Source organism: Hakea prostrata, chromosome 5 (assembly GCF_041222555.1).
Source record: "Hakea prostrata isolate BN-2017 chromosome 5, UWA_Hpros_2, whole genome shotgun sequence".
Taxonomy (NCBI): domain Eukaryota; kingdom Viridiplantae; phylum Streptophyta; class Magnoliopsida; order Proteales; family Proteaceae; genus Hakea; species Hakea prostrata.
Window position 1 is genome coordinate 22,819,840 of NC_142604.1, and position 72,089 is coordinate 22,891,928.

General features: G+C 40.2%; 2 protein-coding genes across 2 annotated transcripts; one reads left to right on the plus strand and one right to left on the minus strand.

Moving 5' to 3' along the window:
* Window positions 1-4,247: 4,247 nt before the first annotated feature.
* LOC149015716 (auxin response factor 19-like) lies at window positions 4,248-12,895 on the plus strand. The gene is made up of 14 exons (XM_089155113.1): window positions 4,248-5,112; window positions 5,245-5,357; window positions 6,223-6,321; window positions 6,432-6,488; window positions 7,081-7,236; window positions 7,323-7,407; window positions 7,562-7,652; window positions 7,807-7,971; window positions 8,154-8,276; window positions 8,772-8,847; window positions 8,988-9,126; window positions 9,504-11,425; window positions 11,515-11,705; window positions 12,058-12,895. Exons 1-14 carry the CDS (start codon window positions 5,058-5,060, stop codon window positions 12,251-12,253), a joined length of 3,468 nt encoding a protein of 1,155 aa, XP_089011239.1. The 5' UTR covers window positions 4,248-5,057; the 3' UTR covers window positions 12,254-12,895.
* A 4,476-nt stretch (window positions 12,896-17,371) lies between these two features.
* On the minus strand, window positions 17,372-51,481 carry LOC149015717 (AIG2-like (avirulence induced gene) family protein). Its single transcript, XM_089156047.1, has 5 exons — window positions 51,300-51,481; window positions 38,501-38,573; window positions 25,425-25,517; window positions 18,245-18,328; window positions 17,372-17,829 (listed from the first exon to the last, which is right to left on the minus strand). Exons 1-5 carry the CDS (start codon window positions 51,431-51,433, stop codon window positions 17,686-17,688), a joined length of 528 nt encoding a protein of 175 aa, XP_089012173.1. The 5' UTR covers window positions 51,434-51,481; the 3' UTR covers window positions 17,372-17,685.
* Between the last annotated feature and the right edge of the window lie 20,608 nt (window positions 51,482-72,089).

The following is a 72,089-nucleotide window of genomic DNA, read 5'->3' on the forward strand; positions in this document are numbered from 1 at the left end:
GAGTGGACACACCAGCCCGAGCGGGGGTGTGTATTGCTCCCGAGGGGGTCTTCCTAACTTGTGAAGGAGTGGACACACCAGCTCAAGAGGGGGTGTGTATTGCTCCCGAGGGGGTCTTCCTGACTTGTGAAGGAGTTGACACACCAGCCCGAGCGGGGATGTGTATTGCTCCCGAGGGGGTCTTCCTGACTTGTGAAAGAGTTGACACACCAGCCCGAGCAAGGGTGTGTATTGCTCCCGAGGGGTCTTCTCGGGATTCCTGCTCTCCACAACACCATAAATTTCCTCTACCAAAACCCTCAAGAACTCTCTTTATGGAAGTGACATTTTTCACCTTATTACAGTTTATGAACACAGAGTAACTAACTGGATCTCCAAGTAAGAACCACTTGTATAGGTAATAAGTTGTTCTCTTCTTGAAGAAGGAAACCGAGAGGTAGATAGATGTTGGGGAGTTGGATAACCAAGAGGGAGAGTAAAGAGCTCCAATGGGAACAATTGAGGAGCAATAGAGATCTCAAGACATGGTGGTGGGCCAAACTAATTTGAAGACACGAACGAGGAGGAAAGCTAAGGATGAGGAAAAGGCCATGTGAAGCATGGTGAGAGAGATGTCGAATGGTCAGTTGTACATCTTCTTGTCTATGATGTTCTTGGTGTACGTGATTATAGCAAAACTCAGGAAGATCCATATGGTCATGTATGCATAAGAAAGCATGACGTCCTTTACCACACGGTCACAATCTCACTCAGAGAACCTCCCTTCCCCCATTTCTTTCCTTCCCTATAATAGGTACAAGAAGAAGAAAAAGAATCACAAGACCCTAACCTAGAGGCCTAAGCCTCTGAGATGGATTGCCTTTCATTGGCCAAAGGTATAGATCACCTAAAACCAAAGTTTCGACAGGGAGAAGGTGAGGGCGGTGGTTTGATGGCTTCCGGTGGTGGTGGGTGGTTTACAATAAGGTGTATGAAGAAGACGGTTGAAGGGGAAATCCCTTTACCGACCTAAGGGTTGGGAATGAATTGAGACACAAGGGTAATTACAACGAGAATGGTGGGGTTAGTTTAGTCATTACACATTGTACATTGGTAATTTCATCATTTAGCATTTAAAATCTAATTCTTTAACATTGATTAACTGAGAGTGTTATGTTGTGCTCCATGTAATATTGGAGAAAGTCACATGTAATTTTTCCTACTTAAGTGAGGCAACAAGAGTTTCACCATAGTTAAGTGGGTTCCATCAAATGTTGGGCACCACAAGCACCACCACATCAATGCCACTACCCTAGCAAGATCCCTTTGAATAACATTTAATGGTGGGTAGTGGATGAGTTTCACCCCCACTTAAGTGTGTCACTCTTTCCGCAACCTCTTTCTTTATTCAATTTAGCCATTACATTTTTATATATGTTCTTCAATATCTTTCCTCCTCTTTCTTCAATTCAGCCATTAATAATGGGAATGACATTATTTTAATGTGTGAAAATGGATTTTACAAGGCTTCATGATGGATCTTCTTCTCTCCCAATGTGATTACCTACTATGGAGAAAAAGATGAGAAGAATTTGAAATTTGTGAGAAATTTCAGGAATTTATTAGAGGTAGTTTTTAATTGGATCTTAATATTGATTGTTGGATGATTTATCTCCATGTGTCACAATCCTAATGGTAAATTGAAGAGGATGGGGATCCTTGTTGAAATCGCGCCTTTCTTTTTTGCCTTTGTGAGTAGTGCCATTGATGTGGTGGTGCTTTTGGTGCCTAGAATTGGATGGAGACCATGTGGATTCTATTAAACCCTAGCCACTCAAAACGACCATGTGCACATATAACCAAGTTAAGTGGGGGGAAAAAAAGAACTAATGTTTCTTTAAGACGAACCAAACCATGTTTGGAGCGCTTAGGATTTAGCGGAATCCACGTGGCGTCCATCCAATGTTGGGCACCACAAGTACCACTATGTCAATGCCACTACCCTAGCAAGATCCCTTTCAATAACATGTGAAGGTGGGTAGTGGTTTTGAGGGCTTAGGGAGAAAGGAAACATTGGTGGGTGATTTCGATAGGGGAACGTGGGGGTGGTGGCGGTTTTTTTTTTCTTTCTTTATTTTTGGGGCACCAGGGGGGGGAGGGGGAGGGAGAGAGTGTGGTGGTAAGTTTGGCATGGTGTAGGAAGAAGATGGGTGAAGGGGGAATCCCATCACCCAACAGTTGGTATGAAAAACAAGGGTACCTTAGTAATTTTTTTCTTTTAATTTCACTGGAAGGTGTTTTGGTCATTTGACAATAGGAGTTAGCTGAAGTTGACCACCCACCGTTAAGTTGTGAGTCATGTAATTTTTGCTAGATAAGTGATTCAACCCTAGTTTTGGCCCATTTAAGTGACTCAAATGTTAAAAAAAAAAATTATATTTCTTATTCTTTGAAGGAGGCCTATCAATTTATTCACCAACCTACTACGAATCATCTTCAAGCAGTCAAAAGAATTTTATGATGTGACAAGGATACAATTGGAGCCAATACAATAATCAAACCTAGCAGCTTAACCCTAGTGGTAGCCTAGATTGATGCTAACTAGGCAGCACATCCAAACACACGAAGGTCTACCAGTGGATTTTACATCTATCTAAGAGATATTTTTGTTTCATGGTCGTCTAAGAAACAACTAACTATTTCCCCTTCCAGTGCAGAGGCGAAGTACAAATCATTGGTTGTAACCACTTTTGAGTTATTATAGTTGACCTGCATTCAATGGGATCCAAAAATTGAGATCCCCACACCTCTCCCACTCTATTGTCAAAGCTTATTCACAACACACTTGGTTGCTAACCTAGTTTTTCTTAATCACGTGAAATACGTTGAGGTAGATTACCATTTTGTTCTCTACTTGGTTGCGAACAACAAGATTCATATCAATTTTGTGCGATCCAATTACCAGATTGTAGAGATCTTTACTAAAGGCCTAAGCTCAGCAAAATTCACACTGCATAGGAGCAAATTATTGTGGCTACCACCCTATAGGTTAAAGGGGATTTAAGACCAAGTCAAGTAGGGAATTCTCACATGAAAGATGAGTTAAAATTTTAAAATTCCTTAGAACATTATCTCATTTGTAACAACCTCTTGTATTCATTCCCAACTCTACTCATGTACAACAACTTCAATTATAAAAGAATCACTTGCTTACTCAATTAAGTAAGCAACACAATCCAATACAACTGTCTCTCTTCAGAATATCTTCATGCTTTGCTTGTAATTGTGATCTGCTCTTGCGTTGTTAGAACTCTAGTGTAAATATAAAGTTTTGTAATAAGTTAGATTAGATTTAGATTAGTACAAGACCATCTTATCCTTTACAGATGATTGTGTCTTAAAAGGAAAATATTAATGTAAGTTTAAGGTGTTTCTTGCAGTAGTCATACACTCAAGGAGTTAAAAGCATTATAATTTTTTGTTTTTCTATTAGTGTACCTTTGCCAATCATTTTTAGTATTAGAGGTTCTCAAAATTAGATGGTTATTTTGTGAACATAGCAGATTAAGTTGTCAATCAATCCAAAAAGACAAAGCCAGAAGTACTATATAAGTCAGATTACATTTCTTTTAGGATAGCAACCCTAGAGAGCACAAAAAAATTGGGTAGGGTGTGATGTTATTTCAGAGTTTATATTGGGCCATATGTTTATTAAGACTTTTGCATCCAAGTCTGACCTCTCAGTAAGTGCGAGCTAACTTGGGTGGCTGGGCAGCCACCTATGACGAGCAAGTCAGACTAAGAAACAACCGTGCGAGCTAATCAACTTTCGCCCGAGCTTCATCGACATATGCATGCACTTGGGTGAGACACAAGTACTCCAGGTCCTCTGAACATTTTTCCACTCTTCAATTTTCATACACCACCTTGTCATCATCCCACGATTTGAGGTTGGACCCCCCAAACTCGAGCCTCCTCATGTTCACATAACTTTGTACACGGGTCCATCCTAGGTCAAACCCTAATGCTATCTGACGTCCGAGTCCAGTACTCGGTCTCCATCCTGGTTCGAGACCGAGTCCAGTACTCTGTGCAAAATGGCACAACAAAGGGTAAGTTTGGTATTTATTCTTGGGACACACTTCAGTCTTCAGGTCCATGGATTCCAAGATGATGACTTTCACTCCCTTTGTGATCCCAAGATAAAGAAAACAAACACAACCTTCATCTTTAATATATTTCCTTCTCATATCATCAATTAATTGAAAAAACAAAGAAAAGAAAAGAAAAGAAACGAAACCTCAGCTTTGTATTTTTCCTTTTGGAGACACCAAGAAAAGAGGCTATTTGGGAAAGTGAAGGAAAAAACCGCTTGACCTTTCGCCACATTTTCACATGAATTGGTGTTTTTAGATTGATTCATAGGGTAGAAAGGAGAATAGAACCGTGTGTGTGGGTTTGTGTGTGTGGGTTCGTGCTTTTGTCTTCTGAAGAAAGGTGAAAACAAAAGGGGGTGAGCCGGGAGAGGTTCTTCTGTCTGGGGATGTAGGGCGGGAGAGGGGGCAGTGTTGAAGCATTTGGTCTGCGAAGAGCTTAACAAACCTACCCTTTTTCTTCCTCTCTCTCCTCCTCTCTTTCCCTCCTGTCGGCGACTTTTCCGGCGCCTCATCACCTACACGGGATTTCTCTTCCACCTCCCTTCCGGCGAAGGCTTTCCGGAAAACTCACCAACCCAAAAAGTAGCAGAGCTTTTTCAGCCCATCTGTTCTGTTCTTCGAATCAATTGTCTTTTCCTCTCGACTGGGACGACGGAGAAGTCAATGATTGGGGAAGTTTCTCTTCTCCACTGATTGATCTCGCAACCCATCTCTCTAATTTCCTTTTTTTTCCCATCACAGCTAGGGACAGCTGCTTGAGCTGCTGTTCCGATTCTGGGTTTTCAGTTCCTAGCTCAGGATTGGTTCCTGGTTCTTTCCTCCGTTAAAATTGTGAAATGATCAGTTAACGCTCCTCGAATCTCGCCGGTCAAGTGAGCCGTTGAAGAAGGTTGATAGATTCTTCTGAATCCTTCTCACATAATGAAGTCGCCGGCGAATGTTGCAGCGGCACCGGCGACGGCAAACCCATGCGAAGGTGTTGTCCCATTTTCTTACTTTTTATTCTTTAATTTATTTATGAGTTCTATTTATTTGAATTATCCGATATTTTCGCTACAAAAATGTCAATGATTTACGGCCAATGGCCTTTTGCCACGTGACATAGCAGGAGAGAGAAAGAGCATCAACCCAGAACTATGGCACGCATGCGCCGGACCTCTCGTTACGCTGCCGCCGGTGGGGAGCTTGGTGGTGTACTTTCCTCAAGGTCACAGCGAACAGGTGAGTTTAGGGTTTCTGCTAACGTACGCCGCATTGGAATGACACGTTATCCTCCCCCTCCTCTTTCTGTCTTTGAACTTCTAAGCGAAGTTTGATCCAAGAAAGCTTTGGGAAATTTTTACTCAACCAAAACTGAGACTTTCTTTCACTGTGTGAAGAAGAAAATTTGTTTTAAAAAAATGAATTTTTTTTTTGAATAATGTGCTACCGTGCGCCGTGGTTGCCGAAAGTTGTGGAGGTTCTGAACTTAGGAGTGGACCAATAGCTGCTGCTGAAACAAAAGTAATTTTGCTGCTTTGCGCAGTAGGGATGGACAAGATTTTTCCAATTGTGAAATTACAATTTTGACCTTTTTTGGGGTTAGATTTCTCATATTATTTATTTTTCTTTTTAATTTGTTTTTTCCAAAAATTTCAAGTTTTTTCTTGCAAAATTTTTCAAATATTCTCTGTTTTGATGTTTGCCTCACCAGATCCCATGTATTTTAATTCTTTTTATATTTAATATTTGTACAAATCCAGTGTAAGGTTCTCCCTTGTGAGAATTATCATGCATGAAACATGTTTTGTGATTTTTCTTCTGTATTTGCTATTGATTTAATTTTGTATTCACTTTGAAATGTTGAATGTGTTCTTTTGTGATTATTTTTTTTTTCGGGTACGATGTACTTGTCAAAACTTCTAACAGTTCAAGCTAGTGAATGATGCTAAGATGAATCTGAAAGTTGGAACTAGGGAAGCTTGAAAGCATTCTTGAAATTCTTGTTCTTTTCAAGTATACGAGTCATTGGTCATAAATTTGATTTTGCATCCTCATCTAGTGTCATTTATTGCAAAGATCTGAAGTAAGGCCTATCTGTTTTCAGGTTGCAGCATCAATGCAGAAGGATATTGATGCTCACATCCCAAACTACCCGAATCTGCCATCGAAGCTGATATGCCTCCTTCACAATGTTACATTGCATGTATGGTGCTTATGGTTTTTCTGTTCCTTGAGATAAATATATTTTGATCTCAATGGTTTTATTGAGCTCCATTTATTAATTATTTTATTTAATGGTATTGGGTTTTTTAGGCAGATCTGGAAACAGATGAAGTGTATGCCCAGATGACACTACAGCCTGTTTCCTCTGTAAGTATACATTTCCAAGCTTTCAAGGATTTCTATTTCTAAAATGGACTGTATGTTAGGTATTCCCAAGTCTGCATGTTCTTGTGTTGAAGAATGATAAGAAACCAAATAAATTACATATGAATCATTATGAATCATGAAGATACAACATATCACATTAGCAACAAATGTATTCAGGAGCTGACATGAAAAGTGGAGCCCCAGCAGGATCCTATATATATAGACCAAAGTTTTTGGATTTGTAGGGTATATTCTGAATCTGATCTGATTTGCACCTCTCTCTCTCTCTCTCTCTCTCCCTCTTGCATATTGAGCTGTGTCCATGTACATAACATGTAGGCTTGTCAGCATGTATAAATATTCTACCAATGAAGCACTTAAAGAGTCCTGTGAAGATAAGCTATATCTCTTGCACATTGCTGGTTTAATAGCTTGAGCATGTCAAGGAATATAATCAGCTAAACCAACTGGATGTGATCACAATTCTCTTGTTCTAGTATGTAGCATAGGTCTTGTTTCTATATTCCAACTTTTCTTCTTTGCTTTTTGTTCAGTTATATTCATCAATTTTTTTTCTTATGTGCGAATGCAGTACGACAAGGAGGCATTATTTGCTTCAGATATTGCACTTAAACAAAGTAGACCACAAACAGAGTTCTTCTGTAAGACCTTGACTGCTAGTGATACGAGTACTCATGGAGGTTTCTCTGTGCCCCGTCGTGCAGCCGAGAAAATCTTCCCTCCCCTTGTGAGCAAATCCCAGTATTTAAAGTATTTTCTTTATGAATTTTTATTCTTTTCAGGCTTTTACTCATTCTTTTGTCATTTTTGTAGGATCTCAAGCAGCAACCACCCGCTCAAGAATTGAGAGCCAGGGACTTGCATGATAATGTCTGGACGTTTCGACATATCTACAGAGGTAAGCTGGTTTGCAACTGGCTTCTTTTGCTCATTCTTATCCAATGTTTTCTGTTCCCCTTCATTACCTGGGGAATACTGGAAACCTTATGCTGGGCAAAACTTGCCCATGAGTGCATCTCAGTTTAAAGATTTGTGTTTCTTTCTGTACCCAGGCCAACCCAAAAGACACCTGCTTACAACTGGTTGGAGCTTGTTTGTAAGTGGAAAGAGGCTCTTTGCTGGTGACTCCGTCTTATTTATTAGGTAATCTATGCTCAATAAGTGAAACAAAATATTCTTTAAGCCTTTTGGTTGGTTGGTTGGTTGGTTGGTTCTTGTCATGAGTTTCTGCTTAATTTTGCTTTCTAAAGCATCTAAATCTTTTAGATTAATTTGTGCATTGTTGTGTTGTGCACAGAGATGAAAAGCAGCAGCTTCTCCTGGGTATCAGAAGGGCTAATAGGCAACCCACAAATATATCTTCATCAGTATTATCAAGTGACAGCATGCATATTGGAATCCTAGCAGCTGCTGCTCATGCAGCTGCAAACCACAGTCCATTCACAGTGTTTTACAACCCACGGTATTTTCTATTATTTTGTGTATATAATTATTTTGTTAATCTTCTCGTACTAGTTTTAGAAATTTACTTTAAGCTGTACTGCTCTGAGTTATATGATGGAGACATACATATGTTAGACCGATTAGTTATTTTCTGAAGTAAAATGTTGACTCTTGACTTAATTGTTATCCTGGTTTCTGCAGGGCTAGTCCATCAGAATTTGTGATTCCTTTGGCCAAGTATTACAAAGCTGTTTATGGAAACCATATATCCTTGGGTATGCGATTTCGGATGATGTTTGAAACTGAGGAGTCAGGAACCAGAAGGTAATCTATCTCTCTCTCTCTCTCTCTCTCTCTCTCTCTCTCTCTCTCTCTATATCTGTAATTATGGATTCAGTAGTTTTGGTACTGAAATGTTGTCCTTTTAGGGGCAAAAACCTAAAATTTTCCCTGAAACTTTAGGGAGCGCCTAGTTGTGCATGACACGTTCGAATGATTAGATTGGAGGGGACCCAAAAATGGTAGTTTTGCTTTGGATTGTATGACTTGTTATTTGTCATGTCATCATATTCCCAGATGTTGAAGTGTGATATGGTGCTCCACAAGTGATCAATAGCCCTTAAGTCAGTAGCAAAAATAAATAAAAAAATTGAAGTTTCTAGTAATTCTGGAGCTCCCAGGCAATGACATCGAAATTTGGATGAAATGGCCATGATAATCCCACAGAAACCTGATAATAAACGAAGTTGATCCTTATGAAATCTTCATCAAGTCAAATTCTATCCATTCATTCATGTAGTGGGAATTACTTTGTTGCAGATACATGGGCACAATAACAGGAATCAGTGATCTTGATCCTGTAAGGTGGAAGAACTCACAATGGCGTAATTTGCAGGTAGCTTTATCATCTCTTCTTATGTCTTGCATTTTCTTAAAAATTGTTAGTGTCAGTCATAATCAGACCACTGTTACATTAAGGTTTTTCTTAATCCATTAGTGAAATTTCATTGTTATAATTGTTATCTTCTTAAATAGGTTGGCTGGGATGAGTCCACTGCTGGGGAAAGGCGTAACCGGGTCTCAGTGTGGGAGATTGAACCTGTGGCAGCCCCATTTTTCATTTGTCCGCCACCCTTTCTCAGATCAAAGCGGCCAAGGCAGCCAGGGATGCTAGGTATGTCATGTAAATTGTCAGCTGAAGTTTCATGTTTTAGTGTATGAGGGAGGGAGACTGTTGTGCTTCAAAGTTCAAATATCAACTACCATTTTCTGCGTCGACTAGTACACCTCGTGGGATAAAATTGGACTGAGAAGATAATCATAAAGCTGGAAAAGTTAAAATGTTGGATGCTTTCTTATATCCTGTCTGGTTAATTTCTGACCTTAAAGATACTCATGGGGTCCAACCTGGCTGGGACCATCCTTGCAAGGCATTCATACCTTTTCCAGATGTCCAATTATCAGCAGCAGTTGTCTATATGGTAATCTGTCATAACATGTGAATTTTGTTAACGGATTTCTAACAGACAGTGAGTTGGTTTGGCTTTGCAGATGACGAATCTGATCTAGAAAACCTTTTCAAGAGAACAATGCCTTGGCTTGGTGATGATATCTGCATAAAGGATCCACAATCCCAGGATGTCGTAATGCCTGGCCTGAGCTTAGTCCAGTGGATGAATATGCAACAGAATCCTTCTCTCAGTAATTCATCTTTGCAGCCTGACTACATGCGTACTCTAAGTGGACCTGTTCTCCAGAACTTCGCTGCAGCAGATCTTTCCCGTCAGTTAGGTCTACCTGGGTCACAGATCTTGCAGCAAAACAACTTACAGTTTAATGCTCAAAGGCTGCCTCAGCAAGCACCACAGATGGATCAGATGGCAAAGTTACCAAGCATATTGAACCAATTCGGATCAGATATGCAGCCTCTACAACAACTGGAAGACATTAGTCAGCAACCTAGACAGAACTTGATCAATCAGGGACTTCCATCAAATCAATCTCCAGCATTATTACAGTCTCAAGTTCTTATGCAGAACCATAATGTTCATCAACAACCACCACTCATCCACAATCATCAACTTCATGCAAACCTCCCTCATAATCCCCAAAATCCCCAAGAGCAGCAGCAGCAACAACAGCAACAGCAACAGCAACCACCACCTCTACCACAATTGCCACCACAGCAGCAGCAGCAACAGCAACAGCAACAGATATCAGCACCACTGCAGCTGCAATCGGCTAGCCAAAACCAACAGCAGAACCGAATGGCAGCTCAGTTCTCACAAGTTAACCAACAGTTACAAATGTCAGAACGTCAGATTCAGTTGCAACTGTTACAGAAGCAGCAGTCACTCTTGTTGCAGCAGTCTATGCAGCAACAACCTCCACAGCTAACCCAACTCCAAGAGCAGCAAAGGCAGCTGTTAGAAGGGCCTCAAAATTTTTCGACTGTATCTACCTCAAGCCTGCATTCTCAGCCACAAATGATATCCCAGCAGATCACAAGGCAGAACAGCCAACCAAGTGTTCGGTTCTCTCATCCACTGCAGAATCCACCGCAACCAAAGCTTCAGCAGCAGCAACCAGGCATGCTGGCAGAGTTGCCTGGACAAATGGTACTTCCTTTAGCCCCCACAGCAAATCTTCTCTCAACTGCAGGCAGCAATTTACTAACAGCCACTGGAGGTGGAGCACAGTCAGGCCTTACCGACGATATGCCATCTTGTTCTACGTCGCCTTCTACAAACAATTGCTCTGTAGCCCAACTGGTCACATGCAGTAAAACCCAATGCAGCCAAGCATTGCCAGAAGGAACACCCCACTCTGCAGCAACTGTCATGAATAATTTTACATTGGAAGCCATGGCAGCAGCCCCCAACTTTGTCAAAGAGTTGCAGCAAAAGCCTGATATCAAGCCTTCTGTATCAGCATTGCCTGTATCCAAAAGTCAGGCTCAAGGGGTTGTTCCTTCACAAGCGCATGTTAATACTGCAGCTCAGTTGGACTATTTGGACTCATCATCCTCAGCAACTTCAGTTTGCCTTTCTCAGAATGATGCTTCCTTACAACAGAACTTCCCAATGTCTTCTTTCAATCCCCAGCCGATATTGTTCAGGGACACAAATCAGGATGGGGAAGTTCAGGCAGATCCAAGGAATAATGTTCTGTTTGGGGTGAACATTGATGGTGCAATGGGGATGCCTTCTACTCCTGATCCCTTGCTAGTGAGGTGCATGGAGTCTGGAAAGGATTTTCCAAATAATCTTTCTTCACATGACATGCTTGCTAACTGTGGAAACTCCAAGGATGCTCAGCAGGAGCTGTCGTCTTCAATTATTTCCCAGTCATTTGGGGTTCCGGATATCCCATTCAATTCAATTGATTCAACCATCAATGACAATGGCTTCTTAGGCAGGGGCCCATGGGCTCCTCCACCGCCTCAACTCCAGCGGATGAGAACATTCACCAAGGTTTAATTTTTTTTGCAACACTCACAAATAATAGTTTTTCTTTAACCTCTTTTGGTTACCCAGATCTGACATAATTGCCCTATTTGCAGGTGTACAAGCGTGGAGCTGTAGGAAGATCTATTGATATTGCTCGTTATTCAGGCTATGAAGAACTGAAACAAGATTTGGCACGTAGATTTGGCATAGAAGGCCAGCTTGAAGATCGACACAGAATAGGCTGGAAGCTGGTCTATGTAGACCATGAGAATGATGTTCTGCTAGTTGGGGATGATCCATGGGAGTAAGCACTCTCTCCCTCTCTCTCTCTCTCCCCCTCCACTCTCCCCACCCCCCCCCCCCCCCCAAAAAAAAAAAAAAAAAAAAAAAAAAAGAAGAGCAAATAAAACACACACTAGTCAGTGGTAATAGCCAGATTTGTCAATCCTAAATTTGTTGGGTGAATATCAGTATTTTCATTGGTTGAAGACCAACCACACCAGTTCTGGCCCTTTCTCCTCTACCCACGAGGAAAAAAAAGGAGGGAATAAAAATATTAATTCATCTTAGGAGACAAACTAATCACAACAGTTAGATATTCATATAAGAAATGCTTGGTTTTAATTTTAATTGTGACATTCTGGTGATGTTTGCAGGGAATTTGTTAATTGTGTTCGTAGCATCAAGATATTGTCACCGCAAGAAGTTCAGCAGATGAGTTTGGATGGAGATCTTGACAATGGTGCCCTTCCAAATCAGGCCTGCAGCAGCTCTGATGGTGGTAATGCATGGAGGAGTCGTAACTGTGACCAAAACTCTGCCCACCCTTCAGCAGGATCATTTGACCACTGAATTACTGTTGGAATCAACACAGCACATGAGAATAAAATTTTGGGGTGGATCAGTGCATGATTGTGGTGACAAGCCAGACAGAATTGTTTTATATAGGTTCTCTCAGTGGCTGTCAGGATGTAAAGAGGTCCGTTGTGCAGTGTCTTAGTGTGAGCATAGATTTTGAAGGCAACACATCTGCAGCTAAGGAATGCATGATTATTTGTAGGTAAAGTGGCCCAAGGTTTTTTTTTTGGGGTGTCTGCTAGTTTGAGATTTTCAATAGTTAGTACAGTGCCACTATAGGCGGCGGATATGCCAATAGGTAGTTTTGGTTGTAAGATCAATCTTCCTCCCTTCCAGGTGCACTGCAGGTAGTAGAAGTGCACAATTTGTACTGCTTGGTTTCAAATGTATAAATGTGTAAAAATTGTATTGTACCCTTATCCTTCCTCTATAAAATGCTTTCTTGAAGTTCTTCTCAATGAGAAATGGATATTGGAGAGTCGGCATTTTGGACCTTTGGTTCTCAAGGATGTTATTGTGCTTGCATTATGCCATATGTCAATCAAGCAACGAAGAGGGATTAGGGTTGTAAGATAAACCCAGAAATCCATTGCGTATCAGTCAGTCTGCCCAAAAATTTCTGGAACCAAAACTGGCTAAAAGCCTCACACCCTCTCAGAATCAGTTAGATGTATACCACCTCCAAGTGAGATTGTCAAAAGTAATGTCTGATGTTGAAAAGGTGGGGCAGTTTTGGGATTAGGGTATGGGTGGCATTAGCAGTGACTCAGAAGCCAGAAGAGGCCTTCGAAGTTTGCTTTTACAGGGTTACAAGTGCTATATTTGCCTGTGGCAGAATTCTTGGCTACCAAGGTGTGCTATTCAATAGGCTCAAGTGCAGGGCATCTTGGCACTAGTTTTCTGAGGTTTGCGCTGCAGTAAGCACCAACACCAGAATTTTCAGGTGTCTTCAAAAAAGTATGAACACGCATTAATATTGAAGTTATGTCCGTGTTTTCATGTAACACTGAAACAAGAGAAAGGGAAGAGATAACAAGTTAAAGATCAGTTTATAGGTTTTCCTCATACCTACCCTCTTGGGCACTGTGGAAGTGCACCTATGTCACCATATAAGCGAAGAAAAGACACCAGTATCCTATCCATGGTACCAATGTCAATATCCCCCCGATATCCCATGTCGCTGGGCGTCCCCCCCCCCGACTTTCTTCTCTTTCTCTTTCCCCTTTTCTTTTTCATTTTTTTATTTCTCTCTTTTCTCTCTTTCGGCTTCTCTCTCTTTTGCTTTTTCTTTTTTGTGTCTTCTCTGGGTTCTTCTTTTTTGTTCTTTTTTTTTTTTTTTTTCTCTTCTTTCCGTTTTTTTGCTGCTTTGTGTTGGTGTTTTGTTTATTTTTTTTCTCTTTTTTTTTTCGGTTTTTTTTTTTATTTTTGTGGGTATTTTTTGATTATCTTGTTGATTATTTTTAGTGTTGGTTGTTGTGTGACTTGTGGCTCTCTCTTGGCTCTTTTTTTGACCGTGTTATTTTATTTTTAAAATATCCGATATTATATATCAATTTTGTCTGGTGGGGTGTTTTTTATGGTTTTATGTATTTTTCTGTTGGTTTGTTGCCCTGTGCTTTGCCGTTTTGTTGGCTTTTTTATTTATATCATCTGCATTTCATTTTCATATTGATTGTTTATATGTTTGTATACTTATTATGTTGTTATTTGTTAATGTTATTTATGTCTCTGTTTGGTGAGTCGGGCTTCTTTGTTCCTGCCTGTCTGCTTTGTGCTTTGTGGAGTCTGTGTTTTTTGTCCGTTCTTTCGTGGTTAGGTCCATCCTGGGTTGATTGCTTGCGGCTCCGGTGTAATGTTCTCGGGTTTCGGGTATCAGATCTGAGCACTGATGATGGTGGGGCGTTCTTGTGGATGTTCGTGATGTGGGATGTTGATCTTTGATGTGGATCGGGGGAGGTTTGGCTTCCATCGGGGCGGTTGGCGGCTGGCTCGGTGTCCATCTGGCCTGGGCTCCTTCGTTGGGGGGGTGGTGTTTTGGATGTTTGGTCGTCGGCCCTCTCTCGTTCGCCGTTCTGCCCTCCCGGCCTCTGTTTCCGGTCGCCTGGAGCGATCCTTCATTCGCCCCGTTCTTTGGGTTGGGGTGCTGTCGTGTTTTTACTCCTCCCGCCGCGGGTCCTCTATCGTTGTTGTCTTTGGGCTTTTGGTCCCCCCTGGTTGTGACCACCCTCCTTCGGGGAGTGGTTTTTAGTTGCCCTTTTGGGTCTTTGGTGCCATCATGTCGATGGTGGCCCGCGGTCCATCATCACTTCTGTATCTGTGTTGGGCTGTCTTCTTGTCTGGATGTCTGTCTCCCCGTTTCTGGGTCTCCGGTGTGTCGCGGTTGGTGGGTGTGTGCTTTCGCTGGCTCCACTTGGGCGTGGTGTTGTGGCTTCCCTGTTTCCTTTGTGGACACTTGTCTGCCATTCTTGACCTTGCTGGACATTGTCGCATTGTCCCCGTTGGGTGGCTCCTTCATCTACAATCTCGTTGCTTTGGCTGTGGGGTCTGTGGGTGGTTGGTGCGCCTTCCGCAGTTTGGACATTTGTCGTTGGGCTCAGATGGTCGGGCCTCGTCCTGTTTGATCGGAGTGGTTTGTTGGGTGGTCCGTTAACTTCTCTATTTCATCTTATATTATTATATTTATTTTGAGTTTATGATTATCTTGTATGATTTTATTGTCTATTGACTTATGGTTTGTGATATTCCGCTGGCCTCACTATCATCTGTGATTTCGGGTTGTTCTGTGTGTTGCCTGTCCTATGTGTCTTGTTGGTGGCTCTTCCTTGGGGGCCCCTTGCCCCTTGTTGCTCCCTTGGGTTGGGATGCTTGGCGCCCCTGGGCATCGCTTTCTTGATATTGTCGATGCCGTGGCGCTCATCTGCATCCTCTTCATGGGCCGTGTTATTGGTTGTTGTTTGTGTTGTGCTTGTAGTCTTGTGCTTGTGGGCTTGTAGTTGTGGTTTGGTCTTTGGTGTTGGTACTTTTTGCTTTTTAATTATCGTTTTTCTAAACCCTGTATCATATAGTCACATTTGGGTTGGACCAACCTATTGATGCGTCGTGTCGTTGGGCCGATGAGTGGTCCTCTTTTGCCCTGAGGTGGCTTGGTTTCCGATTAGTGGTTGTTTTTGTTTATTTTAGATAACCATCAATACTTGTTGTATTTTGCGATCATTGTTTAGGTGCTTTGGGTCTTTTGTGAGCTGTGTCGCGGCCTGGTCCGTTGTCTTATATGTTAGTCCTTGGGCTTGATGCATATGTTTTGAGTCTTTTGACTTTTGGTTTCTAACTTTGTTTTTGTGTTGCGCTGAATGGTGGTATCTCTTGGCTGTTCATCCTTGGTTGGGTCGTCTGTCTCGCTTGCTCGCCTCTGTGTGGGGTTGGTACATTCGATGTCCCTCCGGGGGCGTTGGGCCTCTTCCTCGTTTTATTCACTATATTGAGGTTGGCTTTGCGGGGGCTCTGGGCTCTCATCTCGTGTTTTTGATGTTGCGGTGCCGTCCCCTCCTCGGTGTTGCGGGTGGCCTTTGCCCTGGGGGCCGCCCCTGCTCGCTGGTTTGTGGGTGGTTTGCGGGTCCCTGCGGCTGCCGCTGGTGTTGGTGTGGCCCGCCGGGGGCCCTCCCTGCCCTCTCGTGTGCTGTGGGTGTTGGTGGTGGTGGTGGTTGGTGGTGGTGTGGTGGTGTGTGTTGTGGTGGTGGTGTGGTGGGTTGCTTCTGTTCCCTGGGCCCCCGTCGGGGGTCTTTTGTCTGCTCGGTTTGTCTGGTGGTGGTTCTGTCGTCTTCCGTGGGCGCCCCTCGGGGGTCTGCTTGTTTCCTTGGGTGGGTTCGTCTGGGTCCTGGCTTGGTGGTCTGTGGTCCCCCGTTTTGGCTCGGTTTTGGTGTCCCTCTCCCTCCTTCGGTGGGTGTTGGTTGTACCCCTCTTTCTTCGTTCTGGGAGCTTGGTGTCCCCTCCGTTCTTCGTATCTGGGGCTTGATGTCCCTCTCTCTCTTTCCATCGAGTCATTCGTCCGGGCATCTGTGGCTGCCGTTCCTTGGCTTTCTCCTTCCCTCTTGGAGTTCTCGGGGTACCGCTATAGAACTGCAGTGAATGATTACTTAAACAATTTTCAATATCGTATGAGATGGGATGAGTATGTGAATTTGTTGGGGGGCATCAATGGAGACATCGAGTCGAGGAATTCGATCCACCTAGGCACAGATTTGGTACCGAGCCGAGAGTTTCGATTTTATATGGTTGGATGACTTTATGTATTACGATTTGTACAATGAATTGTAGACTTTATATGATTTGGTTTTATGAGTTTTTAGGTTTTTAGTTTCGGGGCTTTCGTCCGCGTATAGTAAGACATGGGTCGATTAAGAACATTAGTTTAGGTAATGTTTTAGATCAAAATAACACTACCAATGTGTTTATTAGCCTCAAATTAGGCTACACATCAAATTTCAGGTCAAAATGACCAAAAAAACCCATCGAAACAGGGGTTCGATTTTTCATCGAACCCCTACCAAAAGTCGCCCGACTTTTGGCGAAATTTCGGCCGTGTCGCCGTGTCGCCAAGGAGCGACACGGCGACACGGTTCGAAATTTTGAACTATGATCCTATCACAGATGATCATTCTCAATTTAAGACCACCATCTACAAGCTTTTCTTTTGGTATGGGCTGTATCAAGGAAAGAAAATTCTAGCTGGATTCTAATTTGGATCATTCCTTTGTTTTTCTGATGCCAAACAGACAACTAAAACATTTGGTTGAAGCAGTGGAACTCCCGTTTGGGAAAATGAATTCTTACTCTAGATTATTTTTCATAAAAGGCTAAAGATTAGTTTAAAAAAATAATAAAATAAAATAAAACATTAGCTTTGATCACAATTTTAGTATGCTTCTGGTAAATCAGAGAAGAGAAGCTCTTCTCTGAGTTCGAAATTCTGATTTTTCAGGTGGTATTGGGAAGTTTTGCTTTGGGAAAAAGGAAGAAGATGGGTGAATGGGTAGTCCTTCATCCTATATCCTTTGGATGACACACTTTAAAACTCCTTTTGGGAGCTCTCTCATCCTAATGCAAGCCAGTATCTGGGTCAAAAAAGGGTTGTAACCTGGTTTAAGTCCTGCACCAAAGCAGTCAAGGATGGGTTTGCCATTTCCACCAATATTACAAATGTTGGAAGAAGGAAATACAGAAAATCATCCAAAGACAATCAAAATGGTGAAGGAAATATTATTATTTGGGATAGCAAAAGGGGAGCAAAACAATGAAGGTTACTAATTATTGAACAAGCAAATTTACACTAAATGCTGAGTATCATTCTATCCAAAGAAAACATCCCTCTTGCTCCTTTCACAATGACTTGCTACCTCCTTAAGGATTTACTGATACGAGGAGCCATATCAAGGCATGTCTGGCTTCTCATCAGCCGGCGGATAGAAGGATTCATATGTTTCCACCCTTGTCTTCGATTCTGGTTGCTCTAGTTCTTCCAAGAAACCAACGGTCATCTTGAGAAAATCATTGAAGTGCAATTTCCTCCATTCCTTGGAAAATATGAAGGCAAAGAATGTATTAAATAAAGCTATTTTCTAAATCCAACCAGTATTCGAATGGAGCATATCTGCTCGCTATGTGCCTTAAAACAAGTGCATTATCTTCACCAATATCATCATAATTACTGTAAGTACATGCTTATTTCTATGTTCAATTTTTGCCCCCCCCCCCCCCCCCCCAACAAAAGAAAAATAAAAAAGGAAGAAAAGAAACCCAGGGGGAATCTATGACATAATCTAGTTCAAGTTAAATTACTACGTAGACTTTAGTCCAAATCAGGTTGCAGCCAGGAAAGAAAACCATTGTGAGCTTAATTACATCTGGTTGGCTGGCAGAAAATCAGGGGTATGGTATACATCACATACTGCAAATTTGGAAAGACAAGTGGATAGACAAGTAGGTTACCTGAAAATCCCATTCCCCATGCAAATTTGGATCACTGTTGTCTCCCCAGACGTAGGCATCAGCTTGTAATGTCTTAGAATTTTCCTGCAAACAACCCGTACTCTTTTAGTTAGCACCCCATACCCATAGAATGTATGAAATACAGGCTCTTTCTTACAACAGCAAATCTTAAGCTGAGGTATGGAAACCTATCTTGTGATTTGTATTCAAACTATCAAACAAGACAAATCTAGTGAATGTCTTCCATTCATTTAAAACCCTGTAAAAAAGCTTCTAACTGCAAGTGTGACAGTAATGCTTACTTTAATTTTTGGGTGAAAACACAGTAATATTACAGGCCCATCATAACGTGTATAACAAGATATAGTGATACATGATACAAAATTATAGTTGAAAATTTAGTATTAAAAAAATAAATAAATAAATAAAATCCCATTGATATCATTCCATGACTCCCTAAAATTGCTTCACTTCGTAGAACTTGGGAATTTATCTTTGTAAGGTAGAAGTGATTTTCCCTGACATCAATAAATGAATTATGGTTGGAAATCTGCATTGAAGCTCCAGTACAACCATTCCACCTCATAGTAATGAATTCAATCATCAGATAATCAGTGCTTAAACATGTTGAGTTAGAAAACTCTAGTGAACCTCCAGTGCAACCCTTCCACCACATGGCAATGTAATGCAACCCCAGATATCGTTGCTACCAGTGATTTAACATCCTTCCAGTTTTGCATGTTACCAATCACCCGATCCTCACAAATGTGAATCAGCATCTTCCTTTTATCCTAAGGTTATTGATTAATCAACTACTCATCCAAGCCAGGCAACAGGACTTCTAAACTAGGATTGGTTATTCACATTGTCCCTGAATGGGACCGACTTTCGGCATTTAGATATTTAATTTAAGTGCCAATATATTGATATTGAATATTTGAACACTGGAAAATCAGAAAAGATAAAAATAAAGAATAATTTAGTGATTCTAGAAGAGGCTCCATGAAGGTGCTTTGAGCATCCATACAGGCACAATTTAGTAGACCATTAAGAAGGGCATATCTTGGGGGACTCAATTGATTAGAGAGAATGACGACAATGAAAGACTTAGGGTTATTGACTAGGGAAAAAAGGAAACCGCCATGACCCAAATCCAGATAGAGTTAGGGGGTTCAACCTCAACAGCGTTGATCAGACAACCACTTAATTGAACGAAATTAATCATGATAAGAATCATCAAAATCAAACTACCAGTAGAACAGTCAAACCATAGCATTAAGTCTCTAATTTTGAATATTTAAAACATAATGTCACATCCCAAATAACTCTACTGGTGGCAATCCAAAATCTTGTTCCAACTAAAAGAAATATTCCAAAATTCAAATGATTTGAGTTCACATCTCAGCTCTTCCCTATTACACTAATCATTTCAAAATTCAAATGTACAGGTAGGTCACAACACCGAAATTCTATTGTTTCTAGGAATGCCAAGTTCAACAACATAAGGAAGTAGTAACCTAAATGTGGCTAACCCCCATGAGGTTACTGTATGATTTTCCAAGGTAAAAGATCCCCCAACCAGTTCAAAACAAAATTAAATAGGAACATAGTTCCAAAAAAGGGAACCCAAGGACCATATTCTTCTCCAATCTGAGTTTTGAATGAATTCAAGGACATATTCAAAGAAATTCTGACCGTCGGACGGAATGGTTTGTGGATCCTGAACAGCTACAGCAGCTGAACCTAATCAAATAAATTTATGTAACAGTTCTAGAATAGAAGAAGCACTAGATTTATTAATAAATTTGTTTACCAGAAAACTTAGGTCAACAACAGAAGAAGCTAATTAGGTTTCTTTTTGGATGATAGAAAACAAAAGGCATAACTACAGAGCCAGCTGATTAGGTTTTGATCCCAGCTGGCATCACTTTTTTCTCTCTCTTCAATCTTTCTACTGTCTGCGTTGGGGCCCACTCGAATCCAGGAACTACAACTAAAAGCTGCCATTCTCACACTTCTTTTTTTTTGGTAGGAAGCTGCAATCTCTCACACAATACTCCGTTTCTGGCAAGAAAAGAGAAGAAGATGTTTCATACTTCTCCAGACTCAAAAATGGTCATTTTTCTTTGGTAAGAGACTCTAAAATGGTCATTAGGGTTAAACTGAACTGCAAGGAAAACTAAGTCAAAACTCTATGGCTGCAGGTTGTGACACGGAACACGTCTTAAAGGTGAAGTGACACACCACTTCTGAACGTTCATGCTACTAAATTATCACTTACACCAATGATTGGTTCTGGTCTGACCCGCCGTACCTCTCTTATCACATCTTTATTCTTCTCTGCGGGCTTATTGTTGTCTTTTCCTTCTCATGAAAAACTCCTAGGGTATTTTAATGATAGGCTCTATAGGAATTAGATGACCATCTTTGATAAAATACCTATCAACAGACTTTTTAAGTTCATTTCATTATGATAATTTCGAATAAGTTCTTGGATGACAAGTCTAAATATATTTTAATAACAATATCTATATTGAAAAAGTTACAATGTTGGTGATGATCTGATACATAGATGCTAAATATAATGAATTTGTGGCACCCCCTCCCCCTTCTGCCTCCCTCCTCTTCTCTTTTCTGGCTTGTGGCAATCTGAAAACAGAAAAGAATGAAGAAAGAAAAAAAGAAGAGAAAAGAAAAGAAAGAGAAGAAGGGAACCCAGAGGATTTGCCTAAGATCCAAGATTCCTTCTCCAAGATCTTCAAACCGCTGCTGAAGATCCATTCCCAAATCCCTAAAAACTTCTTTAGTCATCCCAAGACAATTTAGATTACTCCTTTTCATCCCATATTACTTTGAAATAATTCTTACCCTACCATACTGATCCAATCCCATGGGAATTTAGTAAAACCCTAATTTTTCCCTAGCAACCCATATCCCTTTCCACAGGTATTCCTTTTGCCTTAGATCAACCCATGGAATTTTGGTGATTAGTTGCTAGAAGATTCCATGCTAACCCTAAACTTTAGGAATTATTTCAAGAAAACCCTAACCCTAGAGTTGGGTTACATCACTTAGCCAAGGTTAAATAGGCCCTTTATTGCAATATAAGATCATACTTTTGGAGAAATTAAGTTGTGGCATAGTAGCCGCACCTATGGAGTAAAATTCATGTTCAACGGATGAGATAGCTGTGGATGAGTGTTGGTTGGTTAGCCTCTTTAAATAAAAGTCTAACGCTAAGATTTGGCATCTATAGACCATTATTAATACCCTGGATTTTGGAAAGTAATCCAGTATTAAAAAAAGATGGTGGGCAAAACAAACTATAATCAAAACTCTTAAGAAAACAGTAAGTAAAATCGACACCAAAAAAAGAAAAAAAATCAAGAGAGCCATAGGCCAACATTGGTTAAGGAACCTTGAGTAGAACTAATATGAGGAAACCAAGGAATAAGTTCAGCATAGGAGAAATTAAGAGATCCATGCTAAAGGAAATCATGTATATCGGGTAAACTAGTGAAAACAATAGGGAATAAATTGGATAAATGATAGCAAATCAGATTAAAAGGAATTAAACTCTAACCCAAAACCAAAATTGATCGTGTCACTCTTTTTTCTCCTTTCTTCTTTCTTTCTTTCTACTCCCCTTTGGTCTGCTGCTTTATCTCTTTTTGTTGCTTATCTCTCTTTCCTTCTTTCTTAATCCATTATTTATTTCTTTTAGTTGCTGTCCATCTTCTCTTTTTGAGCCATACTGCCTCTCTCCTCTCTTTTATACCTCTTTCTCAGGATCTCCATTTTATATCTCCTCCCTATTATATTCCACAATTTCAAACTTCTTTTTTTTTTTTTTTTTTTTGGGGGGGGGGGGGCAGTTCTACTCTTTTATGAATTCTACAACTCCTACAATTTTCCAATTGATTACGTTCTATCTCTATTTTAGTTCTCTCTTATTTCCAGTAACTTATCTCTTTCACTAGACTCTCTATTTATTCTATTGTTGTTGCACTTTATTTTCATACTCATTAAGTCACGACTCCTTTGCTATCTATTTTCCTCCTTAGTCCTTTTCAGCACTCCTACTAGTTAGGAATCCTAACTCAAATTAACTAGGAGTCCTTATCCTCTCCCCCTCTATTCATGATTCATATGTTGCCCCCTTCTTCATTTTATTTAAATTATTCTATTGTTTATTCGACCTAATAATAAAATAATAAAAATTATTTATCTTCATTTGTTGCTTGGTAGAGATGAACTTTGGCAAACGCAGAGCTGTTCTAGTGGTTGAAACCAACACCTCTTAGTGAAGAGGTTGTGGGTTCGACTCTCGTTGAGGCATATTAATATCCCCATCTCCTGGCTTAATAAAGCCCCTTTGTACCACAAAAAAAAAAAAGGAGAGAAATGAACTTTGGACCTCTTAGTAAATTTGTCTTATTCCCAACCACCAAGCTAGATATATGTTTATTAAGTCCAAAAATAATTTAAATGGGGCTGCAATACTCCATAATTTACAAAATATTCATTCATAATTATATCCTCCAATATATCCAACTAATATTAAGTTAAAACACATAGTGAAATTATAAATCTACTTTTATGGTGCAAAATTATAAAAAATAAAAAATAAAAAAAACCCCCTAAGATAAAAAAAATTACTAAATGAATAACACATTCAGATTTTAAATCTTCGAGGGCAATGATATAACAAAGTCCATAGGATATGTGGTCCACTACTATTCGGGAACAACAAGTGGTTGTAGTAAATCATGATGGCTTATGATTTTCCGCCTTCACTTGTTGACAAGTCAAACAGTGTTGTCCAAAACTAGCAATTTCCCTCTTCATATTGTTCCACCAATACAAACTTTTCAAGTCATGGTACATCCTTGTACTACTAAGATGTACGGGTATAAGGAGTGCAACATGCTTCGTCCATGATTGCTCGTTTCAAGTCATTATCATCAGGCACACAAAGTCTCATACCATACCTTAGGGTCCAAGAGAATATCAGGTTGTTTACCTTTTTTTACTCCTTACTTGACTTTCACCAATTTAGGATCCACAACTTGAGTAGCTTTCACGATCAATGATGGCTGCATGGTCAAACTCATTAATCTTCCTGTACTGTCAAATAGCTTCACTTCTATGTCCAGTTCCCTCAAGTCTTCAGGAAGATGATGTGTTTTAATTATGAGGGTAGCAGAGTATCCATAAGATTTTCTGATTAGGGCATCTACCAGCACATTTACTATCCTGGGGTGATAGCCGATGGTAACATTGTAGTCCTTGATCAACTCAAACTATCACCGCTGCCTCATATTTAACTCCTCTTCTGTGAAGATATACTTAATAATCGAGTTTGAGGTATGTCATATGGTATTTCTCAGTCGCTCCTAGGAAGGGAATGATAAGTTTTGAGAAGAAGGAAGCTGAGTCATACATACATTGGACCATTTGAAATACTCAAAAAAGGACTGAGCCAGCACCATATCAGCTTAATCTACTACCTTCCCTATCTGGTGCGAATGATATATTTCATGTATCAATCAATGTTTCAAAAAGTATGTGCTAGATCTTTCACATGTTTTGAACTATGAATAACTTCGGTTTTGAGAAGGAACCGATCCATGAGGAAGCAACACCCAAATTGTTGATGTAATGTGAAATAGGACATAACAATACATGAAAGTATTATTGGGAAATCAGGCAATCTAGGAAGCAATTTGGGAACGTGAAGATGATCTGAATGTATATCTAAACTAATATTTTTTCCATATCAGGGGTATTTTTGTAATCTTGCACCATAGCGGTAGATTTATAATTCCATAAATGTCTTTTGCCTGAACATTAGGTAAGTAAATTGAAAGTTATAGTTATAAATGGATATTTATAAATTAGACAGTATTCTAGTCCTATTTAAGTATATCTGTGGACCTAATTAACATGTAAGTATCTAACTTAGTGACTAAGAGCTGGACAAATTTATTAAAAGGTCTAAGGTTTAAGTCTACTAAGCATCAAATAAAAAAATGTTTTTAATTATTTTATTGTTAGGTCAAATGGACAAAAGAATAATTCGAATAAAATGAGAAAGGGGTAAATCTATGAATCATGAAAAAAGAGATAAAAGGATTAGGAATCCTAGTTAATAGGATTTAGAGGATTCCAGTCTAGCAGGATTTGGGAAAGAAATAAGGTGGAGAATAGATAAATTAACGGAGTCGAGACTTATAAGCACAAGATTTAGTCAAATAATAAAAGAAAAAAATAGGGTCATAGGAGAAGAGAGAGAATTAACAGCACTAGAAAAGATTAAAAGAGTTGAAATCATAGTGATATAAAAGGGAGGAGCTAGGTTAAAAAGGAGACCATGAGAAAGGGATAAAAAAGAGAGGAGACAGGCAATAATAGCACAAGAAGGAAAGAGGGAGCAGCAACCAAAATAAATAGATTCAGAAAGAAGGAAAGAAGACAATGCAACAGACTGAAGCAGACATAGAAAGAAAGAGGAAAATAAAAGAAGAGAGAGTGGCACAACCAAATCTGTTTTCAGGTTAAGAGTTTAATGCCTTTTAACCTGATCTTATCATTAGTCCAATTCACTCCTTATTGTTTTCACTAGTGTACCCAATAAACATGATTTCTCTTGCCATGGATGTCTTAGTTTCTTCCATATTGGACTTTTTCTCTTAGTTTCCTCAGATTAGTTCTACTCAAGCTTCCTAAACCAATATCTTGGCCCATGGTTCTCCTGATGTTCTTACATTATAAGTTCACCTACTATTTTCTTAGGATGCCTGATTACAATTTCTTTGTCCATTGTTTTTAAAATTAATAAAAAAATCCTTCCCAAAGTTCAGGGTATTAATGATGGTGTTAGGAGACCAAATCTTATTGTTAGACTTCCATTCAAAAAGGTTAACTTAACTATTGGGGAAAGAAGTGCACTAAACTAATGTTACAATAGGCAATTCAATAAGGAATATATATTGTTGCAGGTGGGGAATAAAATTTAGTGCCTGAAACACAGGAACTTGACATAATATTTGCCAATCGAGGTAAGTGGAATATAATTGAGATAGTGATTTCCCTCAGATCTCCCTAAACGAAAGCTACAGTTTCTTCCTCTTGTAAGAGTGTTTAACACAAATAAGAAGTTACGTGGTGGTGTACTTACGATCAAAGAGACATCAACAGTTTTCCTTTCGTACTCAACATCCTCAAAAGCATCCAAAACTTGTAATTCAGAATCTGTTATACCAAGAAGCACCTACAGCATGAAGAAGTGATCAGGATAAATTTCAACATAATAAAAAAGAATAGGATCATATTTCATCAATAAAGACAAATAAAAGATAAATATTTCCTTGCCAACAAGGATATCAGTTAATGATTCAAGCTCAAAAACAGATCATGATAATGTTCAGAAAAAGTACAAGCCTCAACGGAGCTGAAATATCTTTCAAATTCATCCTGTATGCAGGATAATCTATACAGCTGTACGACCAGGCTGAAGGAGTATTGTAATAAGATGAGCAAGTAACTTAAACTTATAAAATTCTTCTCAAACTCACATACAAGGTTATTTGTTTGATGGCAGCTTAAAGGAAGAAAGCATTTATAGGTTTTCTAACAAGAGGTATCCATATGAAATTTTGTCCTTCACATCTGACATTGGATGGATTGGGGAAAAAAAATCCAAATCCTATGGTCATAATAAAGGAAGATTAGCAAATATGTGACAAGCAAGATATAAGGGGAGTGAATAGATAGAAAAAAAGGTACTCTTCTGATCTCAGACACACAATCATATAGGGACAACAGAACTAATAATAAGGCAATTCCTTGAATGGAAGTAAACGAGTGGCAATGAGAGAAAATACAGATATGTCACTAGTAGATACGATACCTGGCATAACAGAACTACCAATTTAATGTGAGGATCAGAATACTAATCGCTACCACTTCTAAATAGGTACACAAAGGGAGAGTATGTTCCTTTTTTTTGGGTCTCAAAAGATGAACATTTCATAGCTAATTATAGAGATAGCTGCATCTTACATAAGTAATTACTGGACTACTACCTCACGTCCCCCCCCCCCCCAAAAAAAAAATAAATAAATAAATAAATAAAGATAAACAACAACTACTACTAACCAGGGTTATTAACATAGCCTTAAATTGAAAGGGATCAAGTAGGGGCCAATTAACTAGGATCTTTAATGAACAGGCAGATTCAAGTTGGTCAAAATGAGGGTTTCCATGGGTTAAGTGGGAAATCAGAGTTGAGAAGGTTCTATTTTTTTTTTTGGGTAGAATGCTGAGAAGGTTCAACGGATCTATGAAGGTTTGAAGAGTTCTCACTTCTTGTTTGGGTTCTCTTGGGATGAGTGATAGGTTCATTTCATGCATATTGTTTTGACTAGTTAATTGGCTATATTTTTATGTGTTCACAACTGTTTTATATCATTTTACCCTAATATTGCATGTTAATGAATATCTGGCATTCTTCCCCTGAATTTCTGTAATTTTGGTAATCTTTTATATATTTTCTGCCAAATCCTAATTCAGATTACTTATTTGTGCTTGTAGAGAATCACCTCAACAATTGGACTCTTCAACAACAAGGGTTTTAATCTAAAAGTGGATTCATTAGTGGGGCATTATGGGTATTTGAAGAAATTTGGCCAAGAGAATCCCAAGGAACCACAATGTATAGAGAGTTCCCCCTTTTTACCTTCCCGCATGGAGTTCTACTCAAAATTATAATTTTAATTTCCAAAAAAGAAAGGTTACACTGAGATTCGAACTCATGTTACTAAATTTAGAGTCCAATGTCCTAACCACTAGACCATTAGTTTCCTTGATTAAGTTAGATTTGGAATTTGGAGACTCTTTGTATTAGATTGAGTCAACGAATCCTATCCCATGTAATCTAGGAAATCACTTTATAAAAGGGAAGGAAACTCTACAAGCCAAGGACGAAATTCAGAGGATACAAAGGGGGACGAATTCTGGAGAGAGAAGACCAAGAGAAGCTGCTACCTTGGGCAAACTTTGCAGAGAATGCTGCTGGAGTTTCTTCCTCAGTCCTAGTCTAAAGTGATGTTCCTCTGAACTTCTTCTTCTTCTTCTTCTCCTATGATGTTCTAAATTTCTATTGCCAAAGTGTAGATGGATCCTTATATGAATTAATTTATTGATTTCTCTCTTTCATGTAATACAATCCTCTACTCTTCATTTTCTTCAATTTTGTTCTTAATGTCTGAATGTCTGGCCAACATTCATGAATTTCATGTTATGTTTTCATACATGTAACAATGAAGAATACATGCTAGACTTAGGATTGAAGAATGATAAATTACATCTAACGTGTGGAGAATACATGCTAGACATAAATTACATCTAACACGTAACAAGTTAGACAGTTTGTTTGACATTGTTTAGGGATTCTATGTTTCATATAATGCAATGAATTGATCTTCTATGCGTAAAAGGTAGAATGGATTTGGTGTGTTAGGGACCCTCAAGCGTAACATGTGGGGTGATCTAGTTTAGTAATCTTGTCGGCAAGGATAGAAAGTAAATTGATTCTATGAAGGGGAGGGATTGATAATTTATGACATGTTTGGTGAAATCGAAACTCTAGTATTTTCGTTAGTTAATTTGCTTAGTATTTTCATTCGTGATTTTATTAGTATAATCGGTAGCTAATTCTCAGTTTTGATCACTAGATAAGTATAAGTGTTTTTTAAGTTGGTACGTAATTTGACTCTTTTTGATCCTCATGGGAACGACATCGCTCTTACTTCTATTTTACTTAGGCAACCTTGTGCACTACGAGTACGAGCGCCACAATGAGATGGTTTTCACTAAATACTGGTGGTTAATCAAAGAATTTGGGAGATGGCCGGGGTGTTAGATTTTGGGTAGTTTGGATGATTACAAGTATAAGTATTAATGGGATGGATCAAACTTCGAGTATAGGGTTTGTCAGTCAGCAGCTCAGTCTTTTAGAGGATTGTGAATAAAGATTGAACCTTGAACTTGAAAGGACTTGAAACTTGAACTTAAAAGAGACATTCAAGAACTTAAAAGGAAGCTTCAATTTGAACCTCCAGGACGTCACATTGCAAAAGAATCAACTGAAGCAAATACCAACGCCACCTATAAACTTCCTGAGGTTCATACTGACAAGGATTGAAGAGATCAAACGCCAATCACACCATAGTGTTTTTTTTTCCTGGGGTGAATAAGTCGCACCAGAGTTTAGATTACATACTAAACTGAACTCTCCCAAAGGAGGATGAAGGAGGCGGCAGCAACTTGCAAAGCAATTTCATTATTCAAATTTGTGTTCCACGATCAACCCCATTTTTTTTTTTGGTAGAATCAACCCCCTTATAACCTTATATAAAAGACTATAATAAGAAGGAAAGGCATAACCCAATCCTTAACCTACGAGTGTAACCTAAATTGACCAAGAAGGTGAAATAATTAAGGAAATAGACTCACAACAAGACTCTTAACTAAATTAATGAAACAAATTCCGTTATCTTATTTTCTACCCATATTTAGGCCCATTAAATTGGCCAATTACAAAGTAAATCCATGGGACCAAAGCCCAATAGATACATGATGTAACCAGAAGTGTATTTCCATCAAAATGTCATAAGTTACTTATCTAGATTGCTATAAGTTACCAGTTATTTGCATCTTTAGATAAGAACTTCTAGGTCTAGAGCTACTAGTTACAGTCACATCACTGATCAACCGTAACCAACATAGAAGCCAGCAATGCCCTAGTTAGATGAACTTAAAGACTACTGAATGTTAACCAAAAAATAAATCATACCAAGTACATAAAATACAACCATGAGTTCTAAATTCAATAGTTGCAGCCAAAATTGTTACAGCAACTTTAGCAAGCCACAACAAGTGCCCTGGTAAATCCCCCCCCCCCGGCTTTTCTTTTACCATCGTTTTATTCTAGGTTCTCCCATCCCCTTCTTATTCCTTCCTTAGTTCCTTATCATCTTCTCCTTCTCTAGGTTTCCCACCTTATTTTTCTATCCCTGTTTTGTGTTTTTTAATTTCTCCATCTTCTTCTCTGTTAATGTTTTAAATCTATAACCTTGAGGAATTCATTGCATGGTTTTGTGAATGAGAGAAATTTGAAACCTTTTTTTTCCCCTTTCATGTATACATTGCCCTTGCTAGCAATTTGATTTTTTAAATGAAATTGTAGCAAACATGGTATTAGAGCAATGAGGTCACGTGTTCGACTCTTGGGAAGTGCTTCTAAAGATTTTTTTTCCTCTCCCTAATATAATATTAGATCTCGCGAGATATCTTATCTTTTCCATTTAACAAGATGAGATAGAGGGTGATGCAAGAAAGTAGTAAAACTCGGCCAAGATCTTGATCAAGTCAAAAACTCAACTTGAGAATTGAGATCACGATTCACCTAAAATCTCAATCCAACTATACCCAACCCAACCGAACTTTTAAAAGAGCTCTAACTCAACTGAATCTCCCCAAGAGACTGACCCCCATAAGTGATTTGCTTGCTGCCACTTCACTTCACCTATTTTTGCCAAACTCTTGGTTAGAGCAGTTGTTGGAGGTGATCGCTAGCATAGTGTGAAATTTTGCCACCAAATTTCGGTAATTTCGACATGGTTGAAATGGAATGGAAACCGAAATTTGAAATAGCAATGTTTCAGCCAAATTCGCTGAAATCTCAAAAAATTCAGTGACAATTTGAAAATTCCAAGGGGTTGTGCAGGGCTTATGGCTATGGATATAGATGTGGTGGACCATATGGTGGTTCATTTGCTGATTCCAGTAGCATGCATGATATGGCTATGGTGATGGATTAGGTGCATCATTTTTGGACTTTATCTTTGGGATATCTATGGCCGTACAACCCATTTCCTAGGATCGGATATCTACTTTATATAGATGATGCTAACTATAGAAGGGCAATGATAGAATACATGGATAACTTTATTGGCCCATGCCATGGCCTGTTTATGTCTAGTATTTAGGGTACTCCTCCATGACTCAAGAGATGGATCTAGCCCAACATAGCAGCTTCTATTAGATTAGACTAGATCTAATTTATTTTGTATATTTATTATTGTGGACTTCTAATATTTTGTATGATGTTCCTTATTAATTCATTCATTGTAATATTTAACTGAGTACTGAGATCTACACTTCTACTTGTATACTGAATTCCACTTGTTCTTGTATTTATTGTTGCATTTTAATGAAAGTTTTAGTCTTCTCCTACATAATATCCATATTTACACATGTGAAATGTATGTCCCAGACTTATTTTTTTGGCCATGTCCCAATCAAGAACACCACTTTGAGTTAGATATTTGACAAAAATAACACTTCCATTGCGTTTATTAGCCTCAACTTAGATTGTACACCTTGCACAAAAAAAAATGGTTGTACACCAAAAACGAAGTTAAAAAGATAAATAAATAAAGCCTAAAACCCATCGAAATTGAGCATCAAAATATGGTACAAACTTGTACCATATTCTGCCAAAATTTTGGGTGTTTTAAACAAAACGAAATGACGTTTCCTACTAAGATCACTAGTAGTCAAGTACTCTTACACCCTCTATACTTCATTCCATCCATTTCCAGGATTAAAGATAAGAAGGCAACCCCTATACAAAATAAATCAAGCAGCAGAAGAATAAAGACCAAGCCCCAACTACATGGAAGAGGAATACCAAGAAGGTGTGCCAAGGATCAAGCCAGCAAAAAATATCAGTTCTTTTTGGCTATCACAAAAGAAGTGGTGGAAAGGGCTGGGGATTGCAGAAGCTAAAGCTGAAGCTAACACCAAGCGTAAGAAGAGTTGGAATGTTGTAGAGCCTTCTAAATGGAGTGTGATTTTAAACAGATAATAGAAGACCCATTTGACCCAGATTGAGTCCTATTAGGAGGGGGTTTTCGGAATTAACATAACAAGGCCAACAAAATTGTAGTCAGGAATTCCACTGTAACTATATCTCCTTCAAGTTTAAGCTTACATGGAGAACTACCTGGTGGGATGAAGGAAATTGGAGTTCTCTTCCAAAGAAAGCTACATAAGAAGAATTCCATGGCTTCAATAGTGGAATTGGAAAGGGCATAGATGCCACACCAAAAAATGTGGGAACATTGTTGGACAGATTTTTTTTTTTTTGTTGGATGAATAAATAAATATATTAAAGAGAAAGGAACAAGTGAACAAGGTCTTTAAGCAGAAGACCGGAAAGAGGAACTAAGACCCCAGGAAACAACAATAAGCCTGTTCCTTGGGGTATCATCAACAGGGGGATGGGGAATAGCTACTAGTCTCGAAGAAACACCAAAATTGATGGCATTCCCAATCCTGTCTATAGAGCGAGATTTGGAAGTCCATCTCCAAAGATTGCGCTCCCACCAAAGGTGGCGGACAAAGGCACAGAACACTAGCTTACCAATCCGATCACATATGGAAGAACCTGAAAAGTTCCTCAAAATCCAAGACCAATCTCGACCAAACCCAAATGAATGCCTCGAAACAGGGCCATATGGAGGTAAGGGTTTTTCCCCAGATGGATCTAAAGAAAGGGAATGAAAAGAATAGGTGCTCAAGGTTTTCCACACTAGACCAGCATAGGATGCGGTTTGGGTTAACAGGGATGTGGCGGCCAGAAAGGAACGATTGGGTGGGGAGGGTAAGGTTAAGAGCTCTCCAAAGGGTAAGGGAGTGGCGGGGAATGTAGCCTTTGAACCAAACCAATGGGGGCCAAGGGGGTTTGGGGCTGTGGGATCTGAGGAGGTTCCAAGCCGAAGAGGTGGTGAAGGATTTGGTGGGGGAGGGGAGCCAGATGGCAAGGTCACAAGAGGAGCTAGATAGGGGGGAGGAGAGATTCCCAAACCTGAGAGAGAATGGGTAGGGCCATAGGGGGGAGGGGGTCCATGAGCCGTAAGAAATGAAGGCCGACAAGGGGGTGGATTTGGGAATGTGAGTATTATAGACAATGCAGGGACCAAAATGGTTATAAAGAATGCCCATCAAATGCCACGGGTCTGGCCAAAAGGATGAGGTGGAGCCAGTAGAGATGGAGATAGAGATGGTGGAGATGGCACGGGGGCGGAGTAATAGGATTTTCCTCCAAACCCAAGAAGGGTTGGCAGACATAGGAACAGTCCAGAAGGAATCCGACCGGAAAAGGGAAGAATAGACCCACCTAACCCAAATAGAGTCATGCTTTGAGGCAATCTTCCAGATAAGCTTGAGAGGGCAGGCCAACTTAACATCAGAGATCCGGCGGATTCCCAAGCCACCCTCGGAGGTAAGGCGGTAGATGGAAGACCAACTGACCAAGTGGATGAAGCGCAAGGCTTCCTACCCTTTCCAAAGGAAGGCACAAAATAAAGATTTCATCGCGTGGATGGTGGATTTAGGAATGGAAAAGATTCCACACCAATATAGATAGGTGGACAAGAGAACAGAACGAATGAGAACAACCCAACCAACAAAAGATAGAAGCTTACCCCTCCAAAGCTGCAATTTCTTACGAATATTGTCAAGCATTGGGAGGTAGTGGTGGCCAGTGAGCCGACCAAGAATGAGGGGGAGACCTAGATAAACCACTGGGAAGGATCCGGGCGAGAAACCCGAGAGCTGGATGAGAGAGGCCCGAAGCAAATCAGGGATACCGGAGAGGAAGATGGTGGACTTGTTAAGATTGACCCGAAGACCAGAGAGGGATTCAAATTGCAAGAGAGCCGACAAGATAGAGGAGATGGAGAGGTGGTCCGCTTTAGAGAAGTTCATAAGATCGTTAGCAAAAGCAAGATGGGACTTGCATTTGGGGATGGGGGAAATGAAGAGCTGGTCGGTTTTGGATTGGAGGATGCGGGAGAGGACTTCCAAGGCAAGAGAGAAGGGGAAGGGGGACAACCTTGGCGGATGCCAACCCGGTAGGGGAAGAAACCCGCTGGAGATCCATTGTTGGACAGATTTAATTAGCACAAATTCCTCAAAATAGGAAAGCCGCTTATTTTTCCACTATTGGAGCCTTTGGCAAATAAGATTTAGCATAGGTGTCCAACAGTGGCTAGTAAGTCCAGTGGGAATTGAAATGAAAGTCAAGGTACTTGATTGGGAGGGACCCAATGGAGATACAAGTCACTAAAGGAGAGTGGTAGAGACTGACTTAGAGACCATCCAAAGTAGGAGTTTGGACTTATGGAGACTAAAGTGGAGGCTAGAGAGGGACTTTGTAATGTGGACCTGATTTAGGGTTAGGGTTTATTGGAAGAATTCCCTAAAATTAAGAGTTTGCCAGAATCTTCCAGCAAATAAATCTAAAAATTATTATGGGATGTTTGTGAATCTCAAAGAATTTATAAGAAGGCCCCAGAGACAAGTGAGGATTGTTGACAAGTCAACCAAAGGATGGTTTGAGATACTCAAAATAAATAGGGAATGGATAATATTGTTAACTAAAGCTGGAGATCCAACTGTAGAGGTTATGGGTTTAACAAAACTAGATGGGATGGAAGGGGATTAAGTTTGAAGATTTAACAAATTCTTTATGGGTTGGATCTTTAAAGAAAACAATAACTGTTCTATCTCTTCCTTGCTCTTACCTTTTCTTTTCTTTTTCTTTCTTTTTTCATTCTTTTTCTTTTCTTTTCTTTTCTTTTATTTTTTTAATTTTTTTTTAATTTATTTGTTTGCCACAAGGAAGATGTGACACAGAGAGAGGGCCAAGAGGGATGGAGAGGGAAGGGGGGTATCGCATGGTATGGTAGGGGTGGGGCTAGGAGTGGTCATAAGGGGCACAGGAAGGGTTTAGGGTGTTGCAGGGGTTGGGAAGGCTGCTGCCAAGTTGCAGCAGCAAGGGGAAGGGAATCCTGGGGCTACACTGAACAGGGGAAGGGCACTGGGGTCGCTGTGACTGAAGAGGAAAGGGAGGGGAGGTCTTGCAATGAGAAGAAGAGAGGAGAGGGGCTGTGCGTACCTGAATTAGAAGAGGGAGACTGCTGTAATTGCTGGATTGATTGCTTGATTGCAGGGAATTAGGAGAGACCTAGACAACCGCAAGGTCGTATCCAAATAGGACCCTGCTGCACCTTCTTGGCTGCAATACTCAATCAATTTTGTTCATCCAGACTTAAGCTTTCCAATGAGGTAGAGGGGGCTATTCATAGACTTTATAAAAAGTCTTCTAATCTAGGTGGGAGTCCTTATTAGATTAGGATCCACTTACAAGATGAATCTCAGCCATTAAATAAGGACTCTAATTGACACCTGCTGAACCCCATTAAACTAAAGACTCTAATTGACATATGCTGGAATTAAAAATAAAAAAAAAAAAAAAAAAAAAAAAAAAAAAAACTAATGACTCACATGCTAAAACTATAACCTAATTAACTAAAGACACATGCTGAATTTAAAGGATTAACTAGTCTAAGGGGGGAATAAGGACAAAATTGCCACCCCCATGGTTCAGCCAGCCTGGGGAGGCTTCTCCCTTTGTGTGGGTTTTGGTCCCAACCTAGGGTTTCAGCCAAGGGAGATTTTTGGTTCACACCACTGGAGGATAGATTTTATTAGCACAAGTCTTCCAATACAGGGAAGCTACTTATTTTTCCACTGTTGGAGCCTTTTGCAAAAAATATTTAGCATAGGTGTGCAACAGTGGCTAGCAAGTCAGTGGGAATAACTATGAGGGGAAAGTCAAGGTACTTGATTGGGAGGGACCCAATAGAGATAGCAGTCAGTAGAAGAGAGCCGTAGACTGACTTAGAGAAATCAAATGGTAGGATGTTGGACTTGAGAAGAGAAATCTGGAGGCTAAAGAGGACTAAAAGAGATGAATGGTGAACATGATAGAAGAGAGAGAGAGAGAGAGGGGGGGAATATTGGCTTTGTAAAAGATCATAAGGTCATCCACAAAACATAGTGGGTGAGGTTGAGGATGACAATTGGTCTTGGCTTGGATGCTTCAGGAGAAGACTTCTAGAGCTAGGGAAAAAAAGAAAAGGGGAGAAAGGACACCCTTGGCAGACGTCCACCTTTTAAGGAGAAAAACCTAGAAAAGAGCCACTGACTAGGACAGAACAAGAGGGGGGAGATGCAGATACAGGATCCAATAAAGGGAGAGGGGAAGGCCCATTTGGGTTAACACATCACAAACAAAATCAAAGTCAAAGGCAATTGAAAGCTTTATGGATATTGATCTTTTAAAAAGGCAGTCGTGGCGCCAAACTTGCAACCAAAACACAGAGACAGATACTGATGTAAACCAGGATCTAGGGCTAGGGGTATTGAGGTAATTTCCCTAGATTTGGGTTTGCCCAGGAAATTCCAGTGAGCAAGAGTGGGAATTCTAGGGTTTCAGAGGGTATTTTCACACTCAAGAGTCTTCAAACAGTGTGAACAGGGTTCTGGTTTTTATCAGAAATCCAGAATTAGGGTTTCTTTAGCAGGTTTGGCATGGGTGGGTTGGGACCTATCTTTTCTGTTTCAACAGTTTCGAACCAGGGTTCAATGGGTCGGAGGGTTTAGGAGGTTTGGATGATCTCAACTAGGGTTTTGATGCTTTTTAAAATTCTGCATAATTCTCCAGGGTAGAAGATGGAGTACAGAATTTTTCGGGGTTAAGGAGATTGGGCTTGGGGAAGGTAACTTTATGGAAACAGTCTAGGGCTTATTGTAACTCTAGGGGAGGTAAAAGGGGCTTGAAAGGGGATGGGGAATCAGGGTATCCTAGTGGGAGTAGGATGCTGCTATCATGAGGAAGAGGGGGAAAGAGAGGGGCCATGAATGCTAAGGGGGGAGGGTTAGGGTTTACTGTAATTGAAGGGGAAGGGGGCATTTGCAATGGAGTGGGGATGGTTTTCTAGGCCTAAACAAGAGGGGAGGGCACTGGGGAGGCTATGGTGGTGATGGGATGGTGCTTGGGTTGCGCAGGAAAGGGGGAAGGGGTGGGGAGGCTGCACACAAGGTGAGGAGGGCTGGGAGTCTTTTACTTGGATGTTGATGAAGCAGGCTGGAATTGTAGAATTGATATTCAGCACTCGATTGCTTGAATGCTGAAAATTTTGAGAACTCTCAATAAACAACCGCAAGTCCCCCTCAAAGGAACCCTGCCAATCACTGAAGCAATTGAACACTCAAAAATCTTTATTCATCAAATCTTAAAATAACATTGCATGAAGAGGCAATTTATTGCCTTTTAAGAAAGGAAAAAAAAAAAGAAGAAGATTCTGATTGAACTTTGGAACTCCCTGATGGATAAGGATCCAATTACATCTTGGACTGGACTCTTAATAATAAAGCAATTCCTAACAACTTTAACTCAAAATAAAATTCTCCAAACAAAACCAAACTCAACTCAAATTGCAAACTTGGTTCGACTGAAATTCTGAAAATTTCTAGAATTAATTCCAGAAAAAAGAGGGGGGAAATGCCCAAAATACCCCTCAAAGGGGTTCAGCCAGCTTGGGGTGGCTTCTTGGAGCCATCCTGGGGGGCCTCACTTGTAGTTTCGGCCTGGTTCTTTGTGTTCACATTGGTTACCTAGTAGAGGAGGATGTTGTCTGCAGTGCTGTAACTAATTTCAAGGCTTATTGGTAAAGCTAACCAGGAAAGGACAACAGACTGGAACCTATTAGACATGTAAAGTAAAAGCTAGGATCATCTTAAAGCCATTCAACCCACAAATCAAAGAATTAAAAATAGGAACAGATAATGGTAACTTAGCGGTTTATGGAGTTAAAAATGATGGAAGGGATAGCAAAATGGATGTTTCAACCAATCAATTCAGTCACCAAGCAGGTTCAAATGGAGGAGTAGCAACCAGCAGCAAGCCTATGTTAGTAGCTTGGGAATGAAGTGACCTCAGGTCCTCAGCTTAAAGTCTCAGCAGCATCAACAACATAAGAATAGTAACAGAAGACTTTCAACAAGGGAAGAAGAGATGGATAGATGGATTTAGCCCTCTCAGGAAGGTTCCTTTAGCCCTAGAAAATTTAGCAGCTGACAGCAAGGTTCCCTGGACCCTAGGTGTTTAACCATCACAGCAAGGCCATAGCTCTTCTTATCACTCACAAGTACAAGAGGATCATCATGCTCAAAACGCAAAATATTCATCGATTCAATAATTTATTTTTGAGGGCTCCAAGCAGCCAATTACGTATACATAGAAAAAGACCCTTGGACAAAATTTGAAACTACTTTGAATTATTTAGTTAAGATTCCCAGCAACCAGAAAAATAGAAACTTCCTACTTCTGAAATTAGAAAGTAGGAAAAATAAAAACTAGTGTAATGACATGTTTAGAAACTTCTAAGAAAATCTTCAGTCTTCATAAAAGATCTTCTAGTGACCTGGTCTTAGGCCCCACGAAATCTCTTTCCAATTTTCTTGTTAACACCCCAAAGGGGCTTTGACAGTGTTTGGTAGCACAGTGTTTTGGCCTCTTTTGAACCTTCCAGAACACCAAGGCTGATTTGACCTAGTACAGTTAGTCCATCTTGGCTTGGTTCTTTTCTGCTCAAGTTCTACATCACAAAATTTTAGCTATGAAATTGTAGAGAGAGAGCACAGGTAGATAGGCCTCAAATCTGAGAGAGAGGAGGCCCCCATGTATTTGAGGAAGAGGCAGAGGAAGATTAATTAATGTGGAGAATTTGGCTGGGATCAAGGAAATAAACCATGGATGGCCTTAGCAAGATCCTCTTTGATAGTGTCCCAACAAGTGGAAAACAAACCCATACTATACCCATCAGTGCCAGGGGCATAATTGTTTTGTAAGAGCTGACAGCCTTAAAGATTCCCTCATTCAAGGGAACAGATTGAAGGGAGTTCCAAGGGGAAGAGGAGACGGATGTGGTGATAAGATTGGGGGAAATCAGGAGGCAGGTGGAAGAAATGCAAATAGTAGATAGATTCATATTTTAATGCCAACAAAATAAGTACCCATCACTCCTAATGAGAAGGGAAATAGAACTGAAGTTATAACAGGCTTAGAGAGCACAATGGAAAAAAAAAAATGCCAGTTGAAGTCTCAAAGCTCCAGCCATTTAATCCGAGACTTTGGATGAGCATATTTGCATATAACATTTCATCATACTTTCTTAATGGAATTTAGTATAGTAAAGATCACCTCCCCAAAAGTGTCTGAAAAGAGAGAAGATCTGAAAAATAATAATAATCATCCGACGGATCTAGTTAACTTACCCTTCCTGTAACTTTTTTATTATCCACAGGTAGAATTGCAGGATAAACACGTCCTTTTATGCTAAACCTGTGGCTGCAAAATAATTGTAAACATTATTATTCAAGTTCAGATAAATATAATAAAACAAGGTTCAATAAAAGAGAACAACTAGAAGTTATATTTTTCTGAAGCTAACCATGCAAAGATCTTCATGTCATTATTAACATGGAAAGCATATGATTGTGATAACCGAACGATCATCTCTTTGGCCTTGGAAGATAACACATAACAGATCAACATAAAACTTAGGATACACCCAACGAAGTTGTAATTGGTGTTAGAAGAGGAGAAAAACATGATGTTCATGTAGTCAAGGAGATGAATGGATCACTGGCTGCGAACACCCATAAACCAAGATACGGTTTGACTAGTCAAAACCAAATGAACCATGGAATTTTTTTACCAGCCAACTCACTTTAGGTGGTTCAGTAGATAAACTCATTTTCCTCCATCTTTTTCTTTTCTGCTTCAGAGATCAAACGACATTCCTGGTTTGTTCTTCTTGCTGCATCTGGATTGAAAGGTAAGATGTATGATAACTATGAAATGCTTTGGTGCATACCACATGGCTGTTTTGTTGTGACTTGTGAGACTACCTTGTGATGCTGTTTTTTGTCTGAAACCCAGCCTGTTAGTTTTGAGTTACTAATTTATTTCCTGGGTTGAGTATTCTCCTCAATGTTGCCCATCTTCTTTCTTCATTGTCACGGGTGTTATCACACTGACAGGGTTAGTTCCCAAGCAGGTGGCTCTACTCTGCCTCCAGCAAAAAACTTGAAAAGTTCCAATGGTACTGGTTCTGTTTATGAGAACCCTAATGACCAGATTTCTTTTGTTATGCTGGATAATACCAACTAGTTGGACTGGTCTCACGTTGTTAAGCTGTCCCTACACAGTAGAGGGAAGCTGGGCTATATCACTAGTTCTGTCAAAGCTCTAAAAATAACTGATCCCACATATACTAAGTGGGAGACTGAAACTTCCACAGTGATGTCCTGGCTCATTTTATCCATGAAACTAGAGATGGGTAGAAGGTTCATGCGTAAAGAGACTGCCAATGAAATATGGGATAGTGCCAGTAAAACATACGACAGTGTGGGTGACTCTAAAAAGATCTGTCAGCTTCTTAAAGAAAGTAATCATTACAAAGTAAGGCAATCAAAGCATCTTTGAGTACTACAATAATGTTATCAGACTTTGGGAAGAGTATGACCATTACAGAGATCTTCCACTTACTAGTTCTCATGCTCTGAGGATGAGGCTAAGGTGTATAGTGTATAGGATGCAATAAAGAATACCAACAGCACAAAAGATAAACCCCATAATCAAGATAAGCAGAAATACATCCCAATAAAATACCAAATATATCAGATTCAAAAGTATGAGAAATAATCTCTACTAATAGCATGTTATTTGTTAGTGTCTGAGACTGGCCATTATCAATTGAACAAGCGAAGTAGATGAAGAAAAACAATGCATATTCTTCTGCAGTAACTATTTCCTATCGTGTTGGCTCTCCATCTCCATGAGCTTCTCCTCTCCCTCTGTTGTTATCTCCTCTTCTGCTAAACCTCTTCTGATGTCCTCCATCTCCTCTCTCTCCCCTCCGCCTTTGCCTACCCTCCTCCAACCATCCACCATCCACCCTGCCCCTGACCTCCCTCTTCTCCCTACATCTCCTTCGATCACTCCACCTGCTAAAGCCTGGAACTTCATTTTTCCTTCCTCTGTCCCTTCTGCCCCTGAGCTCAATCTCGCATTCATCCACCCGGACCACCCCTCCTCTGATAACTCCACTCCCATAGTTTGATGCCCCTCATCAGCAACACAACAAGGAATTCACCGGTTGCTTTTGGCCATTTGTCCTTCCCCCTCCCCTCACCTCGCTGGGGCCGGCTCCCGCCCTTTTTTTTTCTTCCCCCTTTCTTTCTCCCTCTTTTTCTATGGAATTTTTTGGTTAAATTAGTAATTCCCCAGACTTAGAGTTTACCCCGGCAGTTTCCAGCAATAATAGAGGGTTTTATAGGCTTCAAAAACTGCTTCGGTATGCTGGAATTGAAGTTCCAGTTCTGAATTTATATTAGAGTTTAAAATTCAGACTTGAGAAATCAATCCTAGACCAGGTAGGATTAGGGTTAGGTTTCGGCCAAGGTTGGGAAAGAGGCTAGGTTGACTGTGGGTATAGGCAGGACTTGAAACACTTCTGTTTGAAGTCTCAGATGTGCTTCCAAAGGTTTTGTGGTTGAAAACTTGAGTTTTAATAATTCTGTAAATCTCAGAAAAATTCTGCAACTTCTTTGCGAAGAAGATGAAGTGCAAGTTTTTTCTTCTTAAGGCCCAGAATTAAAGCTGTGATGGTAGAACTGAAGTTAGAAGAGGATCCTACAGGTTAGGGAGATTCTATTGAGGGTGGAATGGGGCTGATCTGAGGTAATATGTAGTCCTAATTAGGGTGGGATTGGAAACTGTGGGAAAGAAGAAAGGGGTGCAGAAGGGTTTAAGACTTAGGGGAGGGGCTGGATCTTGCAGAGGACTAAAAGGAAAGGGGCAGGGGCCAGGTGTGATGGGTCTGGGATGGTTTTAGGGCCTTAGATAAGAAAGGGGAGGGGTCTTAGAGCTGTGGAAGGGTAGGGAGGGTAGGGGAGAGGTGTTGAACAAAGGGAAAGGGCTGGGTTTGGGGAGGGGGTGTTGTATTTACTTGGGAAAGGTGCTGAAAGTTGAAGATCTGATGTTTTCTGGACTTGAAGATGAGTTGTTTGAAGGCTGGAACGCTTTGATGAATGCTGCACTTTGCTGATTGTTAAAGAAGAAGAAGAATTTCTAATGAAAACCCTCAACCAAGGCCCACCCAATGAAGGAGACCTGGTACTGACTCAACAATTCAATTAATCATCAAAACTGAAATCAAATTACAAAGAAAGGCTATTTATAGCCTGGGAAAGCAGACACCAACTCAAGCTTAGGATGTCCCTTCTGATAAGGACTCCTTTACAAACTAACTAGGACTCTTGAATTTAAAATACTGACTTAACTAATGAGATAGGAAACCTATCCTAACTCAACTAGACTCTTTTAAACTTAACTTGACTCTATTACCGGAGGGGGAAAAAAAACTTAACTTGACTCACAAGTAACTAATCCAAAACAAAGTCTAGTTTGTTTGGAACTTCCTCAGAACCCCCTCACCCCCGGTCCCATGGTGTAAGCTTGTTTGGTTTAAAGGCCACATCCCTCGCCACTCCCTCACCCTTTGGAGAGCCCTTAAACTTTCTCTTCCTACCCAAGCTTTTCTCATTAGCCGCCACATTCCTGTTAGCCCCAACTGTGCCACTTGCTGAAACTGTTCAGAGGACCTAGACCATCTCTTCTTTGGTTGCCCGCTATCCCGCTCTGTTTGGATCCTAGCCCTTGCCACTATTTGGCCTAGATAGCAACGCCCTTTTGGCTTTGAATGAGAATGGAAATGGATCTTGAGAAACTTTGCAGGTGCCACTATCTGTGACCATGTGGGTAAGCTCGTCTTTGCAGCCACTATCCACCATCTTTGGTGGGAACGTAATCTGAGAAAGATGGACTTCCAAATCCCGATCCCGTGATTTGATTTGGAATGCCATCTATTTTGATGTTTCGACGAGACTTCTCTCTTCCCCACCCCCTATTGCTGATTCTCCAAGAAATAGGCTGATTGTTAGTTCTTGGAGCCTCTCTCCCCCTCTTTAGTCTTCCAATTGACTGTTCTCTCCCCCCCCCCCTCTTTTCCCCACTTGTATATGTTCTCTTGTTCTCTTTCAGTTATTTAATATATTATTCACCCAAAAAAAAAAAAACTAATCCAAAACTGTGGAAAATCTTAAAATCATATCATAATATTTTATTAGTATCTTTAATCTAAGTAGATCACATTGTAATATTCTATTACAGGTATTTTTCTTATTGTATTTTTCTATTCTAGGTAGATTTCTCATTTATTGTAATCTTCTATTCTAGGTAGATTTATCATTTATTGTAATCTTCTTCATTCTAGGTAGATTTCTCATTTATTGTAATCTTCTATTCTAGGTAGATTTCTCATTTATTCTAATCTTCTAGGTAGGATATTCTTTCCTACTTCATGGATAGCAGCTGTGTATATATTGATTGTAAAGTTCTGAATAATACACACAAGAATAAAACACTTCAATTCCTATTTCGTCATGGCATCAGAGCCAACCAATCTTGGGATTGCTGTTCAGCTTTCAGGCCTTCATTGCCTTTAATCTCTGGTGTTTCCGCCACATAGAGATTATTCTTCCTTTGGCCTTTATCGCCATTCTTTATTCAGCTCTGTTCTGTTTTTTTTGTTCCTTACCTGAAAAACAGATTTTTTCTTTCTCCGTCTTATCTGTCGTTTCTATCGCATCTTTGGTTATTGTTTCACATACTATTTTTAAGCACCTACAAAGAGTATGTCGAACCAAGAGAGGTTACTTCGGGACTGCATTTGATCGACAATCAAAAATCTCTGAGAATGGAGAATTGTAAAATATTCAATCTGCCTACAGGCTCGATGGAAGAAATTATTTAAAATGGTCTCAACTCATTCGGACCATTCTGAAGGGCAAAGGAAAGATGAGCCACCTGATTGGAGATGGACCGAAACCAGGAGATCCAAGATATGAAGCATGGGACGAAGAAGTTTCTATGATTATGGCATGGATGTGGAATTTTATGATTCCAGAAATCAGTGATACTCTTTTGAGCAACCTTAACAAAAAACCAGGTACATGTTCTTTGGCATATTCAGGTGAGTTTCCACTTTCTATTGGATTAAATGTCTTTAGTAATTCTCTTTCAAGCCCCTGGATCATAGATTCAGGTGCAACTGACCACATGACACACTCACCAAATCTTTTCACCACATATTCTCCCTGTCCAAGTAGTAGGAAGATAGCTACTGCTGATGGCTCATTAACTACTGTGGCTAGAACTGGAAATATTGAGCTCAACTCCTCCCTCACCTTGAAAAATGTCCTACATGTTCCTAGACTATTTACAAATCTCGTTTCTGTGAAGAAATTCACGCAAGATTTACATTGTAATGTAGTCTTTCACCATAGTCATTGTGTATTTTAGGACAAGGATTCGGGGAGGACGATTGGACATGCTAGAGAAAGGGATGGACTCTACTACCTTGAGGCACCAAGCCATTCACATGCTACTAATGGTAGTCCTTCTCAAACCAATAAAGAAAAAATATGGCTTTACCATCATAGACTTGGACATCCTTCCTTTAGGGTAGTCAGTCTTTTGTTTCCTTCTTTGTTTCAAGGCATACATGTTGATGAGTTTCATTGTGATGTGTGTGAGCTTGCTAAACACAAGCGTGTACCACTTCCTTTAAGCAAGAAAAGAAGTTCCATCCCCTTTTATCTCATTCATAGTGATATTTGGGGTCCTTCTAGAGTTCCTAATGTGTCTAGGGCTAGGTGGTTTGTGTCATTCATTGATGATTGCACTTGTGTCTCATGGATTTTTCTACTCAAAAACAAATCCGACGTTAGTTGTGTTCTTCCCAACTTCCATTCCATTGTTAAAAACCAATTTGGAGTTAGTATAAAAAGATTTAGATCTGATAATGCCAGAGACTATTTCAATCAAATTCTAACTCCATTCTTTCAAATGGAGGGAATTATACATGAGTCATCGTGCGTTAATACCCCACAACAAAATGGAGTAGCTGAACGGAAAAATGGCCACCTTCTTGATGTAACTAGAGCCTCCCTATTCCAACACAATGTGCCTAAGTCATTTTGGGGGGAAGCAGTCCTCACAGCAACTCATCTCATAAATCGGCTGCCTTCGAGAGTCTTAGGATTCAAGAGTCCAATGGATGTCCTTTCCCAGTTCTACCCAAACCTACAAACGACAAATAACCTTGTTCCTCGAATTTTTGGGTGTGTCTCATTTGTTCATATTCATGGACCACAACGGGGTAAATTAGATCCTAGAGCACTCAAATGTTTATTTATAGGATATTCCTCCACTCAAAAGGGCTATAAGTGCTATCACCCTCCTTCAAAAAGGTTCTATGTTTCCATTGATGTCACTTTTCATGAACATAAGTCTTATTTTTCCACATCTCATCTTCAGGGGGAGCATTCAATAATGGAAGATAAGAATGGAAATTCCTTACTTGACTTAAGTTCACTCCCAATACTTCACTATGTCACCTGAGTCAAACTGTGAACAACCTAAACTTTTGTCAGACTCACCTGTGTCAAACTGTGAACAACATGAACATATGTCAAACTTTGAAATGAAAGAGCCTACTTCTGATATTGAGCATGTGAGATTTGGCAAAGAAAAGGTGTTCTCAAGGAAGAAGAATCTTGTTCCAGAATCAGTGCAAGTTCAAGACTCCAATCCAAATTCTGGAAATGAGGTACAAATGACTAATCCTTTACTACAAACCAAATCTGATGTGCCCACAGATAGTAATGAACTAGACCTTCCTATTGCCATTAGGAAAGGCACTAAAGAATGCACAACGAAACCCATGTACCCTCTTGCCCAATTCTTGTCCTTTAAACATTTTTCCCCATCTCATAGAGCCTTTCTGGTAAGTTTAAACACCATTGCCATTCCTAACAACTTATCTGAGGCTTTATCCAATAAGGAGTGGAAGCAAGCTATGAATGTGGAGATGGAAGCATTAGAAAGCAATGGAACCTGGGAACTTGTAAGGTTACCAGAAGGGAAGAAACCTGTGGGGTGCAAATGGGTCTATACATTGAAGTATCGAGCAGATGGATCTTTAGAAAGGTACAAAGCAAGGTTGGTAGCCAAGGGCTACACCCAAACTTACGGGATTGACTACCTTGAAACATTTGCTCCAGTTGCAAAAATGAATACTGTCAGAATCTTACTATCCTTGGCGGCAAATTATGGTTGGGACTTGCAACAATTTGATGTTAAAAATGCATTCTTGCATGGTGAACTAAAGGAAGAAATTTACATGGAGGTTCCACCGGGTTATGAGAATGATTTAGCTGCTAATACTGTATGCAAGTTAAAAAAGGCCTTATATGGACTCAAACAGTTATCGCAGGCATGGTTTGGCAGATTTACTGAAGTCATGATTAGTATGGGTTACAAGCAAAGTCAAGGAGACCATACATTATTCATCAACCACTCATCATCAGGGGGAGTCACAGCACTACTTGTGTATGTTGATGACATAATAGTGACAGGAAATGAAGAAAAAGAGAAACAAAATTTGACTCAATGCTTGGCTAAGGAATTTGAGATCAAGGCTTTAGGAAGATTAAAATACTTCCTTGGCATTGAAGTTGCTCACTCTTAACAAGGCATTTTTATCTCTCAACAAAAGTATATCACTGATCTCCTTAAAGAAACAAGAATGGCCGCGTGTAAACCAACAAGCACTCCAATAGATCCCAACAGTAAACTTGGGAATGCAGAAGAAGATGTTGTTGTGGACCGAGAGATGTATCAAAGACTAGTAGGAAGACTAATCTACTTGTCTCACACAAGGCCCGACATAACATATGCAGTTAGTGTAATCAGCCAATTCATGCACAGTCCAAAGGAAATTCACTTGCATGCAGCTCATCGTGTGCTACAATATTTAAAAGGGACGCCAGGGAGAGGCCTTTTATTTAAAAGGAATAAAAGAATGATACTAGAAGCATACACTGATGCTGATTATGCAAGGTCAGCAGTAGATAGAAGGTCAACCATAGGATATTGCACCTTTCTTGGTGGCAATCTTGTGACATGGAGGAGCAAAAAGCAGAATGTTGTGGCTCGGTCAAGTGCAGAAGCCAAATTTCGTGCAATGGCTCAAGGAATATGTGAATTACTTTGGTTGAAGATTATCTTAGAAGACCTAAAGGTTGAATGGGGTGGACCAATGAGATTCTACTGTGACAATAAATCAGCAATCAGTATAGCACATAACCCTGTTCAACATGACCGAACCAAGCACATTGAGATTGACAGACACTTCATCAAAGAGAAGCTGGATAGCGAACTGATTTGTATGTCGTATGTGTCTACACATAGTCAACTTGCTGATGTACTTACTAAAGGATTGAGCAGCTCAGCCTTTCAAAAATGCATATCCAAGCTGGGAATGGAGAATGCCTATTCACCAGCTTGAGGGGGAGTGTGGAAAATCTTAGAATCATATCATAATATTTTATTAGTATCTTTAATCTAAGTAGATCAGATTGTAATATTCTATTACAGGTATTTTTCTTATTGTATTTTTCTATTCTAAGTAGATTTCTCATTTATTGTAATCTTCTATTCTAGGAAGATTTATCATTTATTCTAGGTAGTTTCAAATTGACTCAAACAAAACCCTGAAGACTCCAAATCGCATACTCTAAGTTGGAAATAAATCCAACTCTCCAAAATGGGGCAAAATGCCCATATAAGTAAATTACCCCTCAAGTGGGTTTCAGCCAGATTAAGGAGGTCTTTTTGAGCCCTCTTGAGGGCTCCACTTTCTGGTTCAATTGGGGGCATATTTTGTGTTTAGATCACTTCTTTCCCACAAAACCAAAAAGTGGAGGTGATTGAGGGGGTTGATTCCTCTCCAAAAGGAAAGTTCTTCGTTCTTCTTCTTCAACAAAGGCAATACAGCAATCTTCAACTTGCAAGAAAACCAAGGGACAACCATGTTATCAATAACAAAAGGGTTGAGGAGGGTTGATAAATTGGAGTTCTGTACACGCAAAATAGTAAATAGCAGTAGCATATCAATCCACTTCAACCCTCTTCTTTGATCGATCAAATAACAGTTATATCATCATCAAAGGACAAAAGTGATAGAATCAGCATTTGAAAGGGTGTACTTCTTCTTCAGAATTATTTGGAAAATTTGAGTTGTGTCAATGACAAAAGACTGCTTGATTTATAGAATTGAATAAAGAGTACAAGTTACAAGTATACTCTTAAGGCAACATATATATAAAACCCTATGGACAATTCTACTCTTGAACCCATATTACAATACTCTCCCTCAAGTTGGTGCATTGATATTGATCATGCTCAACTCGCTAACATTAGAAATAAATTTAACAATTAACCCTTTAATAAAGACATTTTTTGAGGATGATAAGGAAGAAGTCCAAGCCTGGGACATCAATTGATGCAGGGCTTGAATTCATCAGAATAGAAAGGTGCACCAGCCAGAGAGTTCTCTGTCATAGTAAGATAGGCAATAGAAACCAAGGTTCAGAATGACTAGAACCACGCCTACCATTGCACATGGCAGGAAGCAGAGTGACCATTACGCTTCCAAGGTTTGACTCACCACAATAATTACATTTCACAGGAAGATGAGCTGAAGTAGGAATGTCAAGCAAATAAGCCAGAAGGGATATAGAAGAACCCCCACATGGGTTACTAGGACAAATGTAAAGAGCAGAATGCTCCACAAGCATAATGTGTGCCATGGTACTATGTAAGCTCTCCTGAGTCACTCTTAGCATAAGCCTGCTCCAGAGATGGAAATAGTTCCCGGTTAAGAACATGAGCGAGAAACTTATACCTAATATGTATTTAATCCACCCCCAAAAAAAAATATTTTGTACTCACAAATCTTGTCTTCCTATTTATGGAAGACAAGAGTATTAGTGTCACAAGTCACACTAAAGCACACATAAAAATCTCATGTCTGCCAGAGGCCTCATAAAGTGTTATAATATTAGGACAAAGACAGTCCTACAACAGTTGATAAGTCTTCCATCAAATCTCCAAACCCTAAGCATCATTACCCACTTCATAATGTCTCCTTAGCAAACTTCCATACAATAGTAGCAACCTCAAGAAGAAGGTAGCCTTCCACAATAGTGGGATCAATGGAGTTGAGAAGATAATCCATATCCAAGCATTCACTAGTCTCCCATTAATTTGAGTCAGATAACCAGTAAGAGGCTTCACAAGCTGCCAAAGAGATGGCCAAAAAGACCATAGGAACCAACCACCAGATGACATGATCAAGACCAAATCGAATAATTACACCCATTTGATTTGACGGTGTTTATAGGGAAGAGAGGAAAACCACATCAGTGCAAAGGGATAATATCTTCCGCACAAGTATTGAGTAGATTGCCTAGTCATGGTCACTGATCACAAACAAGGAATGAAAGACAAAAGAAATATGGAAAACATCATACACAATCCATTAAGCATAACAGGAATAGAAACCATATGATCAACATGGCCCTTGGTGGGAAATAAATGCTCACCACCAGGCAGTGTGAAGTGTGAGTGGAAGCAGGGTGGCTAAGAGAAGAGAAAAAGAAAGCAAAAGGGTGGGCGGTGCTTCTGTTGTGTCAGGAAAAGTGGCAAAAAAGGAGAGGATGTGGCAGAAAAGAGAGAAAGGAAGGACGTCGATGCCCCTTAAAAAACAAAAAAACAAAAAAAGTAAACAGGAATGGGGATAGAAAGTAGAGTCAAGCACTGTCTGCAGTGGAAAAACTTTAAAAATTATAAAGCCAGAAGCGCAGAGGGTGCTCCCAAAATCAATTTGCTCCAATGCCATGAAGAATTATTCAGTGAATTGAACTTATGGCAATGCGACACACATCCAATTTATTTATAATAATGAATGAATGAATGAAAAGCACAAGTTACAAACACATCCTTATCACAACATAAATAGAAACCTGTGGAGAATTCTTCCCTTGCAACCATATTACTTTGTTCCCAGATACGTTAGCAAATTAAAAGCAGCAAATTCAAGAAAATCCTTCAATCTCGATGTATGAATCAGCAAGAGAGAGGGGGGGGAAAAGCTATTTTGGTAAATAGTTTAATTAGAAGAAGAAGAATTTGCAGGGAAAATTAACTCTCTTTTTTCCCTTCCCTTCAAGGTAATCAAAACAGAAGTCAAGTAGATTCAGATATTGGCTACAGCTCAGTTACATGAAACAAATCAGGATTTGCCAACTAATACTAGCAAACATAAGAGAGAGAAAGAAGGGAATGACGGAAGAGGAAGAGATTGCTGAGAACCAAATTAGAAAGGTTTACTTGTCTACTGGTCCTTTATTTATGCTACCTGTCCAGTATTGATCTTCTATCCAAAGTAGGATTCTTACTGAGAATAAAATATTAATTACAATCAAATAAAAACTAAATTAGGAACTGAGGGCATACAAATTAGTTAAACGTAAAACACTAAGGTACACCATGATAGGGACAACTCATATCATGATCCTTCACAAGGAACTATGCTGCAAACAGTTCAAACTTAACAGGAATATTAAGGAAGGTTCTTCTTATTAACAAGAAAAGCATACCCACAGCTACCCTCTTATGAATGAAACACCCACAACCACACTCTTATCATTGAGGTTACTAAGTCATTGCGACTTCCAGACATCCATGCTTCTATGTGAAATACCCACCCACCTTCATGTCTATAACTTCTTCTTTTTCACATGTATGTCGCATTGTATTTATTCCTTTAATCTTGTCCATCGTTCAATTCTGCTTCCTTTCAAATAGTTAGTTTTTCTGACATAAAGAAAGTTTTTTAGTAAATGATATAAGAAAATTTTCCAATATCCAGAATACCACTTAACTCTTCAACTACACCACAAGCAACTTCATGAACCAGACTTTTGCTACATAATACCAATCAGAATTCAGACCTAGAAGTATATGCTGGGTTTGTTGTACGCATAGACAAATAATAAGAAGAGAATGAAATTGCAAGCAAAAACAGTAGAAATGGGGGGAGAGAGACAGAGAGAGTCCAAATTTTCAAGTTTTGCAAACCTGTCACCTGAACTAGAAGATCATTTCTAGATCTTCGAACCTATGCAAGGGTTCAATATGACAGTTAGGATAAAATCTGAACTGACAAACAAAATAATAAAATTCTGAAAATGGATCTTTTTAATAAAGAATCCATTAGTGCTGGTAAAAAAGCAAGAGAAATATTCATTTACAAGTATATATCGAACTATCAACTAGAGAGTGCCTAACAGGCCAGCAGATTTTGAAACCATTTTTCCCCTTCTTTGTTATAGAGCTTTAGTTTTTCATTACTCTGGGCTTTTCATGATATCTTTCTAGGCTTGTTCGGAGGAGATGCAATGAGATACAGATATGGAAAGAAGTAATCAGTGTTTGGTAAATGCTTTTATTCGCCATCCCAAATTTATTAAACAAGGGCGAAAGAAAAAGTAATTCCGAAATCTATGTGACTGGAGAACCCCAATAAAATGGCCACGAAAAAAAATCCAAACAAAAAAGAAAGGTAGTAATTCTAATTATAACCCAATGGAAGTTGAAACTGATACTTATACCATGGCAATCACCGTCAATAGAAACAACATGAAACTGCAAGTAAGAACGAATTGATTGCTTTCATCGTTTGGTTCCCCTGATCCCAAATTTAACTATTGTATGCAAAACAGAAACCTTGTCAAAAAATACAAAACTCTGAACTATCAGTGGAAACTCCAGGCGAAATACTGCGCAAATTTGTAATAATTAGAACATTGACACAAAGAAACTCAACCTTCACTATCCACATCCCACCAAAATAAAAGGTCATCAAATCAATCTTTCTATGCATGCATGTAAGATTCATCAAAAACTAATCTTTTTGAGACAGGAATTTAAACCCATCAGAACTAACGATACTAGAAACCCAGCAATCAGATGAAGAAGGAAAATATACGACAAACCAGAGACACAGAGAGAGAGAGAGAGAGGGGGAAGGAAGGGTCTTACTAGTCGTGAAGGATGGCGGGTGAAGATTCAGGGACTCGCTTTAGTAGTGAGCCAACTACTTCGTCGGCCAACAGGCTTCCGTAAACAAAGACGCTGTGAGGGCCATGAAGATGAGACAGTGAAGAAGAGTCCATTCTGTTCTGGTTCTGCAACTCCAAGCTCCGATTCTTTCGGGAGCTGAATAAATCTTCTTGGAGGAATCAGCCTTCCATGTACGCTTTATAGTGGCATGGAGGATACAGGAGGGCCCACTTGTATGTAACAAACATTTGCATTGTGACTAATGCCACGTAAATTTTATCTTTTGCTGTTTCTTTCTGCGGTTTTTTTTTTTTTTTCTTTTTTTTCCTTTTTTTTTTTTTTTTTTTTCTTTTTTTGTCTTTAATTAACGTTAAGTGCTTCCCTGGCCTGGGGCATGCCCCGCATGCCTACGTTTGTTTGTTTTTTTCTTTTTTTATTTTATTAAAAAAATGAAGGAAAAACTATTAGTCATACATATATACGATTTAGCCATATATAAATATTCTAATTTAAGGGCATTAATTTATTAAATTTATCTTAATCTTTGGATTAAAATATTTCAAATTAAATCCCGAGAGGTGGCTCAGTTGGCAAAAGACTAACGCTTCTACATACGGGGTCAGAGTTTGAATCCCCTCGGGACTAGGGACGAAGTCCTTTTCTATATTAATTATATAAAAGCTCCCCTGAGGATATAGTGGTGGTGCCCGAAAAGTTGGCCCGGATGAACCTCAGATAAAAAATATTCCAAATTATGTTAATGCAACTTGCTCGATTGATAAGACCAACACATCTTAGTGGAGAGATCGTGAGCTTGCCTCTTACTAAAGCATACGTAATATCGTCATCCTCTATATATAAAATACATTATTCTACCAAAGAAATATTTTAGATGATTGAATCTTATCACTCATTGGGAGATTTTTCTAAGAAAATAATCAAGATTCTAATATTAGAATCATTCGTCTTACCCAAAAAAAGAAAGTTGGTGTTATTCCAAAATAAATCAAAATATTGGATATATTTTCTTTTTCTAAAGATAGATTCCTTATCAAGAATTTAATATAAAAAAATATCCCTTATCAATAAATTACTTTTTAAGGATTTAAAAATCGTATCTAATAATGTTTGTGAATCTCTTTAATTAGAAGGACCAACCAAATGAATGAGAGATTGATCAAGGAAGGTGGAAGATGTTGGAATACCTAGTGAGGGACTAGGATATCATGTTTAAGAGGCTGATGCGTCAAAAATCTGCTGAGCCCTTAGATCTCCTCCTGATGACTTGCAAAACAAAAGCGTCAGATGTGGCCCGACCGCGGGGGTCGGGAGTCCACCTCCGAAGGCTAAGTCAGTTGATGAACTTAATCACAAACGGCTCTGCTTGAAGCACAGAACTAAGGAATGAAGAACTGGGAAAGGTGATCTAGATCGTAAGCCCCTGATAGTTTACGTCTACCAGTATATATTTGAATCTGAGTCCCTCACCTCGTATGGCAGTGAGGTTTATATAGAGTGTACCTTCGAATCTCCTTCGCTGGATGCACTTTAGCCTTCCTCGGGTAGTCGTTGGATCTTAACAGTTAGATCCGTTGAGCGATAGACTTCTACTAGTTTGGACTAGTAGAGGACTCCTGAGATAACCTTTAGGTTATGCGATGATTATCCCTTCGATAATGATTAGCCGCAGCCGTCAATTTGAGTCTGCCATCATTAGGGTAATTAACCTAATCCATAAGTTGAATTAGGGCGTGCTTGTAGCTGAATAAGTTTTCTTCCTCAGCAAGCCATCTTACGGATTCGGTTCGCTCGGGAGCGAGTCGATTCCTTCTGTCTCGACCGGAGTCGAGGATCAAACCAAGTATGAACCCGATTCGATCATATTTTCTCCATATCACGAGCCCCCCGACCAAGCGTTTGGTCGATCCCGAGGGCTTGGTTTTTAACTGGGTTCTTCGTCAGGCAATAGTCTCTGAGTGTTCCATTAAATGTCATATCACATTTAATGCGGTGGTCACTTTTCCTCGAGCGTTGTGAGGGTAATGCCACGTGTCTCTTTGCAGTCAATCTGTCGTGGCTCACGTAACCCAAGCGACGGTTTCCGAACGCCTATTTTGGATTTGTGAGTTCAAACTTTCAAAACGTCTTCTAATCTCGATCGTCGATTTTGAATCAATCTCGATCGTTCAGATTCCCGAACACTCGTGCGGGTGCTTTAAAAGCGGTTCGTTGTCTTCGTAGGTTTCATTCTTCCTGTCCGGAATTTGAACCTTTGTCGTCGCTTTCGCGCCTTCCTGCTCTAAAGCTTTTGCCTCACTGAATCAGTAAGTTTATTGGTCTTTTTCTTTTTGTACCTTACTGAAACAAGTAATGGCGGATAATAGGGTTTCTCTGGTACCCAGTGTTAGTAATAGTAGTGGTAATGAAGCTTTTGCTTCTCCTCCTTCCGAACAGTCGGATAGTGATAACAAAACCCTAACCGTCCTCTCGGCGCGAGTTTGCTTGAAGTTTCTCAAAAAGGTTTAGAGAGAAAAACCGAAACTCCTTCCGTCCTTCCTCAGTCTGGATCTTCCAAGACTTCTAGGGTAACTGCCGAGTCTTCCAGGCAGCCTCAAACTTCCAAGTCCGATGGCGGACCTGGCTCTGTTCCCTCCATTTTCAAGGAGGAAACCCTTCTTTCAGCAATCCAAGATTTTGATTTTCCTTCCTCTTATCAGGTTAGGGCTCCCCATCTTGATGAGAGGGTTGATTCAACCCTTTCGGGTGAATTTTCTCTGTACATAGATGCACTGGAAAGCGGGGTTCACCTTCCCTTTTTTAATCCTTTGTTCTCAGCCGTTCTGAATCATTGGGACATTTGTCCTGGAATGCTCCTTCCCAATAGCTGGCGTCTCATCGTCGGCTTCTTGGGTTTGTGTTTTGAACTTGGCATTACGCCATCTCTTTCTCTCTTTGTGCATTTTCATGTTCTTTCTATCTCCCATCCTCCCTAGGTTGGGTTTTTCTCATCCAAACGCAATAAGGCTGAACTTGATTGGAGGGGCAACATCCTTGTCAAAGGAACTTGCCCTTCTAACCACAAAAGATGGCGTGAATGATACTTTTTTTGTCGAGTGCCTCCATCAGATCTTAACTTCCCGACTGTCTGGAGGCGGTGTACTTCTTCTGAGAATAACCGAGGCCTTCCCTTATCCAAAGAAGACGAGGCGGCCATCAGGAAGATCAAATCCATTCCATGGTATCAAGAGATACATGGACTTGAGGTGGAGTATAACTCCATTCTTCAGTATTGGGGCTTGGCTCATTGTGAGCTTCTAACCATCATCCTTTAATTTTACTGAAGTGATACGTCTTTAATTCTAACTCTTGCTCTTCTTTGCAGTGCCTCCAAGAATGAACCCCGAGAACCTGCAAGTGAAGGCCGCTAGGGCCGTTGTGACAACCGAGCAACGATAGCCTAGAGCCTTGACCGTTGATCAAGAGGCTTCCGTTCCCTCTCCCGACCCCTCTTACAGGGGTATCAAGAATATCAAGCCCGTGGCTAATGCTTCGGGTAAAGGGAAGAAGCCAATGGTGGAGAGGTCTAATGTCTCCTCCTCCGCCCGAACCAAAAGGAGGCATGATACAGTTGATGCTTCCTCCCACAAAAAATCCAAAAATTCTGCAGATTGTGAGGAGGTCTTCACCCCCTAGTGGACCCTGAAGTTGACCGACAGGGTGACACAGGATCCTGAGAAAGCTGCAGAGTGGAGCTCCCTCAGTCTTATTCCTTCTGATCGCTAGGAATTTGAGACCCTGGACGACGTTGCCCTTGTTAGTCAATCCACAAGGTACCGGTCTTCTTGCTTACTTATTTTTTCAAAATTTCTTATGACTTCTTTTGATAATTTCTGCCTTCCCACGAATGCTGTGTTGAGCTTCTATCAACACATGGAAGCATTGAGCCGGGTTGGCCGCAACAGCTCCTTGCTGCAAACCTGTGAAGAGAATTTGGCCAAAGCCAATTCTGAGATAGACCGACTTACAGCAGCTGCCGAGGAGCTGCAAAGAAAGCACGAGGAAGAAGTGAACTCCCTTAAGGAGGCCCTTAATGCTTCAAAGGCTCGTGCTATTGCTGCCGAGCGGGATGCCAAAAAGCAAAAAGAAGCTGCCACGTTGTTCGGTGACCGACTTGAATTTAAATGTATAGAGAACGAAGAATACTTGAAGTTGGCGATTCCTAGCAAGCCCGAGCACATCAAGCCAGAGCTTCGGAAGGATTGCGTTCGGAAGTACCTAAACAGCGAACCTTTCTCCCAGCTATTGGGTGCCCACAACGTCCAAGCTTATCGCTTGGGGCAGAATGACGTTTGGGAGCGAATTCTCGCATCAATCCCTTCCTTCGATACTGCTCCCTTTCGTGAGGTGTGCCATAAAGAGGTCTTCGGGAAATTAGGCATGGATCTACCAGATCGGGCTTGGGAAGAAGATGATCCTTTTCCAGCTGACCCACAATATGAGGCATATCTGGCTGACGAGCCGGCACTTCTAGAGGAAAAGTCACAAGTCGAGTCACAAGCTGCTGCTAAAGAGGACTCTGACAACGTTGATCTTGAGGAAGGCTCTTCTCAGGATCCTGAGAAAAGTCCTCCTGACCAGCGCTCCTCGGGCAACAATGAAGAAGAGGCTTAGGGAGTTATCTTTTTTTTTTTTTTTGTAAAGATTGACCTCCTTGCTAATGAATAGACACTTCTTTTTCATGTTGGCCTTACTATTTCCTCGTCTCCTACTGAAATCTTGTCTTGAATATCAAAATATAAATGATAAAACTTATCACTTAACTTCACATTCCTTCGACGAATAATAATCTTGTAGAGATATTATGAAGATACGTTTTGGAAAGATGCATTAATCTTCCCCACTCCTTCATTTACTGCAAAGTCCACACGTTTCCCTTCTGATATCTGCGAAGTCCAAACGTTTCCTTGCTTTGGTATACCATTCACTGTTTCCAATGAATCGGTAATACATCCATTATCACAATGGCGGTGCGACGATTGGAGGTATCCCTGCATCGGGTGCTCGCCTCCACATGTTTCCATGTGGCCTCCCTCTGACCGTTGATCTTGCTTGTTGCAGATTTCGAAGCGTCATTTCGATCTGGGCCATTGGTTGTCTTTAGCTCTCAACCGTCGTCTTAATACCTGAGGCTATTTAAAGCCTTCGTGGGTACTCTCCATCTATCCTGCTATCTGCAAGTTAGATTTGCTAAAGCGACATTCCGTCCTCCTGCTTGCTTCCGTATTCCTCGTACTCCAACAATAACTCTATCAACTTCTGAACAAGTGAGTTTTTTGATTACTCATCTCTTTCCCCCTTCCCCCTGAGTAAATTGCACAGTAGTAGTACTTGGGGTTTAGTTAATCGGGTTTTTCATAGCTGATAGAGAACTAGGGTTTTCCCTCTTTTCTTTCGTTGTTGGATATCTGTACTGATACGGCTTTTCTGTTTATATAGTGGCTCCCAGGATCAACCCGAACTTTATCAGAGCGAAATCTTGTAAGAAAATCGTTCCGTCGGAGGTGGTTGGGGCCAGTGAGGTGGTTTCAGCTAGTGAATCCTCCAAGCGTAAGGCGACTACTGTTGGTGAATCTTCAAGTCAAATTCCCACAGTTTCTATTGATGCCGCTCCTATGCCTCTTCTGCCTGAAGTGATCGCTCGTTTTTCCCAGGAAGATCTTGATCACTCCGTTGTTGATGGCGCTGCTGACGCCCCTGCTGCAGAGACCGTTCGTGCACCCCCGAAGGAGACTCTTCGGGCATCTGAGGCAACTATGTTGGCGTCTGATGAAGGTGTGGTCCCAGCAGGTGCTGCTCCTATTTCCAATTCTAGTGCTTGTTTGGCATCCTCCTCTCCTTTGGAGTTGGAGGATTTTGCCACCAGGAAGCGCCGTCGGGTGACAAGTGATGCAGCTCATCCTTCTCTTGATGTAGCTCATCCTTCTCATCCTTCATCCGAATTAGTGTCAAACGAGTTTGACAGAGCGTTGGAATGGTGCACTGCTGCTCGAATGACTTCTGAGAGCGCAGTTCTTTCCAAACTTCCAGATGAGGTCTTTATGAAGTCAATGGTGATGTAAGTCTTTCTTCATTATCTTTTGATTCTAAATATTACTCTTCTGCTCCTTTTTAACTCGGAAGTTGTTTGCAGGAGTCTTACTGGTAACTTCCACAACCAAGTGGAAGCAGCCTCTAGGCTCAATAGGTTGAGCAATGAAGTTTCCAAGCTTCGGGAAATCTTTGAAGCTAAAGATGCTGAGATTGCTTGCCTTAGGAAACTAGCTTGGGAGGTTGCAGGAGAAAAGAATTCGATGATCGATCGTCTTCGGTCAGACTTGGATGATGCAAGGGAGAAGATTCGGCATCTGGAGCGAGGAGTTGGAAAGTCAGGAGCCAAAGGATCTGAAACGTTACCCCAAAGGCAAGTTGTCGTTCCTTTGCCCGAATCCCTTCCAACTGATGTTCGCAGAGCCTGTGTCTTCAAGTATTTACACAGTAAGCCCTTTGTTGATATGCTGAATGCTTATAACTTGCAGGCGTACCGGGATGGTGAGAACGAAGTATTGGAATCAATACTAAGGAAGGATCCTTATTTTGATACGACTCCCTACAGTGTTGTTTGCCATCCTGAAGTATTTACCAACCTGGGCCTTCCTCCTCCTGACTGGACTAAAGATAAGATTGATCCTCCGCCTTCCGATCCAGATATTATGCATTATCTGGAAGATTCTCTTGTTTATTCTCCCCTGGAAGAAGTCAATTATGACGAGCTCGCCTTGAATGCAAGTTTGGTCGAGGACCATACTTCTCCTGGACAAGTTGGACAAAGAGTATGAAATTGCGGAGGATTTTATACATACTGAAATGTTTTTTGTAATCCTCATTTCTCCTCTTCTTTTCCTTGAATCCATACCAATGATTGACTCATGTGTTTGTTCTAGCAAAGTTGTGCCGATCTTGTATGACTTCTTAATGATCATCGATGATGACTTTCTTTTTTGATCGAAGATTGTATCCAGCTCTTGTAATCTTATGTTTGATGTTGAGACCAGCCTCTTCTCGTCTTTTGAAGAAATAAGAAATTAACTTCATCTTGAACTTTGCTAGTCACTTGAATCGCTGATGTACTAGGTCTTAGTTGTTTAGAACGATGCCTTTACTTAAAGATTTCCGGAGAAATACAATAAGTCTGAGAAGGAACTCACTCGGGTTTTAAACCGATGCCTTAACTTAAGGATAATTCGAAAATTCAATAAGTCTTGAAGGAACTTACTCGGGTTTCAAACCGACGCCTTGCGGAAGGAACTCACTCGGATTTTCATCCGATGCCTTGACTTAAGAAATACCGAAAAAATTCCATAAGTGTTGAAGGACCCACACGGATTTTCATCCGATGCCTTATAGTTGGATCTTGTTCTTGAATGTGGTGTATGATGCCCCCCAATCAAAAGATAATTTGTTGAAAGCCAATAATTGCATTGATTGAGTTTAAAATGTTTACATCACGAACAAAATTGAAATCATCATCAAGGATAAAAAATTTTGAGATGCCTGGCATTCCACGAACGATCCAACTCTTTCTGGGTGTTCATATTCTTCAGCCTGTAAGCTCCTGAATCGACTAGTTTTACAACCATATAAGGTCCTTCCCAGGAAGGGTCCAATTTTCTTTGGTGACGTGGGTCGGAAGCTAAGGTGTTTCTCAACACCAAATCTCCGGCTAAACCGACGCTATCCTTCTTTGATAATGTTGAGTTCGTGCTATTGCCTTTGCCCGAACTTCGTCCAACAGATCAAGACTATCAAGCAATCTTTGCTCGTTTGCTTTTTCCTCAAACTCTCGATCCCGTAATGTCCCCGCCATTATCTCCACCGGTGCCAATGCTTCGGACCCATATGCTAACCTGAATGGAGTTTCTCCTATGGGTGTTCGAACCATAGTTCTATAGGCCCACAGTACGTTATGAAGTTCTTCGACCCAAGAAGCCTTGTCAACTTCGAGTCTTCTCTTTATCCCCTCCAGTAGCGTTCGGTTAGTAACCTCTACTTGTCCATTGCTCTGGGGGTATGCTACTGAGGACATACGATGCTCGATCATATATGTTCCGCAAAATTGCTCAAATTGTGGACAGTCGAACTGAGTACCATGGTCAGTGACGATAATTTTTGGAATCCCAAAACGATATATGATTGACTCAAGCATGAATTTCTCCACTTTTTTCTCAGTAATTGTTGCCAGTGCACTGGCTTCAACCCATTTCGTGAAGTAATCAATTGCTACTATCAGATATTCCCGTCCGCCTGACACTTTGGTGAATTTGCCCATGATATCAATTCCCCACATCGCAAAGGGAATGGGATCTAGAATTGAAGTCATGGTTTCCGCCGAGCACTTCGATACTGTAGCATGAATTTGACAGTTGCCACATCGACGAACATACTCCATAGCAGCCTCTTGGATCTTAGGCCAATATAACCCAAGTCTTAGAATTTTGTGGGCCAGGGCTCGTCCACCCATGTGAGCTCCACAAATTCCTTCATGAACCTCAGCCAAAGCTGACTTTGCTCCTTTGGGGCTTATACATCTCATAAGGGGTCCAGAATAAGATCTTTTGTATAGTCTCCCATTCTGAATGACAAATCTTGCCGATCGTATCTTGATCAACCTTGCCTCTTTCGGATCCTCAGGTAATTTGTCATCTCTCAAATACTCGATTATCGGATCTATCCAGCAACGCTCTGCTTCAATATAAGAAATTCCTTTCTCATGATAACTTGGAAATGTTATCTCTTCAATGTAGACCGAAGGGTCTAGATTCTTTTCATTGGCATTGGCTAGTCGGGATAGCTCATCTGCCACTGAATTTTCAGTCCTCGGAATCTGAGATATCTTCAAATTCCGAAATTGCTTTTGAAATGTCTGCACTATCTCTTGATATTTCTGCAAGCGTGGTTCTTTAATACCATACTCCCCCTGGACTTGGTTGACTATAAGTTGAGAGTCACTACAAATAGTAACATCTGCAATAGACAATGCTTTTGACAACCGAAGTCCAGCTATTAGAGCCTCATATTATGCTTCATTATTACTAGCTTCAAATGCAAATCTCAAAGCATATCGAATAATAAATCCTGCTGGACTTTTCAATAGAATTCCAGCTCTTGCTCCATCTTTATTACTCGAACCATCCACATATACCTCCCAAGTGGTTGGTATAATGGGATCCTCAATGGTGGACTCCACTAGTGCAATAGTTTCTACTACAAAATCGGCTAGCGACTGAGCCTTGATTGCGGTTCTGGGCTTAAAGCTCACTTGGAACTCGTTGAGTTCAACCGACCAGGACACCATCCTTCCAGATAAATCAGGTTTATTAAGAACTTTACTGAGAGGAAAAGTTGTAAATACCTCAATTGGATGAGCTTGAAAGTATGGCCTTAGCTTCCTGGCGGCCATCATGAGACCAGAGCCTGCTTCTCAGTCTACGAATATCGTGTCTCCGCATCTAGCAATACGTGGCTCACATAGTAAATCAGCCACTGTTTTTTATCTTTCTCACGAACAAGTACTGCACAGACCACTGAAAGGGACGTCACTAGATATAGCTGTAATATTTCCCCCTTCTCTGGTCAGGACAAGATCGGCGGTTGTCCGAGTGCTTCTTTTAGCTCCTCGAAAGCTTTTCTGGCATTCTTCGGTCCATCTTTCTTCCTTGCTGCCCCTCAAATCTTTGAGTGCCTTGAAGAATGGCAAACACTTTTCTCCAGACTTGGAGATGAATCGATTCAAAGCGGCAACTCTCCCTATTAAACACTGCACATCACGAACAGTTTTGGGAGCCTCCATGTCAACCAGAGCCTGTATTTTGGCAGGATTAGCCTCAATACTTCTCTGTGACACCATGAAGCCCAAAAATTTGCTTGAGGAAACTCCAAAGGCGCACTTTTCTGGATTTAGCTTCATTTGATATTTTCACAGTACTGAGAATACCTCAGTCAAATCTGCAATATGATTTGCTTTTGTAAAGCTCTTCACAAGCATATCGTCAACATAAGCTTCAACATTCTTCCCTATCAAATCTTTGAAAATCTTGTTGACGGCCCTCTGATATGTAGCTCTTGCATTCTTCAGGCCAAATGGCATGACTTTATAATAGTAGCTTTCACGATCAGTCATGAAAGCCGTAAACTTCTCATCTTCCTTATTCATAAGGATCTGATTATACCCTGAGTAGGCATCCATGAAACTTAGAGTTTCATATCCTGCAGTTCGCATCTATCAAGAGGTCAATCCGAGGCAACGGATAGCAATCTTTAGGGCAGGCCTTGTTGAGATCTGTGTAGTCTATACACATCCTCCACTTCCCATTCGCCTTTTTTACCATTACCACATTAGCCAACCAAGTTGGGCATTCAATTGGTTCTATGAAACCAGAATTCTTTAGTTTTTCAACTTCGCCCCGAACGGCTTCATACTTTTCAATGGAGAAATTTCTCCTTTTTTGTATCACTGGCTTCACCTTCGGATCTATCCAGAGTTTATGCTCTGCGACAGCCCAATCGATTCCTGGCATGTCTTCAGCAGACCATGCAAATATGTCATTATTCTGTTGAAGAAATAACTTCAACTCATCTTTGAATTCCTCCAGCTATTTAGACCCGATATAAGTAATTTTCTTCTTATCCTCGGTACACAGTTGGATTTGCTCCAGCTTCTCCACTGGTTCGGGCCTTTGCATTTCTACTTCTTCCCGATCGTCTCGAACTTCTATAGGTAGGGCAGTCACCTTCCTCGGGCCCTCCTTGTCTTTTAAATAGGCAACGTAACATTGCCGAGAGATCCTGTGGTCAGAGGAAACTTGACCGATTCCCATATCAGTCGGGAATTTTATCTTCAGGTGTTTTGTTGAAACAATAGCACCTATCTTGGATAAAGATGGTTGCCCGAGGATAACATTATAAGCTGGCAGTTCCCGAACCACCAAAAAATTGTTTCTGACGGTTGTTTCCTTAGGAAAACTTCCAATAGATAAGTCCAACTGGACAGATCCTTCCGCCACCGCAGATGACCTTGCAAAACCATATAGATGCGTGGATGAAGGCTCCATCAAGTCCTGATCCACCTTCAGTTTTTGATACACTTCATAAGAAATTAGTTCAGCTGCAGACCCTGTATCAACTAAAACTCTATGCACTTCCCGACGTGCACTTTCTACCTTGATGACCATGGCATCACCATGAGGTAAACAAATGCCTCTTTCATCCTCCTCGCCAAAGGTGATAGAATCTTCACCATTCGGCTCCTTTCGCTTCTGCGTCTCTCCGGTTCCGACAAATTTGGATTTTGTTTTCAAACTTCGGAGTGATTCCGGCTCTGGTCCTCCGAAAATGGTAAGGATTGGTGACCGAGTAGCTTCAGTCACCTCCTTGCCCTTCTTAGACTTCGGAGCCTCCCTTGATCTTTCTAAACTAACCGAACGATCCCTTTTAGGGGCAGCCACACGTGGCTCACGTGGCTCCTCCTTTCTTCAGCTAACAAAATTGGACAAGTGCCCCTGAGATATTAATCTCTCAATATCTGCTTTCAGATGACGACAGTCATTTGTATATTGACCATAGTCCTTGTGGAATCGGCAATACTTTTCTCGATCCTGCTGCTCTCCAGGTTTCAAAAGAATTTTAGGTGGCCACTTCAAAATATTTTTTCTTTTGATGATATTTAGAATATCAGCCCGAGGAACATTCAATGGAGTATACTCACTTTTACCGGGAGACCTCTGGCGCCAAGCTTGAGATTTTCCAACCCGATCGCAGACATTTTTCTTTGGCTTCTGCTTCTGCTCAGGAGCCTTCTGTTCCTTATTGGAGACTTTGTTATCTCCTTGGCGCGCATCTAGGATCTCCATGACTTCGGCCTGCTTTTGGCATCTCTGTACCAACTCAACATAAGTTGTAGGCATATCCTGTAGTAAACTAGTAATAACTCCAGGAGTTTCCGGTTAGTGAGTCCAGTGAATAGAGCAGTTTTGGCTACTTGCTCATCCAAATTTTCTATCTCCATCGTTACTTTGTTGAATCTTTTCAGAAACTCTCTGATTGATTCGCTTTTTCCTTGTCTGACAGTAAACAAGGTTTCTTCTGTTTTCTTGACCTGTATTCCACTCTGGAATCGCCCTATGAATTTGCGCGCAAATTCATCAAAGTTTACGATCCTTCCAGAGGGGAGGTTCGAAAACCACTTTTGTGCTGCTCCAGTTAAAGATGAACCAAAAACCTTGCATAAAATTTCATCAAAATTACCTGAAACTGCCATGGTCTGCTGATAATAGCCAATGTGGGCCGTTGGATCTCCGGAGCCATCGATTGTAGAAAAGGTAGGCAAACGGAAGTTATGGGGAAACTGATATCCCGCAATTGGCTCGGCAAAGGGGGTCTTCCGAATGACTAAGTAAATATCCTTAGTTATTCTTCCCTTAGCCAACTGCCCTAACTTCTGATTGATGTTGGCCAATTCCTGACAAATCTGGGTCGGGTGATCTTCAGCAATATGATCACGACCTCGATTAACACGATCTTCACGAGCTATTCTATCATCACGAATGGCACGTCCCTCATGAACATTCCGCTCATCACGAACTGCTCGATCATCACGAACGGTTCTTCTGACAGTTGGTGAGTGAGTTCTCACCCCTGTGTCCAACCTTGTATTTGAATTGGTTGTACTTTCCTGCGGTCTGTCGAACCGATCATCTCGCCTAGGTTGATCGTCAATTCTCCTAGGTCCTCGGTCACCTTCACGAAAGTTCTGACCGATATTCCGGTCTTCAGCCAATCTTTGATCACGTGGCAGCGCACGCCTCCCTGAATCGCGTTGATCAGGTTCTTGTGGTAAAACCACTCGTCTGGTGAGCATGCGGAGTGCTTGGCTCACCTCCAAGAGTTGAATCTTTACCTGATTCAATTGATCTTGGAATGTATCAGGAGGATTACGTCCCCCTTGACCACCATCTACCTCAATAGGATTTTGGCTTCCCTGGGGAACATCTGGATTATTTACTCCAGGGATCTGAACACCGGAATCGCGCTGTGCAGCGGCTATTGCCGATCTAGTCACCATGGCTTTATAAGTCTTTCCCACAGACGGCGCCAAATGATGCGTCCAAAATCTGCTCAGCCCTTAGATCTCCTCCTGATGACCTACAAAACGAAAGCGTCAGATGTGGCCCTACCGTGGGGGTCGGGAGTCCACCTCCGAAGGCTAAGTCAGTTGATGAACTTAATCACAAACGGCTCTGCTTGAAGCACATAGATAAGGAATGAAGAACTGGGAAAGGTGATCTAGATCGTAAGCCCTTGATAGTTTACGTCTACCAGTACAGATTTGAATCTGAGTCCCTCACCTCGTATGGCAGTGAGGTTTATATAGAGTGTACCTTCGAATCTCCTTCGCTGGATGCACTTTAGCCTTCCTCGGGTAGTCATTGGATCTTAACAGTTAGATCCGTTGAGCGATAGACTTCTACTAGTTTGGACTAGTAGAGGACTCATGAGATAACCTTTAGGTTATGCGATGATTATCCCTTCGATAATGATTAGCCGCAGCCGTCAATTTGAGTCTGCCATCATTAGGGTAATTAACCTAATCCATAAGTTGAATTAGGGCGTGCTTGTAGCTGAATAAGTTTTCTTCCTCAGCAAGCCATCTTACGGATTCGGTTCGCTCGGGAGCGAGTCAATTCCTTCTGTCTCAACCGGAGTCGAGGATCAAACCAAGTATGAACCCGGTTCGATCATATTTTCTCCATATCAGAGGCCATGGTGGGTTTTGGGATTCGTTGGATGCAACATGTTGAATTTGTATCAGATGGGAATAATTAATGTCGTGTTTATGTCCATATGTTCAGTTGTTGATATAGTAGTTATGTTCGTTGCTTATTATCTTGATAAAATAGATCAATGAAACAAGAAAGACAACTCAGGCTTAATTGAGTAAGCCTTGCCTCAATCTCAAATAGATGTCCATTAAGGTAGAAAATTTGATGCGTTATTCATTTCCATTGACCATATAAATTACAAGAGATCACTTTCACTAAGATATTGATGGAACATAATAGGAAATAACGAAGTTAAAATGCCCTCTAAATCTCCACCAACAATACACCACATAAAATACATGAACCTTTCTTTGTAGTCAATCCACGATGCGGTCTTTTCTTTTCTTTTAAATCTTCCATATATAACCTCTTTCTTGAATTTCTTCATTGGATTTTTTGTGGAAAGAAATCACACTCAAGTGTACACATAATGGCTAATGGGACCCAAGATATTATTTATAACATAGAAACCTAACCTTAACCACTCCCATAATGGTAAGATCAGTTGTACCCCTCACTTAAAAACCCTGAGTGAATATGGACATAAGTAATGGATCGGTATTAGTTAAGCCCACAATCTAACAATCTCTTACTTGGGCAATACTAATGCAGGTACATTTTCTTAAGTTGTGAAATCCCCTAAAATTCTAACCTGATAAGTTGTGTTAGGCCCACGAATCCAGAGTACTAGTAGAATGCAGTTTTGGACCAGCTAAGTTGAACCCAAAAGTTCAAAAAATTGAATCTATAGACTTCGATGATTTAGAAGAAGACCCGGCCACCTTAATTGGTTTCAAGAGGAGAGATAAATTAGTCCAGGAGACATAAAATGGAGATTTTAGCTAGACCGGTAAATGAATAGCCAAATCTGCCTATGAATTTGCATTAGTATTCGTTTAAGGGGGTTTGTATACGGAATTTTTCTTACCAAAAAATATTTGTATCCATCCGCTAAGCAACATGATTTGAATTCGAATAATTGCTTATCGGATCAGATAACATTTGAATAAAAATTTATCCAAATAGAGTAAAGTATTCAACATTCTTTTCTCTGAAAATAGATGATAATCAGAAACTGATAATCGGTAACCCAATAATTGGAAATCGAAAACTATCCGGTTAGAGTGAAGTATTAAACATTTTTCTTTAAAAAAGGGCTGATTATCGGATATAGAAATCGATAATCAGTAACTGGAAATTGTAAGTCAAAAAAAAAAAATTTAAAAATGACAATCACCAATCATAATCGGATAGATTATCGGATATCTGATAAAGTTTAGGATTTGAATTTGGATACCTTCTCTAAATTTCTGCCGAATTCAGATAGAAGTTTTGCTAATCGGGTTTGGATCCTGGTGTATCCGAGCCGAATCGGATCCGTTTACAGGTCTAATTTTGGCACACACGAAAACCATGCTAGAAGTCTTCAATGCCAAAATAAAGTATGATATTGATTAGGAAATGTTTAGAGGTTCCTACCCTCCAAAGCCCGTCGGAATGGGCATTTGTGTGAGGAAGATACATGGCCGGTTGATTGGGCTGGTTGGTCAGATTGGACCAACAACCCCATGCCCAGAAAAGGGCAATTTCCGGTTTCCACTCTTTGAAGCCCTATTTCTTGGATTTCTGTCCTCATAAACAATGGTTTTAGTTACTTGGAGTATGAGCTCATGGGAGAGAAGAAGAAGAACGAGATTAAAGTGATTCTCACTTTATTGAAGGTGTCAAAACACGAATCGAAAGGGTAATCGGCTGTTGAGGTAAAAATGCTCTAAAAACCCATCTTTCAAGCTTTCTTTCTTGGTATTTTGATGTGTTTGATGTATGGATGAAATTTGTGGGTTTTGTTTGAATGGAATGTGTATTCCTACTTCCTTATGATGCTTCAAAAACCTCCATGTGATATGGTTTTGAAACGAGCTCGAAATCGAGTGTTTTCACCCGCGGGCAAGGTGGGCAGTCGATTGGCCGGTAGAGTAGGTGGGTGGCTCGCTGAGTCAACCAGCCCAATGAGGCTGAGTTGCTGCCCAGTCAACCCGAGTTTGATTGATGTCCAATTCGATTTCTGATTAAAACCTAATTTAACCCTATTGTTTAGGTTAATTGTGGGTTAGGGGAATGATGATATGTGTGAAATCTTAGAGCATAAAGCATGCATTTTACACACTTAGAGTAGAGCTACCTTGGGTTTTATGTTGTTTCTGCAGATTTTAGGACTTCTCAAGATTTAAGCAAATATTTGAAATTTTGGGTATGAAACATGCAATTTTACACGTTAAGAAGTCCGTTCAAATTCTCAAGTGCGAAAATGGGCTTGATTTGGAGCATGATGGGCTAGAGATGTGATTATGGGCCAACTCCAAAATATTTTAGAAATAAAGAAGAACATGGAGATAAAGAGTCCTTGCATGCTTCAATATTTTATTTCCTATTTAGGACTTGATCAAAGAAGGAAAAAGAGGAAAAATAATCATATTCAGAGAATGAAGAGGGAGAAATCCCGTTTTTGAGTGTCTTTGTCCAATTTCGATCAAGCCCTTCATTGAATGGTCATCCGATGTCCGATCGAGCTGATTTATGGAGTGACTTCTTGATCCTCAAATCCAATGGTGGGATTGTGCATTTAATGTCTCTAAGTCAATCCGATTAATACGCCAAAACCCTCCTAGGTTGAGTCAGATAGGAACTCTAAGTTTGATTCAAACTCTAGCAAGAATCATATCCCATGTAATCTAGGAAATTACTCTATAAAAGGAGAGCATACTCCAGTAAAGAAGGACGTTTTTTTGAGAGCTTAGGAGGAGCACACTTTCTTTTCTCTTTAGTTTATTTAGGCTTTCTCTAGTTTTCTTTGATTGCTTTTGTGAGATTCTAATTTCTAGATTGAATGTTTAGGTTTAATTTTTCTATGTAATGCAACTTCAATTTCAATTTCAAGTTCAAGTTCAAGTTTCAAGTTTGAGGATTCGTTTTTCTCTAGGTCTACCAATTGCATATCTAGATCTGGTTGTTAGGATTGGTTGAGATTCGAATCGTTTGTTCAAGGCTTTTTTTTCGAGATTCAAAGATGCTAGTAAGTAACCTTCGCCAATAATCTTCTTTCCCCAATCCATTCTCGCTTCTATCTACCCCTCCATATTCTTAGCTTAGGATTTATTTTCAACATTTATTTATTGTATCTCCCTCCTCCCTAGGTCCTTGATCAAATATGCCTACATTTGTGCCTCTCTTTGGTTAAGGTTTTCCCTTTTCCTTTTATTGCTTTGTTATTTACTTTCTACAATTTTTTTCAGCATTTATTTATTGTTCTCCTTTCCCCTGGGTCCTTGATCAAAAATGCCTACAGTCGTGCCTCTCTTTGGTTAAGGTTTCTCTTTTCCTTTTATTACTTTGTTATTTACTTTATGCAATGTTTTTATTAGATGATGAATGGTTAGGTTATGTTTGCTTTATTTTTTGTCTCAATTCGATCGCATTAGATCTATGAATTAGGACCGCATGTTTAGTTTAATTAATTAGTTAACAAATTTGAATCATTGCACTCTCGCGCTAATTAAGAAGTTAAATTATAAAGTGACATATCTCCTTGAGATCAACCCGTTAGCTACACTATACCATGCGCTTGCGGTTATTTTTATTTTACAAACAGAGAACATTTCATATATTGTGTAATTAATTTGATTTAATTGTTTGTTAATATATTGTGAGGATACATTCTCATGTATTATGTATTTGTTTTGAATCTAATTCTTGTGATTGCATATGTTATATTACATTCTTATGAATTGTTATGGGACTTTGCACTAATACAAGATAACTTGATGTTTTAAATTTATGCTACTACTCAATTATTGAAATGATGTTGACAATGTATATATATCACCGAGGGTTGTGGGTTCACCATTACCCCGGGTGCTTATTGCATTTCCGTAGAATCATTAGGGACATGGTCAATTGGTGTTTAGATGCATTGGTTAGAAACCCATTGAGTACTGCTACCCTTTTGGCAAGGGAATTGAAGTCGAGTGACCCGTGGTGGCAATGGTTGGGTCATGTGTTCATTGAGCAAACCCACTGTCATCATGTGATGGTAGAATTGCATATGTTAGGGTTGGGCTCATGGGGCGTCCAAAAGACGGCTTGAGTGCCATGAGGAGACATGAGAGGCATCCGCCTCAACATATGTATAGGGTTAAGGAATGGGGTCTAACAAACATCTCCTATTGAGGATACCATTTCTAGGTGAAAAAGGATACTAGACCAAAAGGTCACTAGGCGTAAGAGAAGATATTTGGACCACATGTAGTACAATACTTTATGACTTTTCATTGGCTTAAGGTTATCCCTGACACGCATCAGTTCTCAAACCAATGGTGATGTGAGAGAGTGGTGACCTAATCCCCAGCCACAGTTTGATGTGACTTACCCAACTACCTCGGAGAACCCAAAAGATGTCTCAAGTTGAGGGAGAGTGACGAGACCACCAAGAGGAGGTTGGTGTGTAACTTAATGCATGTCTGCCATAGAGACTCCATTCTTGTTGACCTCACTGTGTTCTGTGGAATTCATTACTCAAAGATGTATTTTTTTTTAGTGTCTTTTACAAGTTATGAATATTCCTCCATTCCGGAGTATGCGTCGCTAACTGAACCATATGAGATCCTGGAGAGCAAAGATGTGGAGACCCATGCAGACACGTGTCCATGCTTGAACTACTCATACGATGTCCAACCCTTTTGATTGCCATTTGATTATTTTAAAGCGTAGTAGAGTTCAACCATTTTTGCGTAACTCTCTTGGGAAATTGAAGGGTCAAACTAAATTCTCCAAAACCCTATCTTGTTAATTTTGAGACTTCCGTTGTTTGATATTCACTTCTACCTTAACTCTGATCTTACCTTTATTTGTTTTTTTGGATGACTGTAATAAGTTGGTTAAATGTTGCCTTTTATTCCTTTTGTGAAATCCCCCCTAACCCTAATCCGGAAATCCATAGTGTAGATCTGAAGACTCAAACTGAAGGAAGAAGACAATTGTGGCCCATCCAAATTTGAGCCCATTAGGTCTGACTAGAACCCTTGGAGGTTGATGATGAAGATCTTAGTATGGAAACCTCGAGTGAGTTTGGAAGATGATGTGATTAGAATGAAGTTTGACTAGAAAGGGGTGAACCAAGATTTCGGTGTTGACACCTTTGGAAGGTCCTATAAAGCCAAGTAAGACCCTTTCTTAAGTTGGTGAAGGACCCAAGTGAAGCTTTTGGCCGTCAAGGACCAAAAATCTAATTTTGACCTTAATGGCAAGCTTGGTCGCTCCAAGCGACCAACCCGGACAGACCAAAGGTGACAAGGGCAGTTCGGTCAATTCCTTGGAAATTAGGTTTTTGAAGCCTTATTTAAGTGTTTTTCATTCTAATTTGTCCCATAACGTTCTAAGCCTCTGGAGAACATGGGTAGAACCTTAGAACCTCCTCTTCGAAGCCAAGAGATCCCCAAGCATCCATAAGAGTTTCTCCGTCGAATCTTCTTCTACAAGGTTAGTGATCGATTTGTTTCTCTCTAGATCTTTCTCTCTCTTCTGTTTCTACCCAATTTTTGTGATTGTGAGGAAGGTCTTATGCTGCTGTAATGACCTAATCTCAGATCCTCATAGTCTTAGAGTGAATTCCCATTCACTCTATTCTCTTTGTAGACAATACAGTGTGATTTCAGTGTTTAACCTAGATGATGACCATGATCTTATTCTAATCTGAGTTGTTTGATTTCTAATCCCTTTTAGATCTATTCCTAGGTTGTTTTCTAAGCATGATTTACTATTTTCTTTTCTCTAGAATGAATCCCCATTCATTCTAGTCTCTCCATGAAATCCACGAATCGATTTCAGTTTAACCCTTTTTTATGATTCCATTGGATTTCTATTCCAATGAGCATGTTTGATTCTTAGATCATTAGAGATAGTCTTAGTATGTTATTGTGGAACTCCCCTTCGAATTTTGGAGTAATCAGACTTCAAACGAAGATTTACGACCAATTTAGGGTTTTCTGTCCGTACAGCAGCGCGTTGGTCACTCCAAGAGACCAAGCCTGAACGACCAACAGAGTCAGTGACAACAAATTTGCTCTGTTTTACTTATGTTTTGTCTCTGATCGTTGGGGTTTGTTCCTTATGTTCTTTACATGTTTGTTTAGGGTTATTTTGGTGATTTTGGACTTGCCCTCTAATCTCTTTCTTGAAGATTACGAATCAAAATCAAGGTGAGTAGGCTAGTACGTTTACTCACAATTGACATATTGCATTCTATATGTTGTTTGATTTGGTTTGCATATGATAGCTACTGTTTTAGATTCTTTTCTATATTATTTTAATTATGTAATTACAGTATGCTATTAATGATGTGATTTACATATTTATTATAGATGGGAATAATTGGATTGTGAATGGGTCTTGCTTTGATATATTTATGGAATCATGATGTGATTGCCTAGGTTGTGATTGGGGAATTCATTTTTGGCATTTTTGTCATTGGACACTGGTGGAGGTGGTATTGGACGCTTTCCTATGATGCCCCTTGGCGCTTTTCCTGATTACTGGTTGACATTCTTAAGGCATGTCTAGCAGTGTTTGTGTGAAATCCCCCAGATTTCTAACCCGTTAGCCCATGATTTCAAGATCGCGAACCCGGGCCTTTAATCGGCAACAACTGTGGACCATTCGAGTCAAGCCCGAAGGTTTGGAAGAGGACCACGTGATCTTGGATGAACCTAGTGATGATTTGATAACTCTTATGGAGTTTAAAAGAAGAGATAAGATTAATCACGGTGGTGTTAAAAGGTGATTCGGCAATGTCTATAGATCG

Bases quoted from the DNA above. Each gene is read 5' to 3' on its own strand.
- LOC149015716 (XM_089155113.1), top strand. From the start codon at position 5,058: ATGAAGTCGCCGGCGAATGTTGCAGCGGCACCGGCGACGGCAAACCCA. The intron at 6,322-6,431 runs GTATGGTGCTTA...TGGGTTTTTTAG, and splicing joins TTCACAATGTTACATTGCAT to GCAGATCTGGAAACAGATGA. The intron at 7,408-7,561 runs GTAAGCTGGTTT...TTCTGTACCCAG, and splicing joins GTTTCGACATATCTACAGAG to GCCAACCCAAAAGACACCTG.
- LOC149015717 (XM_089156047.1), bottom strand. From the start codon at position 51,433: ATGGACTCTTCTTCACTGTCTCATCTTCATGGCCCTCACAGCGTCTTT. The intron at 38,574-51,299 runs GTAAGACCCTTC...ATTATTTTGCAG, and splicing joins CCCGCCATCCTTCACGACTA to CCACAGGTTTAGCATAAAAG. The intron at 18,329-25,424 runs GTAAGTACACCA...GGTTGTTTGCAG, and splicing joins CTGTTGATGTCTCTTTGATC to GAAAATTCTAAGACATTACA.